Consider the following 72,089-nt stretch of genomic DNA (forward strand, 5'->3'; position numbering starts at 1 on the left):
GTCAAGCGCTAGCGTCATGTTTTGTTTTCATGGAAAATCTCGTTTCACAATAAGAGTTTCACAATGTATTCTGGCCAACGCGACTCATCCGAATTACCAGTTTTTGCGTTGGTTGGAATGTCTCCCTGGAATAGGCTACATGCAGGGGCGCCGAAAGCGGGGGGGCAGGGGGGAATGCCCCCCCTGCCCTCAATTTTTCTGAAGATGGAGGGGCAGGGGGGCAATGGTGCCCTTTTAAAGTCATGTAAGCTACTGCACGTTTTGCAATATAACAATTTCTGCTATTCGCTTTTAGCCTAGTTATAATCTTTCATTTTTGCCCCAAAATAATATTTACGGTACAAACTTTGCAACACAGTAGGCTGCAGGCCTTAAAACTCGTTTTTTTTTCCGGCAGCCGTCGTGGCCTATAGGGAGCTCCTTCTCGGCGGCCAAATCTGCGTGCTTGGAGGCAAAAATACAAAATAAAATTAACAATAGCACAAGAAAATAGAATTAAACTTGCAACAATGCTAAAATGATGACTTATAGCGTTGTTGAAGTCTGGGCCTGGGCGAAGTCCTACAATAGAATCGTTGCACCACGCAATAACTGTTTTATCGGGATTGTAATCTAGTAGGCTACTGCGGGACCATCTAACGATACTCGCACGAGTGTCTCCAATGTGGCTGATTTTAAAGAATTTCGCCACTCACCTAGAATTCTGTTTAGCAACGAAAAGCAACGTTCGACATGTGTTGACGATGACGGCAAGGTAATAAAATAAGTATTTCAATGATGTGAAGGACATTACTAAAAGAATCATAATTTTTGCAAAATATGATCAAAAAATGTTTTCCCCTGGGATGTCAACTAACCTAGTTCTTCTTTTTAACAACGATTCAATGTCCGACAACATCGAATCGACATAAAAACGACAATTTGCCAGCCGATGTAAATTAGCACTTCGGATTAAGACTTTGTTAAAATAAACGTCGGGAATTACAAACAAGACTTACAGCGCTGGTGATCACAGATGGATATATTCCATCAATACCGTAACAAATATTTCCGCACAATACAACAGTGGTGATTACAACGCGCCGACCTAATTTTGCATCACTCTTTGATACTACATATTTTCGACAGTTAATCCACGATCATTCTATTGCGAAATTAATCAATTGGCTAGAAGAGATCCGCGGCCAAACTTGGCCGATTAAGTAGGTAGCACACGCGGTCATTCAAGCACTACTTAGCGGCCATGGCCGCAGGCTGCTTTAAGGCTTGACAGTAGGTTACATTATTATAACATAGCATGATGCCCTTAATTCTTTGTAGGCCTATGCCGGACACTTGTAGGCTATCATTACTCAATACATAGTGAGCTGATAGATTAGCATTGTCGCTATATCTTATCTTAAAACTTGAAAAAAATTGGCCTTTTAGTAAACAAAAGTGCCTTTTTTCGTAATCTTGCCCCCCCAGTTAAAAGTCGTTCCGGCGCCCCTGGCTACATGCGGAAGAAGTTCGCCAAATGGTGATCACCCATGTATTGAGAACGAGGGATCAGAGACAGAAAACGAAAAATCCATGAACGGCATCGCGGACGTTGAATATACCGTCAACCAGGGCTACTTTGAACGGTAGTTTAACTTTAAACACTAATTTAAAAATCCGATTATCCCTTGTATTAAGGCCTGTAAAAGGAACACTTTAAATTGCATTTCGCGGAAAACTTCATCAAATGATCGTTATTAATTGTCCTTTCCGAAAATGGCAAAATAATAATATTGTTGATAGTAAAAACTGCTTTGAGAGTATTTTCTGGAAATTTTAATTTTTTGGCCCCAGATAACAGTTTTAAGTAGGCTGGAAACTTTTATGCCGATCTTGGAAAGTAAATGAGCTTTTGACCCATTTTTTTTAGAAAAAGGTTTCAATTTTATTAACATGCCGAGGATAATTGAAAACTGGATTTGTGTTGAGCATATCGCTTGTAATTACAAAAGTTCTGGATCGCATCACTGTTTTAGTTTAGGTTGCCTAACTTTGAACAGTGTTCAAAGTAGCCCGAACATTTTCTTTGGACTACACCACTGTGATATAGCGATGTTCAAAGTAGCCCTAACATGTGGCTGTATTGAGGTTGTTCGTTTGCGTCATGTTTCTCATGCACATGGCATGAACTGTTGTGTTTGTTGTCATTTCAGTGTTTTGATCGCTGTATACAACTGCTTTTTCACGTGATTAAATTTAATACCATTTGCTCCGTGATTTATTGAACCTTGCAAGAAAAGTAGTAATTATTGCTTCATGATTAGGCTACATTACGTGAAGTTTTGCTTCATGATCCAGGGCAGTATAATATTCATCAACACTACGAGACTCGTCCTGGAGAAATTTTGCTGGGGGGGGGGGTGTAGGGTGTAAGGGGCTTGTTATTGACTTTTTTAGAAGTTATTTCATCATGAAACTTTTTCAAATGGCAAAACTTGTTCAAAGTAATGTTACGTGACATACAAGATTGAACAAACTGCTCAATTAGGGCCTAAAATATGCATAATAAGTGAGTGTTTAAAGATAGAATACCCCAACCCTAACTTTGAACACCCACAAATTTGGCGGAAAAAGCCCCAAACTTTTACTTGTTTAAAAATTGCTTACACCTCCTTGAGCGTTTACACACAGCCCCAATTTTGGCTAAATCTGAGCTTTCTAGCATAAAAAGGCGTGAAAATACAAGCAAATACGTGAAAAAAGTGTTCAAAGTAGCCCTGGTTGACGGTACTTTATTTCAAGAGTTCTATGCCCCTGAAAAGAGCGATGTTGGTGCAGTGGACCTCGTTAAAAGATTTATACATGCTAAACTATCACAGCACGCTTGGAACAGTGATACCTTTCCGACTAAACGTTTTCAACTTGTTTTTGAAATACAACACACCAATACCAACCAGCGCTGGTGTGGAACGCATGTTTTCACTTGGAAAGGACAATATGCGCAGGGGCGCCAGAACCGGGGGTGGAGCAGGGGGAGCGGATGCCCCCTGCCCTCAAATTTCTGTGAATGGGGAGGGAAGAGGGGGCAATGGTGCCCTTTTAAGGTCATGTAAGCTACTGCACACTTTGCAATATAACAATTTATGTTATTCGCTTTTAGCCTAATTATATAATGTTCTTACTTTGCCTCAAAATAATATGCTATTGTTCTTTGTATAGCGGATACTTGTAAGTTATCATTACTCGATAATGAGCTGATAGATGAGCATTATCGCTATATCTTATCTGAAAACTTAAAAAAAAATTGGCCTTTTAGCAACAAAAGTGCCCTTATTTCATACTCCTGCCCCTCCAGTCAAACATCGCTTCGGCGCCCCTGAATATGCGTCCCAAACGCAGCAGATTGTCAGACAAACGTTTTGAAATGCTTGTTTTTCTGCAAGGAAATAACTAATAGGCTGAGCAGCAAATTACAATACAGTCTCAAAACATAATAGGCTACCTGCTCTTTATTTATAGCTATTGTTAGCCTGAACTTAGTTGAAATATTTGTGTTTTATGAAACGCTGGCAAAAAATAACGCTAGAAATTAGCGCTGACGCCGTCAATTTCTTTAAGAGCTTACGCAGTCCTTTACGCCGTAAAGTTTTTAGGCAATTCGCGCTGACGCTGACGCTGACGCCGTCAAATTATTTCAATGATGCGTACAACACTGGGCCTAACTGAAATCGCCCCTATGCTTATTGTTGTTCTGTAATCGCAAATCGGTGTGGGCTACATCCTGCAGGCTCATCATTGGTTGGTTCTGCGTTTTCTAATGAGGTTTGGTTTTTTCCATTCTTAAGATTAGAATGCGATAAAGTGCTTGGTTGTGCAGAGTCTTAGGCAAGGGCGTTGACAGGGAGGTCTAGGCAGGGATATTTAAAGAAGGGGATATGAAGGCTTTTATTACGTCTGACAATAGAAGGGCTTTTGTTTATCGTAAATAATCTGTGTTTATCGTAAAATGACAATTGGCACCGATAGTAGTTTAATAAATTTTGTTATGATAACTTGCATTGTGCTATTAGCATCAGGCCTGGATATTCACAGCATGCTCATGGTTGCTTGTTAATTCAACTACCCATATACTTGCTTTACATCTAGCCTACTGCAAAGGCTTTGTTCAAAAAAACAGCTTACTGGTAACTTTTCAACTGTCTTTTTAAACAAGTATTCTTTAAATATGCTCTACGTAACATTTGCTAACTGTTTACTGTAGCTCACTGTACCAGCTGCACTACAAAACTTTCTACGATTTTAAAAAGAACCACATGTTTAAAGCACTACAAACTACCGCCCTGGTAGTGTCACGAGAATAAGGCAATCGCTGCGAGCCTTCATATCCCCTTCTCTAGATATCCCTGGGTCTAGGTAGTACTTTTGGACCTGGACCGGGAATATTTAGGGGTCCCGGATTTAAACGATTTCTAGCGACTTCAAACATTATCAAGATCTTAATATAATCAGATTTAATGGAATTGCCATCAGAGGTTAAACTAGCCACTTCAGCCGTCAGATGGTAAAGTACCGGGCCCCCTTCAGGGTATAGTGATTTCCCTAACCACGATTTTTTTTCTGGAAAACACGAAATATTTTTCTTTACCCACTCTTTAATTCTGAATATATATAGGCTATTTTTGGTGGTAATCACTTCTAGCTACTTGCGTCTTCTTTACGTCTTGACCAACCAATACACAGAAAGGAATGATTCTGTTCATAGCTGTTATGTATTTTAGTTTATTTGCATTGAAACGATGTACTTTGTTTTCGTTTCCCTCAGGTCTTCTCTTTTGCTTAATATTCATCCGCCTGCTTTTGTTAATTGGCACTTCTCGTTTTGGGCTTACTTTGCAGGTTTCACACTATATCTTGGTTGCGCAATTTTATAATAAAACAGAATTCCAGTATGACTCTGATTGAATGAGCTAAAAACACAACAGAGTTATTTGGCGACGAGGATGGGATGCTGAACGTCTGAACGAGAAACTTACAGTGGTACGCAGAAGTGTTCAGTCTTAGTCCCTACGAGTTTTACTTTCTACAAGTTCTAGTTTTTTTAAAATTATTTACAATATGGAAAAAGTGGTTGAATTAATGCAGTCGCAGCTAGAACATATGCGACAACAAATGCAGCAACAAGAAGAACAGGCGCGACAACAAAGGCAGCAACAAGAAGAACAGGCGCGACAACAAAGGCAACAGCAAGAAGAACAGGCACGACAACAAATGCAACAGCAAGAACGTCATCATGAAGAACAATTGAAGGAGTTAATTTCAGCCCTCAAAATTCCATGCGAATCAGAAAACCAGAATCGATTATTTCAAGCCATTCCAAAATTTTGTGAGTTTGATTCACTTTAGAACTTTGGACTGCTTATTGGTCACGTTTTTGCACATTTGTAAAAGCACAGTCCGTTCCTGATGATAAGAAGGCTCAAGTTTTCCTCACTAACCAGTCAGCCAGCATCTACAAGATGATCCTCAATCTGGCCGCACAAGAGTCTACAGCAAAGCCAATCAATGAACTTACAATGGAGGAAATTTCGAATTACATGAAGGCACAGTTCGACCCTAAGCGCTTCGTTATTCGTGAACGATTTCGCTTCTGGAGCAACTTGAAGCGGAAACCAGGTGAGACTGTTCCAGAATTGGGTGCACGAATAAGGCAAGCCGCTGCCACGTGCGATTTTTCTTCTATTACTAATCCTTTAGATGAAGCTTTGCGTACTTGTTTTATGTGCTTGGTAGGAAACGAAGCAGTTCTTAAAGCTCTCTTTAAAATTAAACCTGATGATCTTACTTTTTCACGTGCTCTTGAAATAGCCATAGAAACTGAAGACGCTGCAAAAGTGGCTAAGGAGACGGTGTTTGGCACTGAACCGTCGGTGGTACATAAAGTTAAAGGCACCGATAGACGATATTCTTTCAAGAAAGCTACAGTGGCCAGTGCTAATGCGAACAAGCAAAGTAAGTGCTATCGATGTGGTAACTCTAATCACCTTGCTAACAACTGCAGATTTAAAAATGCGGTCTGTCATTTCTGTAAACTTACAGGGCATGTACAATCCGCATGTCGTAAAAAAGCCGCTCAAGTTCATTCTTCTAAGGTCAACGGCATACAGGAGGTAAATACTGTTCATAATTCGTCGAGTAAAGTTCCTAAACTCGAGGTTCGAATTTTTATTAAGTCTTTTCCCGTCTTAATGGAACTTGATACAGCTACAGGGGGAAATTTCATCTCTTCTGAAGTTTGGTCGCAGCTAGGCAAACCTATCCTGCAGACTCCGCAGCTACATTTTCAGTCGGCAAGTAAGCACTCGATGCCTATTGTTGGATCTTTCACTGCCGAAGCGAGCTGCAACAAATCGGGAAAGACGACCACAGTTCAATTTATGGTATGTGAAATCCCTAACCTTAACTTATTAGGGCGTGATGCTATTCAAGCACTAGATATTTCGGTAGATAAGTTCTTTTCTTCATCTTTACATGCTATTCATCGTCACAACGACATAGATTTTAACTTGCAAAAATCATGTTCCGAGTTATGTGACCAATACGAAGACTTATTTAAACCTGAGTTAGGTTGTCTTCAGGATTACGAATTAGAGATTGAGTTTAACTCTGATTGTAAACCAGTGTTTTCAAAGCCCAGACCAGTGCCTTTCGCCATTCAAGAAGACTTAACTCTTGCCTATGACGCCGGCATAGAAAAAGGTATCTGGACACCTGTACAATTTTGCGACTGGGGAACTCCTGTAGTACCAGTTCGCAAGGCTTCTACCGAAGGTAAGAAATCCAAATTAAGGGTTTGTGGTGACTATTCTTCGACGGTTAATCCACAACTTAAAACTCACAGGCACCCTTTGCTTCTTCCAGAGGATTTAATGCGTAAACTAGGGGATGGCCACGGATTCACTAAGATTGACCTGGCAGATGCTTATAACCAGATTAGGTTAGGTCCAAAGAGTCGAAAAATATTGGCATTAAGTACCCATAGAGGGGTTTTATTGCAAAATGTTATGCCGTTTGGCATCTCTTCTGCCCCAGGCCATTTCCAAAAGATAATGGATGATTTAACCAGTGACCTTCCAGGTGTAGCAGTGTACCTGGATGACATTTTGATAAGTGGAGCTACAGCGGAAGAGCATTTCCAGAACCTTAAACGACTACTCGATCGTTTATCTTCGAAAGGTCTTAGATGTAGGAAGGAAAAATGTAGATTTGCCCAGGCAAATGTCGAGTACTTAGGTCATGTTCTTTCTAAACAGGGGATTTCAAAGGGTCCTAAAGTCGATGCAGTACTGAACATGCCTGCTCCTTCCAATGCTGGTACCTTACGTTCTTTTCTGGGGTCGGTTCAATTTTATTCTAAGTTTATGCCCCCAGAATTTTCTACGGTAGCGCAACCGTTATATCATTTAACCAAGAGTGGTGTTCCTTGGAGATGGGAACACAAAGAAAAATGCGCTTTTGCAAAATTAAAAACGTTTCTTTCCGCAGACGATGTTCTCGTACACTTTAACCCGTTGCTTCCTTTAGGAATTGCGTGCGACGCATCAAGCGTGGGCATTGGCGCCACACTGTTTCACCGCTCCCCGGACGGAAGCGAGAGGCCAATAGCAAATGTGTCGAAAATCTTGACGAAGGCTCAAAGAAACAACAGCCAAATCCAAAAGGAGGCTTTGTCTATCATCTTCGCTTTGAAGAAATTTTATCAGTACCTCTACGGTAGGAATTTTATTTTGGTAACGGACCATAAGCCTTTACTTTCACTTTTTGGTCCAGATAAACCTACCCCTTCGCTGGCGGCTAACCGGTTAGCACGCTGGGCGTTGTTTTTGAGTCAATTTAGTTATACTATAGAGTATCGCAAAACAACGCATCACCAAAATGCTGACGCCTTAAGCCGTCTTCCGTCCAACGATGACACAATTTTTGATGGGGAGGAAAGTGCAGATGATGTTGATATTGTCTGCGCAATTGATACGTTGGACTCGCAGGTTAGTCATTCCGATTCTTCTACTTTGCGCAAGGAAACTTCCAAGGATCCAGTCTTGTCTAAAATCATTCGCTTTACACAAGAAGGATGGCCTGCGAAATCAAACTCTAACGATCCAATCGAACAGTTTAGAAGAATTGCTGATTCTCTAACAACATGTTATGGTTGTTTATTATACGGTTCTAGAGTAGTTATTCCTTTTAAACTTCGCAATGACATTCTTTCTCTTTTACACGAAGGTCATTTCGGCATGCAGCGAATGAAACAGCTGGCCAGGACAGCAGTCTACTGGCCCAATATCGATGCGGACATTGTCGACCTCTGCCTAACATGTAGGCTACTACATGTGGTGAGCATCAAGCTGCACCAAGCAAGGCTCCTATCCACCCATGGATAGCTCCAGAGAAGCCTTGGAGTCGAATTCATGTCGATCACGCTATTAATTTTTTAGGTCATAATTGGCTTATTGTTACCGATGCTTATAGTAAGTATCCTTCTATTCACCCAACTTCTTCCGTATCGACGTCTGCTACTATTGATCTTTTAGAGCAGGATTTTGCCCATTTTGGATACCCCCACTCCATTGTCTCAGACAATGCGACTACGTTTTCTTCAGAAGACTTCAAGAATTATTGTAAAGCTAGGGGTATAGTCCACATCACTGGAGCACCATACCATCCAGCTACGAATGGTGCTGCCGAGCGTTTGGTGCGCACTTTCAAGCAGGCGTTGAGAAAATCGTCGTTACCGCCTAAAAGTGCCACCACTCAATTCTTGATGCAGTTTCGCCGTACGCCTAATGCCAGTGGTTACTCTCCTAGTGAGTTATTAAACCACCGACAACTACGTACTAAATTAGATATTTTACTTCCTTCCTTAGCTCAGATCACGAAACCATCGACGAGTCCTTCGCCTCGGAAACAAAACCGGAAAACAATTAACTTCGATGTTGGTGATCCTTGTTATGCTTTATACTTTGGTTCCAGGCAAAGCCGAAGCCCTCGGTGGGTTCCTGCCGTCGTGGTGAAGCGACACGGGAGTCGTAGTTTGCAGGTTCGAGTGGACCCTCGAGGTCCAATATGGAGACGCCATATCAACCAGCTACGTCCGCGTTACATCTCGCCGGGGGCGGGGATGTAACGCGGACGATGTAACGCGGACAAGACGGGGACCCAGGGGAGACTACTTTCACGTCGTCATCGACAGCTGACGAGTTTCCGGTTCCATCGACCCCGATTGCGACCGAGGATTCATCGACGCCGACAGCGACCGAGGATTCATCGACGCCGATTGCGATCGAGGATTCATCGACGCCGATAGCGACCGAGGACTCATCGACGCCGATAGCGACCGACGATCCATCATCGTCATCGCATCAAGAACAAACATTAAGGCGATCAAAGAGAAGACGCCAACCACCTCTTCGTTATGGGTGGTCATAAATTTTATTGGGGAGGTGTTATGTATTTTAGTTTATTTGCATTGAAACGATGTACTTTGTTTTCGTTTCCCTCAGGTCTTCTCTTTTGCTTAATATTCATCCGCCTGCTTTTGTTAATTGGCACTTCTCGTTTTGGGCTTACTTTGCAGGTTTCACACTATATCTTGGTTGTGCAATTTTATAATAAAACAGAATTCCAGTATGACTCTGATTGATCGAAGTTTTGCAACAACAAACAGCCAACCAAGAACGCCAGACGAAGGAGCAAATTGCCAGACAAGAAGAACGTCACCGAGAACAAGAACAACGTCACCAAGATCAGACGAAACTACTCATGGAGCAACTACGAGAAATGCGAGCCCAAACTTCAAGACCACAACCAACAACCTACAACAGCAGGTATCTTTACCTAAGTTCGTAACGTTCGATGCCACCACTGAACTGTGGGCAGACTATTGGAAGAGGTTTAACACCTTTGTAGCGGCACATTCAGTCGCACAAGACAAAATGCCGCAGGTTTTTCTCACCAATCAATCACCTACAATCTAAGTAAAAATTTCTCTGATTATTATTTTATCACACATTTTTTAGGGGTATTATTTCTTTCTAAATTCATATTAATAGTCCGCCAAAAGTAACATTGTACATTTAGTGACCCAAAAGGTTGGCGACCGCTGGCTTGGATGATCAGTCAAAACCTTTAACATGAAGAACTGTTTGAAACGGACCTATCTTCGATACCGAAAAACAAATAGCCTAGCCTAGGCCTGCATGAGGCAATTGTGTTCAAAAACTTTCGTGATGGAAATGTTCACTCCACGCATCTGGCAATGCTTCTGTGCTTATCCATTGGAGATCAGGCTCTATTTCCCTGAAGAGCCTAAACGAAATTATCCAAAGTTTATTACACTTAAATATTTTTCTTCACACACGTTTTTTAATAACTCTATTGTTTGCTAATAATGAGTCAAGTAACTTTGACAAGCATCGAATTGAATGAATTTGCCTAAACTGGCCGGTATGAGCACTACAAGAAGAAAATTTGGAGCAAAGTACAATAGACTTCTGTGGCAAAAACGTACAAAGAAATAGTTCGGCAATGTTCAAGAAACCAGTCAAGGTTAAGAGATCAAGCAGAGAGTTTCTTCCAGTAATAGACCAGTCGAATTCCTTTCTTCGATCACTACACAGCCTCTGGTCGGAAGAACAGCTCTGTGACATCACAGTGTGCATAAATAACACGGCACTTAAAGCTCACAAGGTAAGGATTTTGTCATATAGTGCTGTATCTAAAATCCCATAAAAAATTGTTTACTTTTAAGGCAACTAAGTTGTTTTACATCTAAAACGTGTTCCCCACTAGCAAATAATTTATTTCATGGCTACTTAGTAGTAGTTATTTTTTACATTGATTGCTACCAGTGTGCCCTAAAAGAAAATTTTCCAATGCGCAATAATTTTTTCCTTGAGAAAATTGACATTTTAAGGTTGCGTTTGCAAAGTTAAATTTAAAATACAAACTTAGTCATTGTTAAAAGTAATCTAAAGTATCAAAGTGCATGAACAAATTACAAACTTAGTTCAAACAATTTTTTGCTTTCTGTTTTTTTTTTTCAGTTTTTCCACACTTTTCATTCTACTGTCGTCATCTATTAATTTATTTCCGATGCTTTAGTCAAGACGCATTTGACCATCGCTCAGTAGCATCCCTATAAATAAAAGTTGAGGACATCGAGTTTCGTCCAAAACAAATCTTGTAAGGACGAATGGACAGTATAAAAGTTGAGATGGGCAGGTCTACTCAACTGGCGGACCGCGGTCCGAATCTGGACCTTCTGGGTATTGAACAGTGGCGTACCGTGACCACTTTGACAGGGTGTTCAGTGACGGCAAAGCAACAGTGGGGGGTCTGGGAGGCCTCCCACAGAAAATTTTTAAAATTAACATTGAATTTGGTGCTTTCAGAGAGCATTTTCAGCACAAATTCTGAACATGAACAGAACTGACAAAAATAATGTTGTCGGAATGGAGAAGAATACAAAATAGATATTTATTTGACAGCGCATTGAATGAAAGACTTAATAATATTAAACATTAAGTTGCATTTTTAAAATCAGTTCACTATTTATTTCCGACCATCAAAACGAACAATATTACTTGCCATAACACAGCAGGAGTCTGAAAAAACGCGAAAGTTAAAGCGTGCTCGAGATGGAAATGATTTCGGCTACTTCATGCAAGGATTAGGCACGGTCGCAACACCTTGAGAAATGTACAAGCAAATTAAAAACAAACAGGTGAAAGTTAAAACAAAAAACAATAGCAAAGCAACTCGATAATAAACAAGAAAAGAAAGTCGATTGCTATGTTGGTCGGCTGTACTTTTATCCGCCGTACTACTTAGTAAAAACGAAAATGTTTAACACCTCGACTACAGAAGGAAAATTCATCTAAGATAGCATAATTCGATTCTTCTTGTTTGTGCAATAAATGTTTGAATTACATCGTCGTAGAAAGCTTGCTTTTGCTTCAGTTCTAGCAAAAGTTGTTTCCAACGCTCATCACCTCAAACTCTAATCCAACAAGCTAAAACTTGCTATTGCCTGGGATTCCCCCAATGACGCGCCAAGGTGTGCAGATCAGCGAGTGCACAGCCTGGCTGACCTAAAACCATTGCTGTTTTCGCTGCCTTGTGACGTCATTTTTCTTAATTGTTTATTTTAAATAGCACTCGCCAAGCTGTCAGTACACACCCAGCTTAAAGGTAATGACCGAAAAAAATTAAAGGCAATGATCTCAAACGTTGGAGTATTAAAATTAGAAGGAGACGAGTTTTGCAATTGAAAAGAAAGCAATTAGCATGCAGCAAGATGTTAGAATATCATGAAACTAAAGAACATCGACAACCGATGGAAATTTTCTTTTTTTCTGGATTTCTTGGGGTGTGCAGTGCACACCTTGAACACCCTGAATATACGCCACTGGTATTGAAGGTGGTCGGACCTCGGGCTTCTGGAAGAATAACCTCATTGCCACATTTTAGGGCCTCTTTAAACAGATTTCCATTAGGAAAAAGCAATTTTTTGTGATTATCCAAGGAGCTGGAGGCTTCGTCCCCAGACCTCCCAACGCTTTGCCGTCTTCTCTGATGTGCGCTCCACACAGCCACACTACAAAGAAACACAATAGGCCTACATTTTTCTTTTTTTATTTCTTTGTTTGTATCAGACAAAAATCCAAGTCGTGTTACATACTACCTGAAAAGTGTTTCGGTGTTCGTAGGGTACTGGTTGTTTAATTTTCGTGGTTGCATATGAAATATTCACCGGACAGCAAAACTATTCAACTTGTCAAAATGGACCTTTGCTAACATTAGTTGAGTAGCCCTAGTATAGGGAAAGATAAAATTTGACAAATTTTTATCTTACTTTGGTCGTTTTTTGACTAACAATTTTTTTTTAAGACGCACATTTTAATTGCTGGCTAGAATTCAACAGATCCCAGATCTATTGAATTCTACCCTAAAATTTTTTTAAAATCTCTTCTTTGCTCTTCATTTGCAGACTACGTATTCATGACATGTCTTTTGTGCAATTCATCGATATCATTAGGATCCCATGGTTGACATATCTGTCATGAAATTCATATAGGCTATGATAGCTGTAGACAAAAAAGTAGGCTAATCACATATGTATTATCAGCTGACAACTGTTCAACAAGGTGGCTCTTATTTACAGATTGTTATCTCAGCTTACAGCGGTTACATCCGGGATATTTTGAGAGCTTCTGGGAATGAAACTTTGAGAAAAATTCAATTGTCTGGGATGCAAAGCAATATTGTGAAAGATATTTTAGAATCCATGTACAGGTAGCCTACCGTATAATATAGAGCAGTCAACTGTGATTTCTAACTGTATATACGCGGTATGGTGTAGGGCAGGCTGTAGGGGAGGAATTTTTAGTTGATTCTCTATAACTATGTTATTTATTAAAAGTGCATTTTTTTAAAACTGATATTCACTAGCTCTTTCAATTAATTATCTCAATTTTGCATTTCGTTTTAGACATTGGCTCTTTCAGTTAATTGTATCAATTTTCATTTGAACTTAGTAGACTGTCACATCTACCACCTTGGTTTTGTAAATAAAAGTTTGAAAATGATTAGGAAAATCTTTGAATTTTTCGTATGGGTTTATGCGTGCTAGTTGAAAAACATTAAGTTGCATAGAAACATGGGCAATTTGCAAGTCGTTCAGTGTCCCTACACACCTGCGTGCTTACGCCAAACTACGGTTTTGGATGTCAAAATGACGCTTTCACTACTCAGCCGTGCAGCCAAATTGAGAACCATTAGAACTATTGACCAAAAAATCCAATCGTATTCCGTCATAGTTCGCAAAACTATCCTCAGATGTTTCCATCAGCTTATTTTCCAAAGCATGCAGATTTTTATGATACAGTTGTCTCTTCTACGAGATGTTCAAGTCACTCAAGTTTTTTTCAGCGGGACGCTGGCTCTCTCCTCAATCACAATTGATGACGTATTATCCGCAGCCGTGTTTCTCCGTATTCCCGCAGTGGTAGATGTTTGTTCTCAATTTCTTTCAGATCATGTCAATGCATCAAACTGCTTACGTACACTCCAGGTGAGAAAGGGCAAGAAAGAGTCAAATTAGCTTTCAAGACTTTGTAATGGTAAGATTGATTTCGTGAGGAAATGTAGCTACTCTTGCAAAATTCTTTGATAAGTTCAATTCCAGTAAATACAATTTAGTCCAACGCAAAGTTATAAAAGGGAAGAGATAGGATTTAGGAACATTTAAACTTCTAGGAAAGAAAAAGCACTAATCGTTGTCATAGAAAAATGTGAAACTCTCACCACTCACTCATAATATGATATAACCAAAGAAATAGGCTAACGGTAGGCTACTAATTTAAATAGAAGGAATCAGACTATTAAGCAAAGAAGCATTTTTTCATCAGACAAAATTGTCCATATTTAAATCATAACACCAAAATAAGTAACAACATAGCCTTTTTCAGTTCAGTTTTTCAGTTGTTTTTTTTTATTTCTGACCATCACAGCAAGAACAATACACGTCAACATAGCAAAAGTCGAGAAAAAGGTAGAAGCGACAAAACACGAACGTTAAAACGTGCTTCAACCTCAACCTGTAGAAATATAAAACAAAATAGCCTACAACAAATTGAAAAAAAAAAAACAAGTCTAAGCGGTTTGTTTGGCAATGTATGTGAATGCTATCTAACATGAGTGATTTCGACTCTAAATCACTAACCCAGTTTCGGAAACTTACATATTTTTTTATAAAGCTTTCGCTCTCGTAAAAGTAGCGTTTTCAGTATCTGGGAAAAAAAAAAAAAACAAGCAATCAAAAATATACAAACAATTACCAGTAACAAGTGAATAAAAAAATAACAGTTAACCTCTCAGGTACATGTAGCTCCACACAGAGTGAAATTTACATGCCTTTTGACTCTTTTTTATTTCTATAAAAGTAATGTCTAAAAAGACATTATTGATCCAAAAAGAATGTCCAAAAAGACATTACGAAAAGTAACTACGGACAAAGGCCAGTGTTTCGATCTTCCGATCTCTTCATCGTAGTAAAGTGAAAAGTTGTCTTGAAGTGTTGGTTGAGATGATGATTTGAAACTTGAGTGATTATTGTGAGACAATGAGACTGGATTTAATTTTTAAATTCGGACTCGAGCGAAACGTAATTTTACAGCCTATTAGAAGGTGTGATTTTTTTGAGAGAATTTGTGCTAAGATTTGACAGGAATTTGTTCAAAATAAAAACTAGAAAAAAAGACAAGAATTTGCAACTGAGCTAGGACATAACAATCATCTGAGATGGATCTAAAATACAAGAAATTAGATTCTAGTGGCACATATAAGTATTTAAATTCAAAGAAAATGAAGGGGTGTACCAGCAAACATCTATAGGATTGGCCGATGATACTAGAGAAGGATCCACAGAGGATACAAACTGATATGAATGAATCAACAAGTGAATAAAAAAATAACAGTTAACCTCTCAAGTACATGTAGCTCCACACAGAGTGAAATTTACATGCCTTTTGACTCTTTTTTATTTCTTTAAAAATAATGTCTAAAAAGACATTATTGATCCAAAAAGAATGTCTAAAAAGACATTACGAAAAGTAACTACGGACAAAGGCCAGTGTTTCGATCTTCCGATCTCTTCAGCGTAGTAAAGTGAAAAGTTGTCTTGAAGTGTTGGTTGAGATGATGATTTGAAACTTCCTGTCAAATCTTAGCACAAATTCCTGTCAAATCTTAGCACAAATTCTCTCAAAAAAATCACACCTTCTAATAGGCTGTAAAATTACGTTTCGCTCGAGTACGAATTTAAAAATTAAATCCAGTCTCATTGTCTCACAATAATCACTCAAGTTTGAAATCATGATCTCAACCAACACTTCAAGACAACTTTTCACTTTACTACGCTGAAGAGATCGGAAGATCGAAACACTGGCCTTTGTCCGTAGTTACTTTTCGTAATGTCTTTTTAGACATTCTTTTTGGATCAATAATGTCTTTTTAGACTTTATTTTTAAAGAAATAAAAAAGAGTCAAAAGGCATGTGAATTTCACTCTGTGTGGAGCTACATGTATTTGAGAGGTTAACTGTTATTTTTTTATTCACTTGTTGATTCATTCATATCAGTTTGTATCCTCTGTGGATCCTTCTCTAGTATCATGGGCCAATCCTATAGATGTTTGCTGGTACACCCCTTCATTTTCTTTGAATTTAATTACCAGTAACCTTTCCATTCTCAATAACATCCAGGCCCGGATTTAGGGAGGGGGGCAGAGGTGCAGGTGCCCGGGCCCGCTACTTTTAAAGGGCCCCCTACGTGGAAAAAATGTAATTTTGTGTTTGTTTTTTTTCTTTCAGCCTTTGAAGTTTCTGCAAATACTGTGCAGTGCTGGATTAATGCTATTGTAGACGTAGAGGAAGTATTCGCGCAGTAGGCGCAAAATTTTTGTTTTTGCACTGGGCCCCCCGATCTAAAAGTGCCCCAGGCCCCCTATCAGCTAAACCCGGCTCTGATAACATCTATAAACCAGAACAGAGGTTCAGAGACATCAGCGACAGTGGCATAGCGTGACCTTTGTTTGAGTGGTTACTTTTTTCAGGCAGCCCTCGGTGCGGGTTTACCGAGTCAACTTCACTATTTTACTTGTTTAGGCTATTGTTTTAATACAAGTTGACTAGCCTACAGGCTTAATGTTTGTTGAAAAAGTGAACACCTAAAAATGTCACGCTACACCACTGATCATAAGCACCTGCTTCTTCATCCAATAATAACCTTGGATGATTGTTGTTGGCTACTTTTTTAGGTAGCGACCATGTATAATCTAAAGTTCTTGATTGAAGACGCCTATTCTGTAATCAGCTCCCACTTTCAATACGTTAGCAAGCAAACAGATTACTTGAAACTTCGGTACTGTGAGGTGCTGGGCATCCTCTTGCGCGATGACCTCGCCGGAGTTGAAGAGATTAAAGTCTTTGATGCTGTGGTGAATTGGATCAACAGTGACAAGTAAATTAAACTCATAATCTCGTTTTTTTTTAAACGTAGAGTCTTATGACAAGAAGAGCTCCACGAAAGAGAAAGATGTTAGATTTTTTTCAGCGTTTAATTAAACAATAATACTCAACTTCAACATGTCGCTTAGTTTCATACGCCCGTGGTCCGGCAGACATGTAAAACTTTTCGTGGAAAACTTGAAGCTTATAAAGCATGTGGGCTATAAAACCTTTTCTACATCTTAAGACAGTGCTGATAAAATTTAGTGTGCAATCTAAACGCTCTAATTTTGAAGATAAAACACATAGTCGTGTAGGCCAATAGATGTGTATTAGGCAACGTATATTTTTTGTTGATATGAAATGTTAAAAAGTCGTTATGCTCAATGGTTTAATTTATATTGAAATAAAAATTTCATAACTGCAGCCTAGTTTTTAAAAGCAGTTTTACATAAGATAACCTACGTTTATGCGTATGCCACGGTTTATGGCATAACGTAAGTGAGTATTAAAAGTCAAAGTAAAAAGCAAATATGAAAATGTATTATTTTTGCGACACCCTGGCAGGTCATCTCGAGCGAACTACGCAACTCGTTTGTTACGAAACATTCGATATTCTCTTATCCCTGAACAAGAGCTGCAGGACAAAGTTGACGCGTGTCCATATGTGTCTTTTGTTCCGGAGCTAGCGGAGTATGTGCGTGAAGCTTTTCGATATCATCTCCTTCCCTTCAGACGACCAATTATGCAGGACATCAGATCACAGCCGCGCACCTCAGTCAAGGTACAAACTTCAATTCTAGTCTCATCATAATTGAAGCAATGCTACCTTGATTAGATTCATTGCTTGGAGATAGTATTAGGTCTATAGGTCAAGTGGTCAGAAATGCAAGAGTAGCCAGCTGCTGTAGATCAGCATAAAGTTTAAAAGTTACTGATGGGGATAAATTTTACAGGCCAATCGCAAGCATGTGGAAGACATTTGATTAATAGTCTGTTTAATACGGCTGTGTTTAAAATTAGGAAAAAAATATTTTATTTTCTAATACAACTGAATATCGGAAGCTTTGACCAAAGAACTATCAGCCTATCCAACCAATAACCAACCATGTAGCTGTTTTTGATGGAGGTCACTCAGCCAACTTAATTTAAACTGTAGAATTAGAGTAAGTAGTAAGTAGCCTAAGTAGTAAGTAGTACCGGTAAGTAAGTGGAGTAAGTAGAATTTTTCAGTTGTCATCTTATCTCAGCATTGAGTTTTGAGTCTGGCAGTGAAAGGTGTAAGTATTAAAATGTTTTCATGAATAAATTTTACACCAAAGAAGCATAAGCTATAAACCTAGCTGCTTTTTTAACATCCTTTTTTCTTTTTGAATTTTGAATAAGGAGTAGCCTATACCGTACTTGTTTATTCGCTTATAAATAGATTGTCAAATGAGGCTAAACAGGCTAAAGACTGTCTCGCTTCTTTCAACGTTATGTTGATATTGCAAAAAAATACAGGATTTGAGTTTTTCTACAGATACCATCCATCATTGCTTGTGGTGGTTTGGCCTTGAGACGCGAAGGGGCCATTACAAATAAAGTGTATTACTGTAATTTGGAAAGTGGAGAATGGAAACACTTAACAACGATGCCTGCACCGCGTCATCATCATGCTGGTAGTTTGAAAACTCTTATTGTACATCAGCTCAGCACAATGCATTGCATTAAAGAAATGTAGTTGGCCAAATTAATTTGTCTTTAGTAGACTATTTTTATGTCTATTTCAGCGTAATATTGCTAATTTGGAAAACAACTGTAAAATAGTAAACTCTCATAATGATATGATTTTATTTCAATCTCTGCATTTTGTTAAAAAAATACGGTATCTCAGACTGTAGCCTACATGCGAGCAAACAATAATTGTGACCCGGGCTGTAAAGTAGCGGTGGGGTGTTTTGGTCGGTCTGCACAACCCTGTGATCATGCACTTAATTATGTGACGTGGAAAAGGTGCTCATGATGTTTTCCAATTGCCATTATTAAGGATGTTTTAGAAAGAAAACATTTTTCACGTGATGATATTAATCTGTTAGAATCTTTGCATATTCAACCGCAATCACTAAGAGTTAGATGCACCAACAGCTGATAAATCACGGATTAAGCAAATCAACCGATTAAAAATTCGAAGTGTTTCCCTCACTAGTCATTTCCCGGTAGTCTGAATTGCCGAACACGAATCCACAGATCAATTTCCTACAAATTGATTCCCGATCAACTAATCAGACGATCAGCTTAATCAGCCGCTTAAAACATTCACTGTTGTGACTGTATCCGACCCTAAAAGCTTTACTTCTTTTGCAGCTGCAGTGTTGGAGGGTTTTATTTATATCGCTGGGGGAGACAGCAGCGATGGATGTTCTTCACCGAGTGTCTCGGTTTGTGACTAGAAAGCTGTGAAAAATGAAAACTTATTGCCTATTTTTGGTTTGTGATAAACTACGAGGCTTTAGAAACTATTTCTCTGCTGTAATCACTGACCAGCTTTAAACCTTCATAATATTTTGTCTATTTCAAACGAAAACATAAGGCACTAATAAATTTTGGCGAAATGCATATAAAACTTAAAGTATGAAGCAAATATCTTTTATCGTAGCTTGTATGGTAAATTTTTCAGTAAAAAATAAACTTTCCGACTGGGTTATGAGTAATTGATTAAGGAGAAAACGCATTCTGTTTGTTAATAATTTCCATTTATTGTCAAGTTTATGATATTGACCATAAAAATTGTCCTTTTTTGTAACATTAGGTATGGAGGTACGACGCCTGGGCAGATGAATGGCTCAGAGTTGCAAATATGAATATCTCTCGTGAAAGCTTCCAGATGGTAACACTAAACATGAAGTTGTATGTTGTAGGTGAGTTCATTTAAATGTTTGTGATAACAATACTTAGGCTACACTTTCTGAGCTTTTTGTGTTGTGCAGCCTAAATTTAAGCCACTTAAAGGCCTAATCAGGATATCCGAATAGGCTATGTTATCGCACACATTGAGCAAACCTAAATGTTGATTGATAAAAAAATGGTTTATATTTAGGAAAAGGTGAGCAACCGCTACTTTTAAACTAGCACGCTAACCCAGGGCCGGATTTAGCTGATGGGGGGCCCGGGGCACTTTTAGATCGGGGGCCCCGTGCAAAATTTTTTTTCGCGCTACGGTGCGTAAAACTACCTCTACGTCTACAGTAGCATTAATTCAGCACTGCACAGCATTTTGCAGAAACTTTAAAGGCTGAAAGGAAAAAAATAATACAAAATCACATTTTTTCCACTTAGGGGGCCCTTCAAAAGTCGGGGGGCCCGGGGCGCCTGCACCCTCCGCCCCCCTAAATCCGGGCCTGCGCTACCCGCTATCGCTACTTGGACCAACTGAAAGAACTGTAACGCCTTTCCGCTACATTGAAAAAAAGCTGCGCCGCCACTGCAGCCGCTACTCCAACAAAAATGTAGCGGCGCTACTTCCACCAAAAAAGTAGGGGCACTACAAACGTAGCACGCTACTGCCCACCTCTGCATTTAGACATATACTATCATTTAAATTGAATTCTTAAAGTATATCGGAAAGTTTTTGCCAGTTTTAACTATTTATATTTTCAATGCATCACTTAAAAGTAAGGGCAACGTCAGTTAAAGGGATCAAAAACTTAGACAACCAATATTTAGGAGGACGAACCAACAGAGGCACCACAGACAGTGTGGAATGTTACAACCCATCCAACAACGAATGGATCATTGTTGCTCCCATAAACAGCCCCAGAAGACACGTTGCTCTAGCAACGCTAAAGGACGACATCTATGCCGCTGGGGGATCGAATGACAACTTGGTGTCCAAGAGAGTGGAAAGGTGAAGTGTCTAACACTATGACAGTTAAACAATAAAAAACTAAATATGAGCCTAACTGCGGATGAAGCCACAATTGTATGATCAGCTGCATTGGCAGGGAATATGGAAAAACATTTGCATCTGGGCTCAAAATCTTTTCAAGGGGCCTGGGAATTTGAAGAAAACTCCGCGCATATTTTATTCACAGTGTGTTTGCATATAACCCATTAGCTTTTTCGGAGACAACTGCTTTCAGGGAAAACTCCCATGAAAACTTTTCGGGGAAAAAACCATGAAAAGTAAATTAAGTGATGGTTTGGCTATCGGCAGCTTGGCGAAACTCGTTAGCGTTTGGGAAGCAATCGTTTCGATGACCGGGGTTCGATTCTCACCCTTGCCTTAACTATTTTTTCTTCTGCAATTTTCAAACTTTGAAGCCAAGGATTAACTCTCTGGCTGAATGTTAGAAGAGTCACAATGACGGTGGCCACTTCACGTCATGGACAACGTAGCTTCTGATTGGTTCGAGGTTTTAGTGGCTGTGGCAGAATTCATTCACGTTAAAGTAGCTGCAAAAAGTAGGCTACACAGCTTTGCGCTTCGAACAGACACACCGACCAAATGCAGGATTAGCCTACTGCGGTGCGCATATGAGAAGGTAATGCAGTATAACACAAATTTACATGCACTTTCCACTACCAACCACAGCGAAAGAGAGTGTGACTTGATCTTCGCCGTGTGAACCTCTGAGGCTGAGGGTCTTATCCTTTTACGATCCCAAATTCACGATGTTCCCGGACTACACTGGAAGGCTACTAGAGAGCAGCCAGTCTTTGGTTTCATCATCCAAGACGCGCAGACCTTCCACTCCATTGAGGCTTGATTACACAGTGTAGCAGAGAAGGCTGCCGAGTGCCGACACATTCCAGTTCTACAGTAATAGTAACTGTTGGTTCATAACAAGACAAGAATGTGGCGTAATATAACGCAAAATAACGAAAGGAGCCTTTAAGGAGCAACCCACATCTGCGATGGTTACAAGTTACAACGCTATACTAAAACACACATTATTCTTTTTTCTGGATGATTTTATTAGTTTTTTTCTAATAAGTACCACGGTAGTTGTTTTGTTTTTGCAGAGGAGTCTTGCTTATTCAAAGGTGTCTTGACTTTAGGGCTCCAGATAGCATTGGATTCATTAATTTAGCATGATACGTTTTTTTCTATTTTACGCTACAAGAGGGTTCTTGGCTGAAAATAAAAAGTAAATTTTGACAAAACGGTCGGGTAATTTAGACCAGTACACAGGGCCTTTAGGAGGATGATTTGTTCCTCGTCGCAATGAGATCTGATGGACCCAAACAAGACATTTCTAAGAAAAACGCATTGTAAGCTATATGTAAAAAACATGCGGAGGCTTCTTCAAGTTCCCAGGCCCGTAGAAAAGGTTACGGGGTTCTACAATCATTCTGGACCCGGGTTCAAAAGTCATGTTCTCACTTCGCAGATACAACGTTGCTACAAACGAATGGGAACGTTGTCAACCAATGGTGCAACCACGATGCTCGGCTGGGCTGCATGGATTCAAAAACCGATTGTGGCTCATCGGAGGGTTAGTTCCTGGCGACCAAGGCACCTCGCTTACAAACATTCTTGAAACACCTGAGGTAAGTTTTTACAGCAACAGAATTGGACCCTCAAAGTTTGTTCCCCAGTATGATAGGTTTGTAATTCTAAAGTTTTTTGAATGATGAGCAACTGCTTTGAGTTTCGAAAAGAAAACAAGTTTGGCCAACATTTCTCGCCATGTTTTTCGGCTATGAAACGTGTACGCCTAAGGCAGAATATTGAGAATATTCAATTTTTGTTTTCTTTTCCACCAAGCTGATGCTGTGTTGTGACTAAGCACATTGTATTGATTACTTCTTCTTGCGTTTGAGGCATCCCGCAGGCCACGCTGTTAGATCCCGGCACAGCAGTAGAGTTGTAAATGCAAAAAAAAACAAAGCGTTTTTTTTTTTAAAAACGTGTTTTTTTTTAAAAAAAAACTTTGGCCAAAAAAAACACTCGTTTTTTGTTTTTTTTTCATATTTTTCTGGAAAAGTTGCAAATTTTTTACAATTTGCAGTTTAGTTTTATTACAGTGCTCTTGAAAAACGTTAAACTAGTAACAATGGTTTTATGGTTGTGCTAAAATTCCTATGTGTTTGTGCTTGGCAGCAGCATAGCCTATGTTTTTTGCATAGTCCTACGTTGTTTCGCTTTCTTTTTCATTCTCAGGCATGTTTGTGGCAGCAGACCTGACAAACATTGAATTAATGCAATTTGATACATGACATAATGTAGATGTGTTAATTTCTTTTTCCTTTTATGGAAGTTAGCCTACGATGTTAGTAGGCCTATACCGGGACTGGTTATTCTTGTAGGCTACACACTCAATGGGTTGACGAAATTTTGGCAAAAACAAGATGGCAGTATTCAGAACACACATTACCTTGTTTGTGGTAATTTACTAATGTAAGCTATTGCCAATAGCTTGTTTAAACATGTTTTTTAACTGATAGCTTAACAACGATGTATATATGCTTTATAAATGTTGAAACAGAAGTTTTATTTTCGTGTGTTGTAACTTGTAAGCATGGGCTCTATCCAAAGGGGGGTGAGGGGGGTGATCACCCCCCCACTCATTGGAGAGGGGGGGTGATCAATGCAAAATCACCCCCCCACTCATTTGGCTTTTAAAAGATTTTGTAATATTTTATTGATCAAATTTTGAAAAAAATATTTCCTCTGTTATCACTTTTTTGAATTTTTTCAATATGAATTTTTGATTTGGCAATCCTGAACTACGAGCCAGGTCCCAGACAACAAAATCCGTCAATTTGACATTGATTTAACGTCTGCAGATATTAAATCAATGTAAAAATATCGGATTTTGCTGTTTGGAGTATTAACCCCTGCTCCTGCATTCGATAACTACATTCATTGCTTGGAAAGAGCTCATGTCTTCACTGTACAAAACATCTGTGCTGATTGAGTTCCGATCAGAATGAAGTTGGTGCTGCAATTGGGGGTCTGGGGGGCGTAGCCCCCAGAAGTTTTTACCCCACTGTCCAAAAATCACCCCCCCAAATTCTAAAAGTGGATAGAGCCCCTGCTTGTAAGGTCTTAGACTCTTTGTCATTGATGCTTCTTGCAGATCATTTGTGACATAATGCAAGAGATCTTATCACTGATATTTTTAGCTGTCAAAAGTAAGTGCATTTGTCAGAAAAGGTTTAAGTTAATGTTCCTTTCAAATGCCCACCACCCATGTTGACTATTGCTAGTAACTACCAACCCTGAATGCAGAAATTTTCCCTTTAAAGTGGAGTTTTTCAGCACTGCTCAGTGTGCACATAGTGAATAAATGCTTCATAATACTTTTCCTGACAAGTATAACGTTTTACCCATATTCCCGCAATGCAGGATAAAAATACAAAACAAACATCAAAGAAGAAAAGTTATTTTATTTGGGAACTAGGCCAACTACTTTTTGAGATAAGAAATTGACCTCTTGTCGTTATGCACCAATAAAACCATGATGCATAACTTTAAATTTTTTTTTATTGGGGAGAGGAAAGATTGACGAAAAGTTTGGCAAAAACAGAAAAGTGCTAAAGTCTCAAAGTCCTGCAAACTAGTTCGAATTGGATGGATTAAGTGCAACCATACTTCTTTTAAACATGTCTATGACAGCACAATGGTGTGATTAAGGGAAAACAAACATGACTGTGACATCACACAGGAGTATTGAACCTCTTCAGGGAAATTAAAAAACATCAAAATGTTTCCATCTTTCACTACATTTAAATGTGATTTGGGCTAAAACTTGGGACTTTAGCACTACACTGCTTTTGCCAAACTTTTCATCAATCTTTCCTCTAATCAATAATTTTTTTTTTAAAGTTACGCATCATGGTTTTATCGGTGCGTTACGACAAGAGGTTAGTTTCTTTTTATCTCAAAAAGTAATAGCCAAAACTTGTTTTAATGTTCATAAACAGATAGCCCACCCAGATAACATGGGGGTAGAGCTAAAAATTATAATATCCAAATATGTTGAGCGGTTCTTGAGACATTGCCGTTTTTCTATTGCTCCTTATCTATGAAGCCACCTAGTGGCTAAGGTTATTTCACTTATAACTCGAGAACCGCTTGTGTGGTTTTCATCAAGTTTGCACCAAATGCACATCAACTGGAACAACTCATGCACCAAATGCACATCAACTGGTACTGGAAAAGGTGTGGTGTGCTGGTCAAAAGTGCCTTTGTGAAGCAGAGAAACAGGACACTGACCACTTAGTCCTAACATGCCCAATAACCAAAATGCCAGGTGGCTTCGAAGCTGTACACGAGTGTGGTACTGCATTTAACAACTGGCTGAACCAAATTACAGCCAATACTTGAGATGTGCCAACCATAGGACACTGTTACTACTATTTGAGACGATGAGAAATCTTTATGACTCGTGTGTTGAGACTTGAGATCTACAAAATTGCAATGAAACAATATACCAGACATATAATCTGATTTGAAATAAGTTATACGAGTTATTAGACTGTTTCTTTGTTGAAAGAGACGCTATTGCAATGAGTTTACCCTAATTGCTGCATATTGTGACATTTAATGTCAAAATAGGTAAAAAAACAAAAAAAGCGAATAAAAAACAAAAAAAACGATAAAAAACAAAAAAAACGAACTCGTTTTTTTGAAAAACAAAAAAACTGTTTTTTTACATCTCTACACAGCAGCCAATGGGTTGGGTGTTCATCGAGCGTTGTTAGATCCACATATCTATCCTGGGGTCTGTATAGAGGACATTTTATTTCGAGATAATGTTGCACTCCGAACAAAAGATTACAAACACTAGGGCTACCATATGTCCTCTTTTAGGAGGATTTGTCCTCTTTTTTCATAAAAAATGAATTGTCCTCCGAGGACACATGAAAATGCTCAAATGTCTTCTTTTTTGCATTGCTATCATTTTCAACAAGGTTTTATTTTGATGTGACGTTGGCGAAAGCTAAGTAAGGCTAAGCAACCATACCAAAAAAGAAAAGTATGTTTTCTGTGAGTTGTGGCAAAAGTACAGTAAGCTATCCTTGTTTAAGAAAAGTGTTTAGGGTTATTGACTTTGAGGTTGACAATACATTGCTTGCTGTAGATATGATGGATACATTTATTTCTGTGGCAAACGAAGGCAGTGTTTCTCGATGACCATGTCAGATGTATTTCTATAGTTCGACTCTTGTGTTGCCTATTTGGGTGAATAGACCCGACCACTAATTTCATTTTCCGAGTTCATATCCTTTGATTGGATGCTTATTGCTTATGCTGTCTTACACCAAATAGCAGATGGAGACAGCAGAAAAATGGTCTACCACAAGGGAGTGTTTTAGCCCCCATCTTGTACAACATTTATACAAACGACCAACCAATCCATCCTGGTACAAGAAGCTTCATATACGCTGACGATTTGTGTATAACAACACAACACAAACACTTCACTTCCACGGAGAGAGTACTTAGCGATGCTCTGGATGGGCTGACAACATACTACACGGACAACCACCTGCGTGCCAACCCCAATAAAACTCAAGTCTGCGCATTCCACCTTAGATCCGGGGATGCATCACGCCAACTAAACATTTCCTGGAATGGAACCAACTTGGCACACTGCATCAATCCAACATACCTCGGTGTCAAACTAGATAGGTCCCTCACATACAAATCCCATATCGAAAAAGTAAGAGCTAAGGTGGCTTCTAGAAATAATATTTTACAGAAACTCGGAAAATCTGATTGAGGTGCCCTCCCTGACACAATACGGTAAACTGCTTTAGCCTTATGCTATTCGGTTGCAGAATATGCTTGCCCAGTGTGGGAAAGCTCAGCACATGCCAAGAAAATTGACCCCATATTGAACCAAAGCTGCCGTCTGATTACAGGTTGTCACAAACCAACCAACATCACGTCGCAGCACATTCTGTCTGGAATTGCCCCCCTCAACATTAGAAGAAGCGTGACCAGCAGAAAGGAAAGATCTTGTCAGGACATAGATTTGAGACATCCACTGTATGGTCAAACTCCAGCACACAGGCGTCTGAAGTCAAGAAAAAGTTTCCTTGCTTCAGTTGTCCCATTAGGTCAAGACGATGTCGCCGCCAATGTGCAGATTCAACTATGGCAGGAGGGACTGGCAGCCGGACCGACAATGGCCAATATGGAGCTCACACCCATGGAGAGCCTTCCTCCGGAAAACGTGAACCGTGGAAGTATTGGCGATGCCTCAACCGCTTAAAAACTGGTATTGGCAGGTGTAAAACCTTGATGAGACACTGGGGGTATTCAATGGGGAGCACAAGTTGTAAATGCAGACAGTAGCAAACGATGCAACATCTACTCGAATGTCCTGACCTAAAAGCAAGGTGCTCTGCACAAGATTTGGCCGAGTTCAACGATAGAGCAAGAGCCTGCGTGATGCTCTGGGCTACGGCCGTGTAACACGATGAAGAAGATCAAAGAATAGGATAACGCTTTTCAGCGGTGTGTGGAAGTATCTGTCAGAGAAAAATGTTGGCATTGATGATGTTAAACTGTTCGATCTATAAGTATTGTTCGAATTAATTGAAACTGTCAAGAAAACAGACTGAATTTGTGTATTTGTATTTGGTTTATTGCGATAATTTAACAGATGTGTATAGTTTCATGCCTAATATGGCCTCTAGCTTCTTTCAATATTGCACGAACACGGTTTGGCATGGATTCGGTTAGTTTTTTGCAGTTCTCTACATTTTTTTGGATCCGAAACCACACCTGAATGATGGCCTCCATGAGCTTCCTTATGGTGGTGCAGTCCTTCTTGCGTGATCGTGCCTTGATTATGCTCCACAAATTATCGATAGGATTTAAATCCGGAGAATTGCTAGCTCAATCTAACACGGTAATCTTGTTTTTTTTTCTCAAAAAATTAGTGTTTTTTAGAAGAATGGCATGGTGCGAGGTCCTGCTAAAACATGAGGTCCCCCACCTTCTGGAAATGCCCTTCGCAGGTCTGGGATAACTTTTTTTGTGATCACATCAATATATCGTTCAGAAATCGTCATTCCTTTCACCGGAAACAGTGATTCAACCCCGCTGTGGCTAAAACTTCCCCAGAACACCTTTCCCAGTTTCAACTCAGCAGAAATATTCCTAGTTAGCATAAACATCCCAGTTTCAATTAATTCGAACAATACTGTACCAAAGCTAGTCTTAAACCTGATAGCTTGCTTGCATTAGTTTTTTTTAAATGATGACAGATTAGAAAATGGACAGAATAATTCAAATATTGCAGAACTATAGATTTGTTTAATGAATTGTTAAAAATCCAGCATTGTTAAAAATCGAGCATGCAACAGACTATGACTCAAAATGCAAAACGCATGTTTTCTGTGAAGAAAATCAAATGAACAGCAAAATGTTCATTGACTGAATCTGACAAATAAATATGTTATGTTTTTAATTTGTCACTTTTGCTACGTAGGCCTATAATCATCTAAGAAGATGTAAAAATTGTTTAAACGTAAAAATCCACTGGCATTTTACTTGCTTACTAAACATGTCCTCTTTTTGGGTGATGAAAATATGGTAGGCCTAACAAACACGCAAAATCTACTTGTAGTAGTAGGCTACGATACGTGGTCAAACGCAATGCGATACCCTCACTGAGAAACATGCTTCTAAACTAGCCTACCATTTTTTTCTCTTGCACTTTCGGTTGAACTTTTGAAATGTTTTTAATAAATATTTGTTTATAAACATAGTCTACGTATTCTATTTGTGTTTGAACTGCTATTTTGTCATAGCATACTACATAGGCTGCGACATGTGGCACTTTTCGACAGGCTAAGTTACTAGGCCTACATCACATTACTTAATTGAGAAATATTTGTAACAAGTGGTAGTTAGTGTTAGCCTCATGGGCTGTATCCAGGGGGGGAGGGGTGAGGGGAGTGATCACCACCCCACTTATTGGAGTGGTTTGGAATGACTAAGACGATTTTAGCCCACTGTCTAAAAATCACCCCCCCCCCCCCCCGAATTCTAATAGTGGATAGAGCCCCTGGTTAGCCTACTTGTTTCAGATGGAAGTGTATTCTCCAACGAAGGACCAATGGACAACGTTGAAATGGCCTTCTTGGTTGAAAGAGCCGACGTTGAAATGTCCGTCATACAGTGGAGACCTTTCAAAGAACATTTTTCTCCCGCGGTGAAGGCAATAAATAATTTTAGTGACAGTATTTCAATCGAACAAACCAATCAAATTAAATTTTCTGCAATAAATCTTCATGAAATCCATATGTTCAATTAATGAATTTCTTCATTCTCACTTAATTGCTTCATCTAATTGCTGTAGGCTAATGAAAGTTTATCACTAATAGGCTATAGTGAAATTACTATGATTCTCGTATTTTAGCCTATACCTTTGAGGTAGCATCTCTGAAGCCCGTGTGGTAAAAGTAAGTTTTGTTTTTTATATAAATGACGTAACAGGATAGCTTGAGGACTTAGACGAGATTCACACCGAACATACAAATCTGTCTTCAACATACAAAATGTTGCACGGCAAATGTAGCATGTTTGTTTCCTTTTACCATTCCCAACAGAAGTTGTATTCCTGGTGTGAATAAGGAAACAAATATGCGCCATTTTTCGTGCAACACTTTGTATGCTGAAAACAGTTTGTATGTTCGGTTTGAATCTCGCCTAAGTGTCATTGACCGCAAGCTACTGTTTTTAGAATCTTGTTATATGTCTATAACCTAGCCTACGTCTTTTCTAATTTCAAAATCTAGCCTACATAATGTTTGTGTTTGCGAATTAAATATGTTAATTCAAAAATTTGAAAACTTTCTAAAACCTTCAATTTATTTCAGAAACTGTGAAAGAAATGATAATTTCGCCATCGACATGCCACGTTCTGAAGCAGGGTCTTGTCAGATGAACGGAGTCATATTTCTTGTTGCTGGGTACAGTCGCTTGATTCGAGCACGAATTGATGACGTAGAATGCATAAACGCTTCTCTCTTGGTACGAGGAGATACGAAACCATCAAAAGCATCTCTAGAAACTTCATCACGTGTTTGCAAACCCCCGGAAGAGACGCCCTTCGTACCTAGGGCCGCCATTCATCGCTTTCCACGTCGATGCACCGGTGTAGCTTGCGTACCTTTCACATTACTTCGTCATCCGGGATTTTCGTTAAAAAATGGAAGTAACTCTCAAACATTCTCTGAATAGTTTGAATTGAAGTGCTTGCGGAAGTTTATGAATCAAAGCAATAAACTAAAAAAAATTCGAAAAAGCTTTGCATAAAAACACTTTTTTACTTTTAAAAGAGCTCATGCGTGACTACCACAAACGTTGTCAAATTTTGACTGCAAAAAATAAATTTTTCAATGAATTTAAGGACTTTTTAATTCGTGCAAACCAAATTAACCAATAGCTTATACATTATCATTGACGATCGATTCGGACATCCGAATGATTGGTGACGTATATTTCTCTTCTGATATTCAACTCAACATTCAACAAGATTTCAAAAAAATCTTTTCATTTTGCTGAAAAATGAGGTCAAGTTATCCCTAATTTGCTTTTCAACCTTTTTTTGCAAGTTGACTTTTCAAGGGGGGGGGGGGCGCTTTTGGATCACATTGAATCAGCTGTAGCCTAATGTGTGCTCTGCTAACGTTATTTTACTAGAAGTTGTGCTGATGTGTAGACAAATCATTTGTCTGTAACTTTGAAAAGTCAATATTCTAAAATTTTATATGCTGGGTTTGGGCAGACCATAAATGGAAGTCAAGTACCATCAGACTCCATTTGCTCCTTTCCGACCCCGACACACGCCCCATCCACCTAATATGTACTACAAAGACAGGCATGGGTGCGTCGTGAAAAAGGTTTTGTTCACATGCCATCTCATTGCGGCGGCTTTTGGTTTCGGGCGAAAGGAATACAGCCTCTACGCATGAGTGATTTTCGCGCCTGTAACTAGGCTACTGAGTACGCTGAAAATAAAGCTGTTTCTTCTACCAAAAAAACAACAACATAGATTCTACAATAAAACATGCAATTCCAAAGGGAAAGGGTACATTAACCACTACCGTACTGAAATATCACAAGTATTTTCAAAATTTTTTTGGGTCAATAGACTGACATCACAAGTTCAGAGCCAATAATTTACTTGTGTTCTTCAAAAATGGACTAGCTTAATTTATTGACTAATTATTTGCTCTTTACTACCTAGTGCACCAGTCCAATGCATGTCTCAAATGATTACAGATGACATTGACAATAAGTCTTTGTGCTCAGTCTAAAAACAGCCAACATTCTAGACTAGTCCCAGTTGAAAATGTAGGCTATATCATGCAGATGGCTGGTTCCAAAGCGCAACCAACATTCTAAACCAGTGGAAAAATTCTATTATTATGACTTCAAAAACAAAACTATTTTATTTATGTTATATTCAAGTTCTTTTTACGTGTTACACTACAAATTACTACACTACCAGTCAACTGACTATAATCAAACTACTAGGGCTAATTTCATTGCTAGGATCTGATTGCGGCGTGTTTACATAGCCGCAACCACTTGATATCAGTTTCATTTCTGTCAAAACTACCGATGTGAAATCCAGACCGCCATGAATCTCACTTCGGTCGCCGCGTGTAAACAGATTACGCGTCCACCAAACGAACCGAAATGGAAATCTTTCATTTCGGGCGCAATGAAACGTCATGTAAACGTAGCCAAAAAAATAAGAAACGTCATTTTAATTAAAAAACTTGTTTATACAGTACCGGTAAAGACCATTTCATGAAGATTAGGGCAAAATGTACAACTGTAATATTTTTATTGAATTCAGGTTGGGAACCCCTGCTGTAAATTGTTCCAACCACTTGGTGAGCTTCTATATGGAGAGCAGTCCTTGAAATGACCACCGTCATTCTGGCAGAATAGTTTTTCCGCTTTCCGCCTAAAAAAGTCATCCGTGAATAAGTGCGAGGCATAAAATGCGACCTGACATAGCTTCGAAAAACCTTAAATAAAACAATAACTCGCAACACGTGCCACTTAAATTTTACATGCATCGGATTCAGTATTAAATTACCTTTCCAGGGATGTGCACCAATAGGTGGGCATTTGGAAGGAACTCCCAGCAGAACGCTTCAAAGATGGAGGATATATTTACGATAAACATTAAAACAATACGATGTTTGCATAATGGACACCACTTCAAACATTTTCAAATAGAACTTTAATCCACAACACGTGCCACTTAAATTTTGCATGCATCGGATTTAGTATTGAATTACCTTTCCAGGGATGTGCATCAATAGGTGGGCATTTGGAAGGAACTCCCAGCAGAACGCTCCAAAGATGGAGGATATATTTACGATAAACATTAAAATAATACGATTTTTGCATAATAGACACCACTTCAAACATCTTCGAATAGAACTATAATCCGCAACACGTGCCACTTAAATTTTGCATGCATCGGATTCAGTATTAAATTACCTTTCCAGGGATGTGCACCAATAGGTGGGCATTTGGAAGGAACTCCCAGCAGAATGCTTCAAAGATGGAAGATATATTTACGATAAACATTAAAATAGTACGATTTTTGCATAATTGACACCACTTCAAACATCTTGAAATAAAACTTTAATCCGCAACACGTGCCACTTAAATTTTGCATGCATCGGATTTAGTATTGAATTACCTTTCCAGGGATGTGCATCAATAGGTGGGCATTTGGAAGGAACTCCCAGCAGAACGCTCCAAAGATGGAGGATATATTTACGATAAACATTAAAATAATACGATTTTTGCATAATAGACACCACTTCAAACATCTTCGAATAGAACTATAATCCGCAACACGTGCCACTTAAATTTTGCATGCATCGGATTTAGTATTGAATTACCTTTCCAGGGATGTGCATCAATAGGTGGGCATTTGGAAGGAACTCCCAGCAGAACGCTCCAAAGATGGAGGATATATTTACGATAAACATTAAAATAATACGATTTTTGCATAATAGACACCACTTCAAACATCTTCGAATAGAACTATAATCCGCAACACGTGCCACTTAAATTTTGCATGCATCGGATTCAGTATTAAATTACCTTTCCAGGGATGTGCACCAATAGGTGGGCATTTGGAAGGAACTCCCAGCAGAACGCTTCAAAGATGGAGGATATATTTACGATAAACATTAAAATAATATGATTTTTGCATAATTGACACCTCTTCAAACATCTTGAAATAAAACTTTAATCCGCAACACGTGCCACTTAAATTTTGCATGCATCGGATTTAGTATTGAATTAACTTTCCAGGGATGTGCATCAATAGGTGGGCATTTGGAAGGAACTCCCAGCAGAACGCTCCAAAGATGGAGGATATATTTACGATAAACATTAAAATAATACGATTTTTGCATAATAGACACCACTTCAAACATCTTGAAATAAAACTTTAATCTGCAACACGTGCCACTTAAATTTTGCATGCATCGGATTTAGTATTGAATTACCTTTCCAGGGATGTGCACCAATAGGTGGGCATTTGGAAGGAACTCCCAGCAGAACGCTTCAAAGATGGAGGATATATTTACGATAAACATTAAAATAATATGATTTTTGCATAATTGACACCACTTCAAACATCTTGAAATAAAACTTTAATCCGCAACACGTGCCACTTAAATTTTGCATGCATCGGATTTAGTATTAAATTACCTTTCCAGGGATGTGCATCAATAGGTGGGCATTTGGAAGGAACTCCCAGCAGAACGCTTCAAAGATGGAGGATATATTTACGATAAACATTAAAATAATATGATTTTTGCATAATAGACACCACTTCAAACATCTTCGAATAGAACTATAATCCGCAACACGTGCCACTTAAATTTTACATGCATCGGATTCAGTATTAAATTACCTTTCCAGGGATGTGTACCAATAGGTGGGCATTTGGAAGGAACTCCCAGCAGAACGCTTCAAAGATGGAGGATATATTTACGATAAACATTAAAACAATACGATGTTTGCATAATGGACACCACTTCAAACATCTTCAAATAGAACTTTAATCCGCAACACGTGCCACTTAAATTTTGCATGCATCGGATTTAGTATTGAATTACCTTTCCAGGGATGTGCATCAATAGGTGGGCATTTGGAAGGAACTCCCAGCAGAACGCTTCAAAGATGGAGGATATATTTACGATAAACATTAAAATAATACGATTTTTGCATAATAGACACCACTTCAAACATCTTCGAATAGAACTTTAATCCGCAACACGTGCCACTTAAATTTTGCATGCATCGGATTCAGTATTAAATTACCTTTCCAGGGATGTGCATCAATAGGTGGGCATTTGGAAGGAACTCCCAGCAGAATGCTTCAAAGATGGAGGATATATTTACGATAAACATTAAAATAATATGATTTTTGCATAACTGTCACCACTTCAAACATCTTGAAATAAAACTTTAATCCGCAACACGTGCCACTTAAATTTTGCATGCATCGGATTTAGTATTGAATTACCTTTCCAGGGATGTGCATCAATAGGTGGGCATTTGGAAGGAACTCCCAGCAGAACGCTCCAAAGATGGAGGATATATTTACGATAAACATTAAAATAATATGATTTTGCATAATAGACACCACTTCAAACATCTTCGAATAGAACTATAATCCGCAACACGTGCCACTTAAATTTTGCATGCATCGGATTTAGTATTGAATTACCTTTCCAGGGATGTGCATCAATAGGTGGGCATTTGGAAGGAACTCCCAGCAGAACGCTCCAAAGATGGAGGATATATTTACGATAAACATTAAAATAGTACGATTTTTGCATAATAGACACCACTTCAAACATCTTCGAATAGAACTATAATCCGCAACACGTGCCACTTAAATTTTGCATGCATCGGATTCAGTATTAAATTACCTTTCCAGGGATGTGCATCAATAGGTGGGCACTTGGAAGGAACTCCCAGCAGAACGCTTCAAAGATGGAGGATATATTTACGATAAACATTAAAATAATATGATTTTTGCATAATTGACACCTCTTCAAACATCTTGAAATAAAACTTTAATCCGCAACACGTGCCACTTAAATTTTGCATGCATCGGATTTAGTATTGAATTACCTTTCCAGGGATGTGCATCAATAGGTGGGCATTTGGAAGGAACTCCCAGCAGAACGCTCCAAAGATGGAGGATATATTTACGATAAACATTAAAATAATACGATTTTTGCATAATAGACACCACTTCAAACATCTTGAAATAAAACTATAATCCGCAACACGTGCCACTTAAATTTTGCATGCATCGGATTTAGTATTGAATTACCTTTCCAGGGATGTGCACCAATAGGTGGGCATTTGGAAGGAACTCCCAGCAGAACGCTTCAAAGATGGAGGATATATTTACGATAAACATTAAAATAATATGATTTTTGCATAATTGACACCACTTCAAACATCTTAAAATAAAACTTTAATCCGCAACACGTGCCACTTAAATTTTGCATGCATCGAATTTAGTTATAAATTACCTTTCCAGGGATGTGCACCAATAGGTGGGCATTTGGAAGGAACTCCCAGCAGAACGCTTCAAAGATGGAGGATATATTTACGATAAACATTAAAATAATATGATTTTTGCATAATTGACACCACTTCAAACATCTTGAAATAAAACTTTAATCCGCAACACGTGCCACTTAAATTTTGCATGCATCGAATTTAGTATTAAATTACCTTTCCAGGGATGTGCATCAATAGGTGGGCATTTGGAAGGAACTCCCAGCAGAACGCTCCAAAGATGGAGGATATATTTACGATAAACATTAAAATAATACGACTTTTGCATAATTGACACCACTTCAAACATCTTCGAATAGAACTATAATCCGCAACACGTGCCACTTAAATTTTGCATGCATCAGATTTAGTATTGAATTACCTTTCCAGGGATGTGCATCAATAGGTGGGCATTTAGAAGGAACTCCCAGCAGAACGCTCCAAAGATGGAGGATATATTTACGATAAACATTAAAATAATACGACTTTTGCATAATAGACACCACTTCAAACATCTTCGAATAGAACTATAATCCGCAACACGTGCCACTTAAATTTTGCATGCATCGGATTTAGTATTGAATTACCTTTCCAGGGATGTGCATCAATAGGTGGGCATTTGGAAGGAACTCCCAGCAGAACGCTCCAAAGATGGAGGATATATTTACGATAAACATTAAAATAATACGACTTTTGCATAATAGACACCACTTCAAACATCTTCAAATAGAACTATAATCCGCAACACGTGCCACTTAAATTTTGCATGCATCGGATTCAGTATTAAATTACCTTTCCAGGGATGTGCACCAATAGGTGGGCATTTGGAAGGAACTCCCAGCAGAACGCTTCAAAGATGGAGGATATATTTACGATAAACATTAAAACAATACGATGTTTGCATAATGGACACCACTTCAAACATCTTCGAATAGAACTATAATCCGCAACACGTGCCACTTAAATTTTGCATGCATCGGATTTAGTATTGAATTACCTTTCCAGGGATGTGCATCAATAGGTGGGCATTTGGAAGGAACTCCCAGCAGAACGCTCCAAAGATGGAGGATATATTTACGATAAACATTAAAATAGTACGATTTTTGCATAATAGACACCACTTCAAACATCTTCGAATAGAACTATAATCCGCAACACGTGCCACTTAAATTTTGCATGCATCGGATTCAGTATTAAATTACCTTTCCAGGGATGTGCATCAATAGGTGGGCACTTGGAAGGAACTCCCAGCAGAACGCTTCAAAGATGGAGGATATATTTACGATAAACATTAAAATAATATGATTTTTGCATAATTGACACCTCTTCAAACATCTTGAAATAAAACTTTAATCCGCAACACGTGCCACTTAAATTTTGCATGCATCGGATTTAGTATTGAATTACCTTTCCAGGGATGTGCATCAATAGGTGGGCATTTGGAAGGAACTCCCAGCAGAACGCTCCAAAGATGGAGGATATATTTACGATAAACATTAAAATAATACGATTTTTGCATAATAGACACCACTTCAAACATCTTGAAATAAAACTATAATCCGCAACACGTGCCACTTAAATTTTGCATGCATCGGATTTAGTATTGAATTACCTTTCCAGGGATGTGCACCAATAGGTGGGCATTTGGAAGGAACTCCCAGCAGAACGCTTCAAAGATGGAGGATATATTTACGATAAACATTAAAATAATATGATTTTTGCATAATTGACACCACTTCAAACATCTTGAAATAAAACTTTAATCCGCAACACGTGCCACTTAAATTTTGCATGCATCGGATTTAGTATTAAATTACCTTTCCAGGGATGTGCATCAATAGGTGGGCATTTGGAAGGAACTCCCAGCAGAACGCTCCAAAGATGGAGGATATATTTACGATAAACATTAAAATAATACGACTTTTGCATAATAGACACCACTTCAAACATCTTCGAATAGAACTATAATCCGCAACACGTGCCACTTAAATTTTGCATGCATCGGATTTAGTATTGAATTACCTTTCCAGGGATGTGCATCAATAGGTGGGCATTTGGAAGGAACTCCCAGCAGAACGCTCCAAAGATGGAGGATATATTTACGATAAACATTAAAATAATACGACTTTTGCATAATAGACACCACTTCAAACATCTTCAAATAGAACTATAATCCGCAACACGTGCCACTTAAATTTTGCATGCATCGGATTCAGTTATAAATTACCTTTCCAGGGATGTGCACCAATAGGTGGGCATTTGGAAGGAACTCCCAGCAGAACGCTTCAAAGATGGAGGATATATTTACGATAAACATTAAAATAATATGATTTTTGCATAATTGACACCACTTCAAACATCTTGAAATAAAACTTTAATCCGCAACACGTGCCACTTAAATTTTGCATGCATCGGATTTAGTATTAAATTACCTTTCCAGGGATGTGCATCAATAGGTGGGCATTTGGAAGGAACTCCCAGCAGAACGCTCCAAAGATGGAGGATATATTTACGATAAACATTAAAATAATACGACTTTTGCATAATTGACACCACTTCAAACATCTTCGAATAGAACTATAATTCGCAACACGTGCCACTTAAATTTTGCATGCATCAGATTTAGTATTGAATTACCTTTCCAGGGATGTGCATCAATAGGTGGGCATTTGGAAGGAACTCCCAGCAGAACGCTCCAAAGATGGAGGATATATTTACGATAAACATTAAAATAATACGACTTTTGCATAATAGACACCACTTCAAACATCTTCGAATAGAACTATAATCCGCAACACGTGCCACTTAAATTTTGCATGCATCGGATTTAGTATTGAATTACCTTTCCAGGGATGTGCATCAATAGGTGGGCATTTGGAAGGAACTCCCAGCAGAACGCTCCAAAGATGGAGGATATATTTACGATAAACATTAAAATAATACGACTTTTGCATAATAGACACCACTTCAAACATCTTCAAATAGAACTATAATCCGCAACACGTGCCACTTAAATTTTGCATGCATCGGATTCAGTATTAAATTACCTTTCCAGGGATGTGCACCAATAGGTGGGCATTTGGAAGGAACTCCCAGCAGAACGCTTCAAAGATGGAGGATATATTTACGATAAACATTAAAATAATATGATTTTTGCATAATTGACACCACTTCAAACATCTTGAAATAAAACTTTAATCCGCAACACGTGCCACTTAAATTTTGCATGCATCGGATGTAGTATTAAATTACCTTTCCAGGGATGTGCACCAATAGGTGGGCATTTGGAAGGAACTCCCAGCAGAATGCTTCAAAGATGGAAGATATATTTACGATAAACATTAAAATAATATGATTTTTGCATAATTGACACCACTTCAAACATCTTGAAATAAAACTTTAATCCGCAACACGTGCCACTTAAATTTTGCATGCATCGGATTTAGTATTGAATTACCTTTCCAGGGATGTGCATCAATAGGTGGGCATTTGGAAGGAACTCCCAGCAGAACGCTCCAAAGATGGAGGATATATTTACGATAAACATTAAAATAATACGATTTTTGCATAATAGACACCACTTCAAACATCTTCGAATAGAACTATAATCCGCAACACGTGCCACTTAAATTTTGCATGCATCGGATTTAGTATTGAATTACCTTTCCAGGGATGTGCATCAATAGGTGGGCATTTGGAAGGAACTCCCAGCAGAACGCTCCAAAGATGGAGGATATATTTACGATAAACATTAAAATAATACGATTTTTGCATAATAGACACCACTTCAAACATCTTCGAATAGAACTATAATCCGCAACACGTGCCACTTAAATTTTGCATGCATCGGATTCAGTATTAAATTACCTTTCCAGGGATGTGCACCAATAGGTGGGCATTTGGAAGGAACTCCCAGCAGAATGCTTCAAAGATGGAGGATATATTTACGATAAACATTAAAATAATATGATTTTTGCATAATTGTCACCACTTCAAACATCTTGAAATAAAACTTTAATCCGCAACACGTGCCACTTAAATTTTGCATGCATCGGATTTAGTATTGAATTACCTTTCCAGGGATGTGCATCAATAGGTGGGCATTTGGAAGGAACTCCCAGCAGAACGCTTCAAAGATGGAAGATATATTTACGATAAACATTAAAATAATACGATTTTTGCATAATAGACACCACTTCAAACATCTTCGAATAGAACTTTAATCCGCAACACGTGCCACTTAAATTTTGCATGCATCGGATTCAGTATTAAATTACCTTTCCAGGGATGTGCATCAATAGGTGGGCACTTGGAAGGAACTCCCAGCAGAACGCTTCAAAGATGGAGGATATATTTACGATAAACATTAAAATAATATGATTTTTGCATAACTGTCACCACTTCAAACATCTTGAAATAAAACTTTAATCCGCAACACGTGCCACTTAAATTTTGCATGCATCGGATTTAGTATTGAATTACCTTTCCAGGGATGTGCATCAATAGGTGGGCATTTGGAAGGAACTCCCAGCAGAACGCTCCAAAGATGGAGGATATATTTACGATAAACATTAAAATAATATGATTTTGCATAATAGACACCACTTCAAACATCTTCGAATAGAACTATAATCCGCAACACGTGCCACTTAAATTTTGCATGCATCGGATTTAGTATTGAATTACCTTTCCAGGGATGTGCATCAATAGGTGGGCATTTGGAAGGAACTCCCAGCAGAACGCTCCAAAGATGGAGGATATATTTACGATAAACATTAAAATAGTACGATTTTTGCATAATAGACACCACTTCAAACATCTTCGAATAGAACTATAATCCGCAACACGTGCCACTTAAATTTTGCATGCATCGGATTCAGTATTAAATTACCTTTCCAGGGATGTGCATCAATAGGTGGGCACTTGGAAGGAACTCCCAGCAGAACGCTTCAAAGATGGAGGATATATTTACGATAAACATTAAAATAATATGATTTTTGCATAATTGACACCTCTTCAAACATCTTGAAATAAAACTTTAATCCGCAACACGTGCCACTTAAATTTTGCATGCATCGGATTTAGTATTGAATTACCTTTCCAGGGATGTGCATCAATAGGTGGGCATTTGGAAGGAACTCCCAGCAGAACGCTCCAAAGATGGAGGATATATTTACGATAAACATTAAAATAATACGATTTTTGCATAATAGACACCACTTCAAACATCTTCGAATAGAACTTTAATCCGCAACACGTGACACTTAAATTTTACATGCATCGGATTCAGTATTAAATTACCTTTCCAGGGATGTGCACCAATAGGTGGGCATTTGGAAGGAACTCCCAGCAGAACGCTTCAAAGATGGAGGATATATTTACGATAAACATTAAAACAATACGATGTTTGCATAATGGACACCACTTCAAACATCTTCAAATAGAACTATAATCCGCAACACGTGCCACTTAAATTTTGCATGCATCGGATTTAGTATTGAATTACCTTTCCAGGGATGTGCATCAATAGGTGGGCATTTGGAAGGAACTCCCAGCAGAACGCTTCAAAGATGGAGGATATATTTACGATAAACATTAAAATAATACGATTTTTGCATAATAGACACCACTTCAAACATCTTTGAATAGAACTATAATCCGCAACACGTGCCACTTAAATTTTGCATGCATCGGATTCAGTATTAAATTACCTTTCCAGGGATGTGCATCAATAGGTGGGCATTTGGAAGGAACTCCCAGCAGAATGCTTCAAAGATGGAGGATATATTTACGATAAACATTAAAATAATATGATTTTTGCATAATTGTCACCACTTCAAACATCTTGAAATAAAACTTTAATCCGCAACACGTGCCACTTAAATTTTGCATGCATCGGATTTAGTATTGAATTACCTTTCCAGGGATGTGCATCAATAGGTGGGCATTTGGAAGGAACTCTCAGCAGAACGCTCCAAAGATGGAGGATATATTTACGATAAACATTAAAACAATACGATTTTTGCATAATAGACACCACTTCAAACATCTCGAAATAAAACTTTAATCCGCAACACGTGCCACTTAAATTTTGCATGCATCGGATTCAGTATTAAATTACCTTTCCAGGGATGTGCACCAATAGGTGGGCATTTGGAAGGAACTCCCAGCAGAACGCTTCAAAGATGGAAGCGAAGTTGGAAGAGTGAATAGAGTGAAGAGTGAAGCATTAGCTGGACCTCTTCGGTTAATGCACGAAGCTGCCAGGAGAATTGCAAAGATTTTGTCAGAATCGAAGTTACCTTTGGATGAGGAGGAATACATTCAGTCGTTCAAGACCATGCTGATGGACGTTGTTCATAGCTGGTGCAATGGTTCCACGTTCGCTCAGATAGCTGAGATGACCGACACATACGAAGGCAGCATCATCAGGTGCATGAGAAGATTAGAAGAACTTCTACGAGAAATGTGCCACGCGGCGAAGGCGATTGGAAATACTCAACTGGAAAATAAATTCGCGGAAGGCATCTGCCTCATCAAGCGAGATATTATATTTGCTGCCAGTCTTTACCTCTGATGTCTACAGCGCCAGTTTTGTCGCTTTATTCGTCGAGCGAAGTTTAACATCAATACGCCCCGTTAGCTCTTCAAAGAAATATGTTATTATTCACCAATATAGCAATTGTGTTGATTAACCAACTTATTTCAAGAATTACTATTTTTGCACCAAACATAACCCGCTGTTATGAATACACTGTTAAGTGAAAGGTGTATAAATTTCCACCCTTAGGGGTGGTCTCTGTTTTCCACCCTATGCGTTTGTAGGGTGGATCGTTCCACCAAAAATGGTGGATATTTCCACCTTTGACCAATGGTGGAGATTTCCACCCCCAACAAAATCCACCCTAAACTGTGGAAACTTCCACCCACCCTATACACTTATAGGGTGGATATTTCCATCACAAAAGCTGTAAAATTCCACCCTTCATCTGAGGTGGAAATTTCCACCTCAGCAGCATCCACTCTCAGGCTGTCTAAATTTCCACCCTTTAATAATCATTCTCTATCTCCGCTTGCAGCAGATTGCGCATCAACATGGGTTACTTGACAGGGTTCCATGTGATTTTATGAGCCGTACTGCTTCCATGCTGGCTCAAGGCAGATTGGAAGAGGATGATATGTCACTAGATTATTACCCGATTTATCCTCACTGCCTTATGCAAGAAAGAACACAATCGGTACCATTTTTGAAGTCTTTGGTATGACCCGACCTGGAATCGAACCCAGGGCTACCAGCACCAGAGCCGAAGGCGATAACCACTGAGCCACCGGTGCTCCACCCTTTAGGATGGTCCTATTTTTACCTTATTCCTTTTGCTTGAAGTGGAAATGTCCACTCTATAATTCAGACCGTTTGTTTATCGCAAAAATTCCGTGTTGCTGTATTTTTTCGTTGTATTTCTACCTCCCAATCCGCCAGGTTGCGTGAAAAGTGTTCCTTGCACAAGTGTTTTTCAACCTTCTTTGAGCCACGGAACACTTTATGTGTCAGCAGAACATGGTTTTCCATAGGGATGGTGAGCAATAGGCTTTGGCAATCAATATTTGTTTTGGTCTTGATTCTGTAAGTTCAAAGTTAGTCATTCGATATTTACATAAATTCACAATCCTTATATTGTTTTGCATCACTGTGTTTGTTGTTTCCGATGGTGAGCCAAACGTGCAGTCAGCATCGTCAAAAACCTGAACCACCGACAAAATATGATCGTACCCTACACATGAAAAATAAGTTAGAATATTTTCCGATAGATTCGTGGTTCAAATTCAATTGCTAGGAACGCTGAACGCTAATAGAAACTCTATCAAGCTTAATTTGCAAAAAAAATTATTCCAAATTATTCATATTCGCAAGAAATCATATAACGTTGCATTAAAATTTAATTTAAATTAAAAAAAAGAATGATTACCGCAAAGCTACTGATGCTATACGTTAATTGTCTCTATTTTGTGATGTGAACAAATTTCAGATGGGTGGAACAATCCACCCTTTCCTTCATTCCACCCTTGCCGCGAGAAATAACCACCCTCAATAATTTCCAACTCAGCCTATCCACCCTCGTTGTTAACAGCGTGTGTATTTCCACAGTTTAGGGTGGATTAAATACTAAACGGTGGAAATATCCACCATTCTTTTCGCTTTCCACCCTTGCCGCGAGAGGTTTCCACCCATGGAAATTTCCACCCCAAGGTTTCCACCCTTTTGATTAACAGTGTAGGATAGCCTACAGATCTACCGAAAAACTTCGCTCCAACTAATTCTCCATTGTCTAATTTAGTGGTTCTCAACCTGGGTGCCATTTACAACAGCCTACTCTGGGGTGCCGCGAGCTATTTCTCATATTCATTTTTATCTGTTTTCACATAATTAATTAGCTAGAATCATTGTTGCTGATAAGAATTTGGAAGCACGTTTGCTTTTGTTACATCATTAATCAAGGGCTTTAATAAAGGGCTTTTTTATGATATAAAAAATCAAAAGATATGACTTTATTTTTTGAGATACAGGGTGACCCAAAAAGATTCGTACCCATGTTTTATTCGATTTTTTCACATTTGGAACACATCTTGGAAAAGCCATAAATTGACTAAAAATTGACAGAAAAAGCTAAAACTCTGGTCAATGGTCTTTCATAAACTGAATAATGTGTGGTTGTAATTTGAAATAAATAGCTTTTCAATCAAAGTCACAATTGAAATTTTCATGGGTACGAATCTTTTTGGGTCACCCTGTATATGACAATATATGACTTTAATTTTTAAACATCAAGTTTATGCTAATTTTCATAATTAAGAATAACATATTCGAATTCGAATAACATATTCGAACAACGAACCCAAACTTTTACGTTATATCACTTCAAAATCTCAAGAAGAATTCAAATGTCTAACTCTAATGCATCTAAGTACAATTTCATTTATTGGACCTATGCATATACAATGTTTGCGTCTGCAAAATTTATGTTTGGATATAGCATTGATTTCAAAAAGGAAAATCATCGCTCCACATATGCTAAAGTAGGAACAATTTTGCCATACAATGATGGAGAAATGTCTGGTCTACTCAGCTTTACAATGTTTTCTAAGCGTTTCTTGATGTTTTTTCTCCATTGCACAGAGTAGCCTAATGGTCTATGTTGAAGTGTCTAGCGAAGCTCAATGAACTTGAACCTCATCAGGTTCACACAGAAAGAAGTAAATAGCAATCAGCTAAGTCTTTGTCAATTACAGCGAAATTGCGAAAGCAGTCGTTGAATTCGCTAGCAGAAAAATCAATAAATGCTCGCCTATCACTCATTACAAAAGCGATTTTTTTTGTCACTAAAGTTACTTTTTTTTAGTTGTACCAATTAATAAAAAAAGTGTAAAACCAAAATTTCATGGTTATGGGGTCAATATGCTTGTCCGCCCCGTTAGCTCAGTGGTTACGCGCCTGGCTCAAGATCATTCGGCGCAAGTTGAACTCTCGGGGTGTGCGCTTGAGAAATGCCTTTTTAGGACTGCTCTCCATTCAGCGGCACCTAGTGAATGGAATATTTCCCCGGCAACAACCCTGGCCTAAATTGTAAAAACTGCAAATGAGAGCGATGTGGAATCATTAGTAGAAAGTGCAACAACCTCGCCAATATCAAGTTTAAAGTAAATCCTGACACAATTAATTGTCACGTATCTATGCTTGGTTGTCGTCATTGTTCAGTCAGATACACACCAGGCAGGCAGAATATGGCTACTGGCGATAGGTCCTGCCTCAACAAAAAACCTAGCGACCGCATGAGGTTGCCTCAATGGCGCGGTAGGAAAACCTTGTATATCACACCGATAATAGTTCTATTCGAAGATGTTTAGAAAAGTGTCAATTATGCAAAAATCGTATTATTTTAATGTTTATCGTAAATATATCCTCCATCTTTGAAGCGTTCTGCTGGGAGTTCCTTCCAAATGCCCACCTATTGGTGCACATCCCTGGAAAGGTAATTTAATACTGAATCCGATGCATGCAAAATTTAAGTGGCACGTGTTGCGGATTATAGTTCTATTTGAAGATGTTTGAAGTGGTGTCTATTATGCAAACATCGTATTGTTTTAATGTTTATCGTAAATATATCCTCCATCTTTGAAGCGTTCTGCTGGGAGTTCCTTCCAAATGCCCACCTATTGGTGCACATCCCTGGAAAGGTAATTTAATACTTAATCCGATGCATGCAAAATTTAAGTGGCACGTGTTGCGGATTATAGTTCTATTTGAAGATGTTTGAAGTGGTGTCTATTATGCAAACATCGTATTGTTTTAATGTTTATCGTAAATATATCCTCCATCTTTGAAGCGTTCTGCTGGGAGTTCCTTCCAAATGCCCACCTATTGGTGCACATCCCTGGAAAGGTAATTTAATACTGAATCCGATGCATGCAAAATTTAAGTGGCACGTGTTGCGGATTATAGTTCTATTCGAAGATGTTTGAAGTGGTGTCTATTATGCAAAAATCATATTATTTTAATGTTTATCGTAAATATATCCTCCATCTTTGAAGCGTTCTGCTGGGAGTTTCTTCCAAATGCCCACCTATTGGTGCACATCCCTGGAAAGGTAATTTAATACTAAATCCGATGCATGCAAAATTTAAGTGGCACGTGTTGCGGATTATAGTTCTATTTGAAGATGTTTGAAGTGGTGTCTATTATGCAAACATCGTATTATTTTAATGTTTATCGTAAATATATCCTCCATCTTTGAAGCGTTCTGCTGGGAGTTCCTTCCAAATGCCCACCTATTGGTGCACATCCCTGGAAAGGTAATTTAATACTGAATCCGATGCATGCAAAATTTAAGTGGCACGTGTTGCGGATTATAGTTCTATTCGAAGATGTTTGAAGTGGTGTCTATTATGCAAAAATCGTATTATTTTAATGTTTATCGTAAATATATCCTCCATCTTTGGAGCGTTCTGCTGGGAGTTCCTTCCAAATGCCCACCTATTGATGCACATCCCTGGAAAGGTAATTCAATACTAAATCCGATGCATGCAAAATTTAAGTGGCACGTGTTGCGGATTAAAGTTTTATTTCAAGATGTTTGAAGAGGTGTCAATTATGCAAAAATCATATTATTTTAATGTTTATCGTAAATATATCCTCCATCTTTGAAGCGTTCTGCTGGGAGTTCCTTCCAAATGCCCACCTATTGATGCACATCCCTGGAAAGGTAATTCAATACTAAATCCGATGCATGCAAAATTTAAGTGGAACGTGTTGCGGATTAAAGTTTTATTTCAAGATGTTTGAAGAGGTGTCAATTATGCAAAAATCATATTATTTTAATGTTTATCGTAAATATATCCTCCATCTTTGAAGCGTTCTGCTGGGAGTTCCTTCCAAATGCCCACCTATTGGTGCACATCCCTGGAATGGTAATTTAATACTGAATCCGATGCATGCAAAATTTAAGTGGCACGTGTTGCGGATTATAGTTCTATTTGAAGATGTTTGAAGTGGTGTCTATTATGCAAACATCGTATTGTTTTAATGTTTATCGTAAATATATCCTCCATCTTTGAAGCGTTCTGCTGGGAGTTCCTTCCAAATGCCCACCTATTGGTGCACATCCCTGGAAAGGTAATTTAATACTGAATCCGATGCATGCAAAATTTAAGTGGCACGTGTTGCGGATTATAGTTCTATTCGAAGATGTTTGAAGTGGTGTCTATTATGCAAAAATCATATTATTTTAATGTTTATCGTAAATATATCCTCCATCTTTGAAGCGTTCTGCTGGGAGTTTCTTCCAAATGCCCACCTATTGGTGCACATCCCTGGAAAGGTAATTTAATACTAAATCCGATGCATGCAAAATTTAAGTGGCACGTGTTGCGGATTATAGTTCTATTTGAAGATGTTTGAAGTGGTGTCTATTATGCAAACATCGTATTATTTTAATGTTTATCGTAAATATATCCTCCATCTTTGAAGCGTTCTGCTGGGAGTTCCTTCCAAATGCCCACCTATTGGTGCACATCCCTGGAAAGGTAATTTAATACTGAATCCGATGCATGCAAAATTTAAGTGGCACGTGTTGCGGATTATAGTTCTATTCGAAGATGTTTGAAGTGGTGTCTATTATGCAAAAATCGTATTATTTTAATGTTTATCGTAAATATATCCTCCATCTTTGGAGCGTTCTGCTGGGAGTTCCTTCCAAATGCCCACCTATTGATGCACATCCCTGGAAAGGTAATTCAATACTAAATCCGATGCATGCAAAATTTAAGTGGCACGTGTTGCGGATTAAAGTTTTATTTCAAGATGTTTGAAGAGGTGTCAATTATGCAAAAATCATATTATTTTAATGTTTATCGTAAATATATCCTCCATCTTTGAAGCGTTCTGCTGGGAGTTCCTTCCAAATGCCCACCTATTGGTGCACATCCCTGGAATGGTAATTTAATACTGAATCCGATGCATGCAAAATTTAAGTGGCACGTGTTGCGGATTATAGTTCTATTTGAAGATGTTTGAAGTGGTGTCTATTATGCAAACATCGTATTGTTTTAATGTTTATCGTAAATATATCCTCCATCTTTGAAGCGTTCTGCTGGGAGTTCCTTCCAAATGCCCACCTATTGGTGCACATCCCTGGAAAGGTAATTTAATACTGAATCCGATGCATGCAAAATTTAAGTGGCACGTGTTGCGGATTATAGTTCTATTCGAAGATGTTTGAAGTGGTGTCTATTATGCAAAAATCGTATTATTTTAATGTTTATCGTAAATATATCCTCCATCTTTGAAGCGTTCTGCTGGGAGTTCCTTCCAAATGCCCACCTATTGGTGCACATCCCTGGAAAGGTAATTCAATACTAAATCCGATGCATGCAAAATTTAAGTGGCACGTGTTGCGGATTAAAGTTTTATTTCAAGATGTTTGAAGAGGTGTCAATTATGCAAAAATCATATTATTTTAATGTTTATCGTAAATATATCCTCCATCTTTGAAGCGTTCTGCTGGGAGTTCCTTCCAAATGCCCACCTATTGGTGCACATCCCTGGAAAGGTAATTTAATACTGAATCCGATGCATGCAAAATTTAAGTGGCACGTGTTGCGGATTATAGTTCTATTCGAAGATGTTTGAAGTGGTGTCTATTATGCAAAAATCGTATTATTTTAATGTTTATCGTAAATATATCCTCCATCTTTGGAGCGTTCTGCTGGGAGTTCCTTCCAAATGCCCACCTATTGATGCACATCCCTGGAAAGGTAATTCAATACTGAATCCGATGCATGCAAAATTTAAGTGGCACGTGTTGCGGATTAAAGTTTTATTTCAAGATGTTTGAAGAGGTGTCAATTATGCAAAAATCATATTATTTTAATGTTTATCGTAAATATATCCTCCATCTTTGAAGCGTTCTGCTGGGAGTTTCTTCCAAATGCCCACCTATTGGTGCACATCCCTGGAAAGGTAATTTAATACTAAATCCGATGCATGCAAAATTTAAGTGGCACGTGTTGCGGATTATAGTTCTATTTGAAGATGTTTGAAGTGGTGTCTATTATGCAAACATCGTATTATTTTAATGTTTATCGTAAATATATCCTCCATCTTTGAAGCGTTCTGCTGGGAGTTCCTTCCAAATGCCCACCTATTGGTGCACATCCCTGGAAAGGTAATTTAATACTGAATCCGATGCATGCAAAATTTAAGTGGCACGTGTTGCGGATTATAGTTCTATTCGAAGATGTTTGAAGTGGTGTCTATTATGCAAAAATCGTATTATTTTAATGTTTATCGTAAATATATCCTCCATCTTTGGAGCGTTCTGCTGGGAGTTCCTTCCAAATGCCCACCTATTGATGCACATCCCTGGAAAGGTAATTCAATACTAAATCCGATGCATGCAAAATTTAAGTGGCACGTGTTGCGGATTAAAGTTTTATTTCAAGATGTTTGAAGAGGTGTCAATTATGCAAAAATCATATTATTTTAATGTTTATCGTAAATATATCCTCCATCTTTGAAGCGTTCTGCTGGGAGTTCCTTCCAAATGCCCACCTATTGATGCACATCCCTGGAAAGGTAATTCAATACTAAATCCGATGCATGCAAAATTTAAGTGGCACGTGTTGCGGATTAAAGTTTTATTTCAAGATGTTTGAAGAGGTGTCAATTATGCAAAAATCATATTATTTTAATGTTTATCGTAAATATATCCTCCATCTTTGAAGCGTTCTGCTGGGAGTTCCTTCCAAATGCCCACCTATTGGTGCACATCCCTGGAATGGTAATTTAATACTGAATCCGATGCATGCAAAATTTAAGTGGCACGTGTTGCGGATTATAGTTCTATTTGAAGATGTTTGAAGTGGTGTCTATTATGCAAACATCGTATTGTTTTAATGTTTATCGTAAATATATCCTCCATCTTTGAAGCGTTCTGCTGGGAGTTCCTTCCAAATGCCCACCTATTGGTGCACATCCCTGGAAAGGTAATTTAATACTGAATCCGATGCATGCAAAATTTAAGTGGCACGTGTTGCGGATTATAGTTCTATTTGAAGATGTTTGAAGTGGTGTCTATTATGCAAAAATCGTATTATTTTAATGTTTATGGTAAATATATCCTCCATCTTTGAAGCGTTCTGCTGGGAGTTCCTTCCAAATGCCCACCTATTGGTGCACATCCCTGGAAAGGTAATTCAATACTAAATCCGATGCATGCAAAATTTAAGTGGCACGTGTTGCGGATTAAAGTTTTATTTCAAGATGTTTGAAGAGGTGTCAATTATGCAAAAATCATATTATTTTAATGTTTATCGTAAATATATCCTCCATCTTTGAAGCGTTCTGCTGGGAGTTCCTTCCAAATGCCCACCTATTGATGCACATCCCTGGAAAGGTAATTCAATACTAAATCCGATGCATGCAAAATTTAAGTGGCACGTGTTGCGGATTAAAGTTTTATTTCAAGATGTTTGAAGAGGTGTCAATTATGCAAAAATCATATTATTTTAATGTTTATCGTAAATATATCCTCCATCTTTGAAGCGTTCTGCTGGGAGTTCCTTCCAAATGCCCACCTATTGATGCACATCCCTGGAAAGGTAATTCAATACTAAATCCGATGCATGCAAAATTTAAGTGGCACGTGTTGCGGATTAAAGTTTTATTTCAAGATGTTTGAAGAGGTGTCAATTATGCAAAAATCATATTATTTTAATGTTTATCGTAAATATATCCTCCATCTTTGAAGCGTTCTGCTGGGAGTTCCTTCCAAATGCCCACCTATTGGTGCACATCCCTGGAATGGTAATTTAATACTGAATCCGATGCATGCAAAATTTAAGTGGCACGTGTTGCGGATTAAAGTTTTATTTCAAGATGTTTGAAGAGGTGTCAATTATGCAAAAATCATATTATTTTAATGTTTATCGTAAATATATCCTCCATCTTTGAAGCGTTCTGCTGGGAGTTTCTTCCAAATGCCCACCTATTGGTGCACATCCCTGGAAAGGTAATTTAATACTAAATCCGATGCATGCAAAATTTAAGTGGCACGTGTTGCGGATTATAGTTCTATTTGAAGATGTTTGAAGTGGTGTCTATTATGCAAACATCGTATTGTTTTAATGTTTATCGTAAATATATCCTCCATCTTTGAAGCGTTCTGCTGGGAGTTCCTTCCAAATGCCCACCTATTGGTGCACATCCCTGGAAAGGTAATTTAATACTGAATCCGATGCATGCAAAATTTAAGTGGCACGTGTTGCGGATTATAGTTCTATTCGAAGATGTTTGAAGTGGTGTCTATTATGCAAAAATCGTATTATTTTAATGTTTATCGTAAATATATCCTCCATCTTTGGAGCGTTCTGCTGGGAGTTCCTTCCAAATGTCCACCTATTGATGCACATCCCTGGAAAGGTAATTCAATACTAAATCCGATGCATGCAAAATTTAAGTGGCACGTGTTGCGGATTAAAGTTTTATTTCAAGATGTTTGAAGAGGTGTCAATTATGCAAAAATCATATTATTTTAATGTTTATCGTAAATATATCCTCCATCTTTGAAGCGTTCTGCTGGGAGTTCCTTCCAAATGCCCACCTATTGATGCACATCCCTGGAAAGGTAATTCAATACTAAATCCGATGCATGCAAAATTTAAGTGGCACGTGTTGCGGATTATAGTTTTATTTCAAGATGTTTGAAGAGGTGTCAATTATGCAAAAATCATATTATTTTAATGTTTATCGTAAATATATCCTCCATCTTTGAAGCGTTCTGCTGGGAGTTCCTTCCAAATGCCCACCTATTGGTGCACATCCCTGGAAAGGTAATTTAATACTGAATCCGATGCATGCAAAATTTAAGTGGCACGTGTTGCGGATTATAGTTCTATTTGAAGATGTTTGAAGTGGTGTCTATTATGCAAACATCGTATTGTTTTAATGTTTATCGTAAATATATCCTCCATCTTTGAAGCGTTCTGCTGGGAGTTCCTTCTAAATGCCCACTTATTGGTGCACATCCCTGGAAAGGTAATTTAATACTGAATCCGATGCATGCAAAATTTAAGTGGCACGTGTTGCGAATTATAGTTCTATTCGAAGATGTTTGAAGTGGTGTCTATTATGCAAAAATCGTATTATTTTAATGTTTATCGTAAATATATCCTCCATCTTTGGAGCGTTCTGCTGGGAGTTCCTTCCAAATGTCCACCTATTGATGCACATCCCTGGAAAGGTAATTCAATACTAAATCCGATGCATGCAAAATTTAAGTGGCACGTGTTGCGGATTAAAGTTTTATTTCAAGATGTTTGAAGAGGTGTCTATTATGCAAAAATCATATTATTTTAATGTTTATCGTAAATATATCCTCCATCTTTGAAGCGTTCTGCTGGGAGTTCCTTCCAAATGCCCACCTATTGATGCACATCCCTGGAAAGGTAATTCAATACTAAATCCGATGCATGCAAAATTTAAGTGGCACGTGTTGCGGATTAAAGTTTTATTTCAAGATGTTTGAAGAGGTGTCAATTATGCAAAAATCATATTATTTTAATGTTTATCGTAAATATATCCTCCATCTTTGAAGCGTTCTGCTGGGAGTTCCTTCCAAATGCCCACCTATTGGTGCACATCCCTGGAAAGGTAATTTAATACTGAATCCGATGCATGCAAAATTTAAGTGGCACGTGTTGCGGATTATAGTTCTATTTGAAGATGTTTGAAGTGGTGTCTATTATGCAAACATCATATTATTTTAATGTTTATCGTAAATATATCCTCCATCTTTGAAGCGTTCTGCTGGGAGTTCCTTCCAAATGCCCACCTATTGGTGCACATCCCTGGAAAGGTAATTTAATACTGAATCCGATGCATGCAAAATTTAAGTGGCACGTGTTGCGGATTATAGTTCTATTCGAAGATGTTTGAAGTGGTGTCAATTATGCAAAAATCGTATTCATTTAATGTTTATCGTAAATATATCCTCCATCTTTGAAGCGTTCTGCTGGGAGTTTCTTCCAAATGCCCACCTATTGATGCACATCCCTGGAAAGGTAATTCAATACTAAATCCGATGCATGCAAAATTTAAGTGGCACGTGTTGCGGATTAAAGTTTTATTTCAAGATGTTTGAAGAGGTGTCAATTATGCAAAAATCATATTATTTTAATGTTTATCGTAAATATATCCTCCATCTTTGAAGCGTTCTGCTGGGAGTTCCTTCCAAATGCCCACTTATTGGTGCACATCCCTGGAAAGGTAATTTAATACTGAATCCGATGCATGCAAAATTTAAGTGGCACGTGTTGCGAATTATAGTTCTATTCGAAGATGTTTGAAGTGGTGTCTATTATGCAAAAATCGTATTATTTTAATGTTTATCGTAAATATATCCTCCATCTTTGAAGCGTTCTGCTGGGAGTTCCTTCCAAATGCCCACCTATTGGTGCACATCCCTGGAAAGGTAATTTAATACTGAATCCGATGCATGCAAAATTTAAGTGGCACGTGTTGCGGATTATAGTTCTATTCGAAGATGTTTGAAGTGGTGTCTATTATGCAAAAATCGTATTATTTTAATGTTTATCGTAAATATATCCTCCATCTTTGGAGCGTTCTGCTGGGAGTTCCTTCCAAATGTCCACCTATTGATGCACATCCCTGGAAAGGTAATTCAATACTAAATCCGATGCATGCAAAATTTAAGTGGCACGTGTTGCGGATTAAAGTTTTATTTCAAGATGTTTGAAGAGGTGTCAATTATGCAAAAATCATATTATTTTAATGTTTATCGTAAATATATCCTCCATCTTTGAAGCGTTCTGCTGGGAGTTCCTTCCAAATGCCCACCTATTGATGCACATCCCTGGAAAGGTAATTCAATACTAAATCCGATGCATGCAAAATTTAAGTGGCACGTGTTGCGGATTAAAGTTTTATTTCAAGATGTTTGAAGAGGTGTCAATTATGCAAAAATCATATTATTTTAATGTTTATCGTAAATATATCCTCCATCTTTGAAGCGTTCTGCTGGGAGTTCCTTCCAAATGCTCACCTATTGGTGCACATCCCTGGAAAGGTAATTTAATACTGAATCCGATGCATGCAAAATTTAAGTGGCACGTGTTGCGGATTATAGTTCTATTTGAAGATGTTTGAAGTGGTGTCTATTATGCAAACATCGTATTGTTTTAATGTTTATCGTAAATATATCCTCCATCTTTGAAGCGTTCTGCTGGGAGTTCCTTCCAAATGCCCACCTATTGGTGCACATCCCTGGAAAGGTAATTTAATACTGAATCCGATGCATGCAAAATTTAAGTGGCACGTGTTGCGGATTATAGTTCTATTCGAAGATGTTTGAAGTGGTGTCTATTATGCAAAAATCGTATTATTTTAATGTTTATCGTAAATATATCCTCCATCTTTGGAGCGTTCTGCTGGGAGTTCCTTCCAAATGCCCACTTATTGGTGCACATCCCTGGAAAGGTAATTTAATACTGAATCCGATGCATGCAAAATTTAAGTGGCACGTGTTGCGGATTATAGTTCTATGCGAAGATGTTTGAAGTGGTGTCCATTATGCAAACATCGTATTGTTTTAATGTTTATCGTAAATATATCCTCCATCTTTGAAGCGTTCTGCTGGGAGTTCCTTCCAAATGCCCACCTATTGGTGCACATCCCTGGAAAGGTAATTTAATACTGAATCCGATGCATGTAAAATTTAAGTGGCACGTGTTGCGAGTTTTTGTTTTATTTAAGGTTTTTCGAAGGTATGTCAGGTCGCATTTTATGCTTCGCACTTATTCACGGATGACTTTTTTAGGCGGAAAGCGGAAAAACTATTCTGCCAGAATGACGGTGGTCTTGAAATGCATTGCTCAAAGTCAAGCTCATACTCCGAGAGTTGAACCAGCGCAGTTTAATCTTGCAGATTCTTTGTTTATTAAGCCAAGCGCTTAACCCAGTGCTCTTCAACCGGGTATACTGTATACCCAAGTGTATATGTACCAGATCAAAACTAGGGTATACAGCTGGAGAAGGGTATACAGCTTAGATCTGTGATAGTGGAAGTCACAACAGAGGTACGGTACGGTGGCTATCGCGAGGGAAAGTTCTTTCCCGTGTGTTTGAACTTCGCGAACAATTAGGGGCATTTTACACTGAACACGGATACCCAAGGGCTTCCAAGTTTTGTGACATCAGTCTTCAAGGGAGGGGGGGTGATATATTTCGGTCAACTAGCAAGATCAATGCGCTGAAGATGAAAGTTGCACTCTGGAAAAAGAATGCTTTGTCGAGGAACTTCAATGACTTTCCTGTATTAAGTCAATACATGAAAGAGTCTAGCTGGGAATTTGAGGACGTTTCTACTGAAGATAATTTGTCTGCCCTTATTGTTGGTCACCTGAAATTACTTACCAACAATTTGACTACATATTTTCCTGAAGATAACAAACAATGTCTGGAAGCAAACTCGTGGATTATCCAACCATTTAATGACGAACCAACTGAGGATGAGGAATTATTGGAACTACGGGCTACTTTATATCAAAAATACTCATTCCGAGAAGTGGATTACACAGAATGTTGGGTTTCTCTTCTTGAATTTCAAAAATACAAAAATCTCGTGCAAAAAGCCATTGATGTCTTGGTGCAGATGCCTACCACTTATTTGTGTGAAGAAGGATTTTCCAGTCTTGTTGAGATCAAGTCAAACAAACGAAACCCGATACTTGACATTGATTCTTTAATGCGGGGAGGAATAGAGAAAGAGCTAACACCACGTTATGGCCAACTTGCCGGAACAATGCAACCACAAGCTAGCCATTAAATCAACTTCAATTTTGACGTTTTTTGCACTTTTGCAAGCGTACCGTAGTTTCTTGTTCCCAGTTCAAGACTACTATAATCAGAATCACTTTAACAAACAATTAATTAATTATTAGTTTTTTTTTACTTCCTGTGCACAATTAAACATTGCGATTTGTGAGGTATACAAAGTTATTAAAAATTGAAAAAAGGTTGAAGAGCACTGGCTTAACCAACTTAGCTGTCATTTTGTATCAAATTGGAAGTTGGTGCAAATCAGCAAATATTCTTTTTTTGAGACTATTTTCATCATGAAGAGATTGGGCTAGTTTTTAATTGCAATTGGGTTGGAAATTTTAAAAGAATTTGACAACCTTGCTGGACGCTGGTATTTGTTTAGTGTTTATTGATTTCTAGTTACTTAGAACTTCCTCAGTTCCTCAGTGGATATTATAATATATAGCCTACTGCTACTATACTTTAACTGCCTGACTTGCCCAAACCCTAATCGGCTAATAGGGTGGTATAGCCAGCAACCCCCAACCTTTTTTTATCACAAACCTGTTTTAAAATGAAAATAATTTATGGATTGGCCATTGACATAGTGGTTTGGGACCCCTGGTATAGCCTACTGATAGAGCAAGGGTAATAGGCTATACAAGCTTGCACTGTTTCAAAGTACTTTTTATTTAAATAAGTTTTACTTTTGCTTAGTTTTGTGACAATTGGAATACTGTATAATTGTATATATAGTATTGCCTAGTGAAAGGGTAATATACTTAATATGCTAAAGTGCTTATTTGTTTGGGTTTTTGCATTTCTAGCTGAAGGCTTCTACTTGCCAGGAATTGCCCCAGTTAGTTACTGCAAAGTGGGTCATGATAATTGCAAGGTAAGCTATTTTGTTGTTTACAAACATTGACATATTTTTCGTACTGCAGCATAGTGGAAAGCTTAAAACCTTGATACTAGACTCTTGAAAACCCTTTGAAAGATTATTGTTGACACTCATATTCAGCTATAATGGTGAGAATCTGCATGGCACTTGCAGACATAAGTTCGATACCGCTCCTGCAACGCATGTGGCTATGTCTCGGCAAGACATTTCATGGCCCTATGCCAAAATAATTGACAGCAGTTGACCTGGTAAAAATACTTCACTGATAGCTAATGCTTGTCCAACTGCAGTACTGAGAGCTGCTTTAACAATTTGTCACATATTTTTTCTTTCATTGATGTGATCAGTTCAGTATATTTTTTGTTTTTGTTTTGTTGGCGAAAAAGAAAGACACAAAAAGCAAAAACGCAATAAACACAAATAATTCGCACAACAAGGATGGCAGCGAAAGACCAAAAGGTCACCAAAGTCAGCTGCCACCCAAACATTTAAACAAAAGACCCAAAATTAAGAACATTGACACATACAGTATGTAACATATAGCACAATACCAGCACTTTAATTTGTAAAAATTAACAATGGAATTAACAATACATTAACAATGGAATAACACAGGGCAACATAAAAAAAACATTGTGTAGGGAAATAAGCGGATGATACGTTTCAGGAGTGATCATTGTACAAATTCTTTAATAAACATTTATATTTAAATTTAAAAACATTGTAAGACTTTTCTTTTATTTCTTTTGGTACTTGATTCCATAGTTTCACTCCATTAAAACATAGCATCTTCTTACCAGAGTTTGACGTTGTAGAAGGCAAATATAAATCATTTTTTTGGTTCTGACGGGTTTTATGATGGCGAATTTCATTTACAAAAATAAAGCAGCCAGCAAAGGCCCGGGGCAGCATTTTGTGCACATATTTGTACATAAATTTGCAGTTTCTAATTTAATAATATCGTCAATTCTGAGCACATTAAATTGGTGATAAAGAACAATTGTATTTGTTGACCTCGGCAAAAATAAGATCATGTTTTGCTGATTAGGCCTATAGCTATTAGCCTACCACACTATTTTTTGTGCAAGATCTTAAGGGAGCAGTTCTACTTAGAAAATTTTTTTTTCAAATTTATTTTATTTTGTTGATATATATTGGAAATTTATCGTAGATTCCAAATATGCAGTCAGTTTTTACCTATTTGCCCTCATTAGGCTTCAAACGGAAGGTTTTCTGAACGCACCTCAGTTTAAAATGTGAATAAAAATTTGCATTTTTGTGAGAATGTTAGTTGCAAGATTTTTTGTATTTTTTCTTACAAAATCTAATAATGAATAAGCTAAATAGCGCCACCTTTTTAAAAGGTTAACCAAGTTTATTGAGAATACAAAGAAACTCAGTATTTTGTTCATTATGTATATTTTAGTTGTTGTGAATGGACATAGAAGAAAAAAGTCACATTTAAAGTCAAAGGCATAAATTTACCTAATTCTATTTTTCAAATGCGATTTACTCAAAATCATGTTATTGTGCACTGAAAATGTTTCTTCTAGAAGGCTAAAATTTTTAACAGATGTACAGTAGGCCCTTATGGACATAATGATTGAGTTTTGTTTCAATATTCAGAGTTATAAATATTTTATTTCTAAGTCCTGAAGTCAAATTTGCTCTTGATGCACAGCAATTATGAATTTTTTTATATTTGAAAAAATAAAAGAGTTAAAAGAAATCCCCTGTATCAATTTATGGCTAGGATACCCTACTAGATCACCATGCAGTAAAAGGTGGTAAAAGGATAGACCCTTGGCTAGGGTGCGTCGTGTGCCCCAATGTTCATATTTTTTGTATTATTTTTTTTCAATGGTGAGGTTTCACTGAAACAACAATAATATGAAGTTTCAGCAAAAAATATTAATGTTTAGGTGCTCCACATTGCAGTTAAAAATACAGGAATTTCGACCCCCATACTCCATAAATACCTTGTTTTAACATAACACTGGTGTACACGATTTTTGCTCTATGAACTTTGAAAACTGATTTAGAGTAATTTTGGGGTGCTGAATCCGAATCTGCCCTCAGATTTATCCTATCACGTCAGGTATGTGAGATATGATGACAGCAAATTGTTACTTTTGTCAAAAGTGGAAGATTTGACGTTGCATTTATTGCACATACATATTTTGCTATATGCAGAAATCCAGGCCATGTCGTGCATAAGTAGCTGAAATACACCAAATATAAATTTTGATACCAATTTGTTTTCTAAGCAACATTATTAACCATGCAGTAGTAACAATCTAAAAGGGAGGCTAAAAGTATAACTGACCCCCCCCCCCCCCCCCCGTCAAAGGTTTGCATGAAACCACAAAGGATTAAGTAGGCCTGTGGCAATGCTTGTACAGTAACCTTACTTAGGCTGTTTTGGTCTGTCTAACACTAACCATTCGTTATAGTACTGCGTATGTTGGTGGTCAACGCAATGCCAAATCTTCCACTTTTGACAAAAGTAACCATTTGTTGTTATCATATCTCACAAACCTGACGTGATCTGAGGTTAGATTCGGATTCAGCACCGCAAAATTACTCTAAATCAGTCTTCAAAGTTCATGGAGCAAAAAATAATTCTTTTTTTGTTTACCAGTGTAATGTATGGATTATGCCTGCATTGTGCTTGGGCATGTTGAATGTTGATGAAGACTTGCAGTTTTTGTCAGTCGGGAAATTATGTCATTCAAGGTGGCTAACACTTGCTTGTAGGCTACTTCGTAAATACACTCATGCAATCAACCCTTCCAAAAGTTTCATGAACTTGTCTGAGTACTGCATCAAGGTTTGCTTCCCACCTTGGTTTGAAATAAAACACCACAATTCATTATCTGATGGGTCAAAAAACTTCTTCAACATGTTGCAAAGAAATCTTCCCAAGCCAAGAAGTAAAAGATTTCCAAGAAGGTTTTGGAATGCAATGCATTATTCGCTCACTCTGAAAATGTCATTGTTGGAATGCTAGGTGATGAAGACTGCCAAGTTAGAAGAGCAGCAGGCCAACAAATCTATTCCTTAGGTGCACAAGCACAGGAAAAGCAAAGCAAGAATCATGTTGGCTCCTCACAAAAAGCAGAAGATGAAAATCGAAAGCTGAGAAAGGAAATTTCACCAGCCGTGCCACCTGCAATATGCAGATTTCTTGTGCCACAGCTTAATACTAAAGCAAAATCATACCACCAACTTGTGAAGCTTGGCACAGTTCATAAGTCTGAGCCACCTATCATGAGATCGCTAGCAGATCAACAGCTTGACAATGTCATCGACGAACCTCTGCAGCTGGATTATCCTTGCCACTACCAAGCAGTGGAGTGTCACGTTAAGCTAGTGACTGTTAAAGCAAGCTTATATGCTGTAGGTTTTGAAAGAAGGGATGGACTGATTCGTCAGAAGGTGCGATCTCGTCAACTTATGAAAGAATTCAACAGCAAGAAGGAATTCCCACTAGATTGACATGTTCACCTTTTTGTGCTGGTTGCTAAAGTCTCAATGTAGTACAGGTAGTCTAGCACATGCAGCAGTATGGAGTATATCAATCTGTGTGCTGGTATTTTCTTGACAATGATTTCATGGCAGATCACAGTCTACCCATCACCAATTAGCCTATGTCTACTAATTACAGTATTTGTTTTATGCACCTACACTTTGAACAGTCCAGTTAGTAACCCCCAGGTCGTGCAGTGAAGTTGTTACTTGCTACTGTGTGAGTGTGTGTGTAAATGACACGAGCACTATATTGTATTTCCAGTCACACTACTGTACCGTTAGACCACTGCCTACATGCTCTCGATTAACCCTTGTATTCTCTACATCATGTGTAGTGTGTACCATATATTATGCATACCATGCTGTATATTTATTGCAAATGCAATAAGCAAAAGTATCCAAGTCATCTGTGACCTGCATCAACATATGCAGTACAGCATGTGCATTTACTCATTACCTTGTGCCTGCGCTACCGTTTTGTCCAAAACATTGTCAAATATACGCTTTTTGTCATAACTTTTTTTCTAGTGAAATTAAGGCAAAAAATCCTCATAGAGCAGATAGAAACATTATGATTCTGCATCATTTGATACCAAACTCATGTTCCTAGCACCAGCAGTTCCAAAGTTACATCCGATTTGAGAATTTTGGGGGTATTTCCCCATAAAATGGGGGGTAGAACGGCCAATATGTGGTACAACTCCCTGAAACCAGTTTTGTTATTGTTTTTAGCCAATTTGTCAGTGGTCTAGACCCCCCTTTTTTTAATTAAAAAAAAAAATTTTTCAATCCACCCTATTGTCAAACCAACAAGGGGATACAGGCAATTGGGATGTGGAGCACCTAAACCTTGACCAAATTTTTTGAAATTTTGTAATTTTGCTTTTTTAATCAAGCCTCACCCACAAAAAAAAATAATTTTGTTTTCAACCATTTTTTAAATTTTTGGGGGCACACGACACACCCTACCCTTGGCCCCAGAGGCTCACACGACGACGACGACGACCATGCAGTTTGAAGTCCCTACCACTAGCCATTTTCGAGTTTTTAGGGCTGCAATGGAGACAATCAGCAAATATTTTTGGATAGCTTGTTTCCTCCTTTTTCCAGCAATATTATATAGGCTATGGTTTGTTGGGGTTTGTGGGTGAACTTTTGTGTGTAGATTGTTATTTATGACAAGTACGAAATATGCGATTCTAAGTAGAATTGCCCCCTTAATAACAAAAATAAAAGGTATGATATGACAGTGATTTGCAAAGGGTATAAAAATCATTTTGAGCTCTAGCTGCATTATCTGGTATGGATATGTACATTGTACAATTAGTAGAGACATGATTTTCAATTGGTATATATAGTATCGGCTATTGTAGTCTTTTTCGTCCCGGACAAAATATGACTTAATTATGAAAAATAAAATCAACAAATGAATGAATTTGTGTGTAGTTCTATGCAGTATTGGCCTATTGTATTATTGTAATCATAGCTAATTTGCAATTTTTTTAAAAACCTTATCAGCCTGTTTTCTAATGAAATATATAATCAACCATTCTCAGAAACCCTTCAATTATGTAACTGGCTGTTAAGGATGTTAGGAGAGTTGTAAACATATTTAGTTTAGTATAGCTTTGGTAGAGAGGTACTTTTTAAAAACCATAGACAGACAATCGATAACAACTTAATAACATTGAATTGCATAATTCAAAATTAATACAGAAATGAAATAGATACATAATTTCGAACGTTTTCGGCAAAACTTTCTGCCCTCTTCAGGAAAATATCACGAATAATTGTTTTGTTTAGATGAATTAAGATATTTTATTAAGATATATCACGAATAATTGTTTTGTTTAGATGAATTAAGATATTTTCCTGAAGAGGGCAGAAAGTTTTGCCGAAAACGTTCGAAATTATGTATCTATTTCATTTCTGTATTAATTTTGAATTATGCAATTCAATGTTATTAAGTTGTTATCGATTGTCTGTCTATATTTAGTTTAATTCACTGATATTTACTCTGCTTTGTTATTTTGCTTGGTTCACTAATAATTAGTTATTAAAAAAGATTATTTTATAATTGGCAGTCGGACATTCCTATTTATGTAAATCGCTTGATGTCCCAACAATCTGCCATTCCATATGATTACTCTCAGTTTGACTTTTGTTCACCTAAAGCACAAAAGTCTTCTCCCTCTGCCAACTTTGGTCAAGCATTATTTGGAGATAGAATCAGAGCATCCCCATACCAGGTAACATTATTGAGCTTATCACGGTATTTTCTTTTGATAACTATTTCAATGTACTGTAGTGTATAGTGTACGGTATAGGCATAACTAAATCAGCATTGAATGCTTTAATTTAACGAAGAATGAAGCTTTTCTTAAAATTTGTGATGCTCACACTGCTGTTATTGTGAACAGTACTTGAAGATATATATATTATACAATTAATTTATATTCCAAAACTTAATTTGCTCTTTTGGTCCACAATAAGCCAAGCCATGAACGGTCTCATTCAAGTGATCATGTGCAACACCATAGGTGATTCTTATAGAAATTAAGCATCGAGGTTTGAAACAATTAAGGTTCTCATACAAGCATATACAGTAATCTTGTTTTTTGTTTTTTTAAACATTGTGGAGGTTTTTTTGGTGGAATTGGAGCAATTTTTATTTTGTGTTGTTGCACTGGACCAAACCAAATTTGTTGGTAACTCCTGGTTCTGATGTACTTCCAATCTTTACATTGAAATCTCTTAGATATTATCTATTGGAGGTGTCTGTTTTAAAGCATAGTCTATGTTCTGTAGATCATCGTAGAATTAGAAACGTTGTATGCTAGTGCTACATTTGTGATAAATTTATTTATTTTCTTTTAATATCCATTATATCCACCATACCAGGTACAAATCAACATTTTTAACCTTGTGTGTACAGATGAAGTTCGGTGAAAATGAAAAATGTATCCACGTATGTTCTAAAAATTATGAGAAAGATGATGACTTTCTCAAATTTTTGAAGCATGGAATGTACTACAGCTATGAAAATAGATGGTATGTGCCATAAATGTTAATATAATGTTCTAGAATATCTTCTACTGTCTCTAGTGACAAGCAAAAGCAGCCAAAATAGTTTTAAGTCCGTAGCTGTACTTCCCTGTAGCCTAAGTGTGCCTTTGATTATGCTATATATTTACAGGTCGGATAGTCATAATATTGAGGCTAAAAAGATTGCTATATCTTAGATATGTGAAGGTATTTTTATTTTTAGGTTAATGTGCTTGCAATAAATACATTATTAAGGTGCAAAAAATTGCTTAAGAAAACATGAAATTAAAAGTGTGTAGTGAAAACAACGAACAACATTAGCCCATAACAAAATCTTTCATGGTCTGCGGACGTTGAATCAATGTAAAAATGACGGATTTTGCTGTCTGGGTAATGCAACAATTTAGCTGCTTTTCCTTGAGAACAAAGTGATGTCATCTGATTATGATGCAAGTGTTGTTTTTGTCCTTGCAGGATTGTTGACAACATGCCGATCTCTTGGTGTTACAATACCCTGACCAGTGGCAGGTTCTGTAACCCTGGATTTCCTATTGGTTGCTATGTGGATCACGATGGGCTATCACGTGACGCTTGCGTCGTGAGCGTAAGTTCGGAAATGACAAAACTTATATTTAGAATTTTGATGAGGAATTTCTTGTTTTGTTTATTCCAAACCAATGAATGTGTCAAAGATACAAATTTATAATTAATTTTTTTCTCATCTTTGCTCCACGTTTCGAAAGTTTAGTTTAGCAAAGACATCCAGTGTTGCCAAACTCGCATTTTTTTAATTTGAAAGCGGCAGTTATTTCTGCTTTTGTTAGAAAATATGGTCTTGTAGAATTTTGGCTGATAAGTAAATGTTTTTGAAAGATTTCTTGTTTGAAAAGATATTTTATTGTGATATCTGCATCAGTGTATGATCGTTGCTGCAAGAGATCTCATGGTGAGATTCCTCTGCTACGAGTTGTCCCTGCAACTAATCTACTATGGTCAATATTTTTGCGCAATGTCAGCCGCGCTGAATTGTTCTAATCTCAATCTTTTTTATTATTTATCATTTTCAGTAGTTGAAGTGGTTCAGTTGTGAAACTTTTAATACATTTCATAGTGCACAACTGCACATCTTGCATGTGACAATATTACCACGATTTTACAGAACCGGTTCCAAGAGAGAGACACATACTTTGTTTTCAACCATGTCGACATAACGATCAAGTATCGTCGGGATGTGACTGGGCCTGGTGCCCGCCTCGTACAAGCCACCTTAGAGCCTAAAAGGTGGGCAATGGGCATCAATGTATGATATTGAACAGCACCACTGATGAGTGATGAGTGTCATGGTGTTACGCGTTGATTAGATGTGAGGGATGAAGAAATTAGATGATTAATATTCAAAGAAAATGAAGGGGTGCACCAGCAAACATCTATAAGATTGGCCCATGATACAAAAGAAGGATCCACAGATACAAACTGAGTGATATGCATGAATCAACAAGTGAATAAAAAAATAAAGAAAAGTTACGCTTAGCGTGCAACTTTTATCAAAAAATCACACTTCCTAATAAGCGCTAAAATCACGTTTAGCTGGAGTCCGTAATTAAAAATTAAATCAGTTCTCATTGGTTTAATTGAAATCACTCTTAGAAACCATCATCTCGATACTTAAAGACAACTTTCTACTTTCATTTTACTACGCTGAAGAGATCGCAAGATCGAAACACTGGCCACTGTTCGTAGTTTAGACATAATTTTTAAAGAAATAAAAAAGAGTCAACAGTCGTGCAAATTTCACTTTGTGTGGAGCTACATGTAGCCTACTTGAGAGGTTACTGTTATTTTTTATTCACTTGTGTTGAGTTAGTTTTTTTTCTAACGCTTAGTAGTAATAGTACCAAAATGTAAGTGTCGTTTATCAATAAATTATTACTACAGGCCTCTAAACTCCCGGCGACCATGGCAGCCAAGAAGTCGTTAAATGGCCTCCGAAACTACTGGGCCGGTAGGCCATGTTTAGTCGCCAGCTTTCAAAATCCAGCATTTCTCTACTCCGTTGGTATTTGAAATCTTTTTTTTACAAACAAGGCAATCTCTTTCACGCCGACCAGGAATATTGCTTATAAAAGTTTCGCAAAAGTCTGAGCGTCGACCTATAAAAACTCGAAGACTAGCTTTACATCTACTTGGAAAGCAGTTTATTTAAATACAACTGCAAATATGTTTCCGGGCCTTGTTTGTGTTGTTCTAACCCGAGTGAACGTAAAAAGCACGATATCAATTAACGGGTTTTTAAAAACACGATGTTTAACGAAGTTTTTATTTTGGCTGCCGAGCGTGAGAATTTGGCCCCGGGAAGCTCTTGTAGGCCATGTTTGGTCGCCGGAAAAATAAAGGAGCTTAGATCCTTAGTTGGCTTGTTGACTATTTTACTGATGACGCAGCATGCAAAAAGTACGATATGGTACAGGATGGTACTCGTAGGTGATGAGTAGTTTGAGTACGCTGTAGTGACAAATTTAAGACTCACAGTCTAGTCTTGTTTCTGTTTTTCAATTGATGGAATAGATTCTAACTTACTAACCTATTGTTTTGTGTTGTTAGACTTCCATTGTAAGAAGAAATATGACTATTTTGTTCACATTTAGTTTGTCAAGCTCATTTCAAATTGTTTTTGCGCAGTTTATTGAACAGCCACTGCGAATCAGGTCCCCCTGTTGGCATTCCTGCGGTGTTCGACAAGAGAGTTACCATTAATTACTCTTTCTCTGTCAAATTTGTGGTGAGTGAAGTTGTTACCACTGTTGTTTTTTAGCATCGGTTACATGAAATGTTGTAGCCTGATTCCGGATTATTCCTTTTACTGGAGTTGTTCATACAACGTCAGCTTCACCAACGAACTTGCAAACAAAAATGTGCACCAGTACGGTGCCCACTATACTGTAGAATTTAGTCATCGTTGTGTGATAGAAGTTTAATTTTTAACAACAAAAAATTCCATAACAAATCATTTTACAGTTCGATGACATGTCGCGTTTTAGCAATAAAATCTGAAATAAACTTTTTGTTTGTGAGAGAAAAACACACTAATGAAATACACAAACTAACAAAACCCGGAACACAATATTGTTTGGTTGAAAAATTAACATTTTATTGCTGACTGGCTCCCTTCGTTCACTGACAGCTGAATATTTAGGAAGATAATACCACCAATTGGGCATCCAGATGGGATTATGTTCTTGAGGTACCGCACCATCGCATTATGTGGTTCTCTTTGCTGAATTCTCTTATTCTGCTGTTCTTTCTGATTGGGCTAGTCATGTTAATAGCTGTACGTCTGCGTAAACGTGTGGCTGGATATAGAGAAATGGATCCTGAGGTACGTATGAGCTGAAGGTCCTGAGTATGATATATAAAATTAATTATTCTCTATTTAGCTCCTGTGTACGATAGACTCGATACTGATGACAAGATTACATGTAGGGATGGTTAAAAACGTTTTTTTTTAGTCGTCGTTTTTCTAATCGTTTTTTTTTTTATCAATTTTGTTTCGCTTTTTTCATTTTTATGCTCTTTTCAATCGTTTCATACATTTTTTCAAGTAACAATTATTTTCATTTATCTTAACAAAGTCCCATATAGTATATCATACAAAAGAAAGTGAAGTCAAAAGAAGATTTTAATGAAGAGTTTAGAGACAAAGTTGTATTTGGTGACTTATCGATGTCTTGGTTATTTCAGGACAAATCTTTCAAAGAAGCAAAACTAGCCTACAAACTTTGTTTCAACATTTAATTTTGGCAGATTGTTGGTGCAAAAGAAAAGCAAACGTGTTTTTTTTTTTTAACTTGTTATAAAAAAACGAGCATAAAAAACGACTCACATCTCTGCATCTGTGACTTTCAACCCACGCCATTATCACTTATCAGCCTGTGGTTTTCAAATACTTATCGTGGTTAAAGCAATAAGTTTTGCTGACTGGCGACAAAACTGTCCATTTTATTGATGGAATTAAAAAGTAATGGGCAACTACATTAAAAATCAACGAAAAAAGGGCTTACTTGCCAGCAATTTGCACGCTGGCGGATGGCTTTCTTGTCTCAAATACACGAGTTTTTATTTTAGGCACATGTAACACTTCTATCACTATATTTTTTCTAACCATGGTTGTCCACAGACTTTGTTTCGTAATTCGTTTGCTTGGAGTTTTACACAAGGAGAAATACTCCGCCCCCCTTCTCACCCCATGTTGTTGTCCGCTCTAGTCGGAGCTGGTTGCCACGTGAGTTGGAATTGGATCTTTTTAAATAGGAAAAGTTTTTAAAACTTTATTAAGTCTTTAATACGTGCAAAAAATTTTCTTTCATGCACCAGTATGACTGTGTGTATATGTTCAACGAGCAATTTAATCTGTCTCCCGCTTGAGGGCTTCAATGCTCACACTTAAACCTTCCAATACAAAACAATATCAGGCAACGTGTATGTATACTTATGATTGATATAAGTTTTGTCCCACCTCTTAACAATTTTGCTTTAACGTTACACCCAAACATCGTAGCCTCCATGAATGAGTCTCACTCTCATCCGGTCACCCCGTATCCGTCACACAGCTGTTGCGTTTATGTCTTACGTGAGTAATGTTTCAATGATATAGAAAAAATAAAACCTATAATGAAAACAAGGGGATGCTGTTTCTTGTGTGCTACGTGGCTTATTTATAACTCTTGTATTTGAACGAGTTATCGGTTTTGATTTATAAATCAAAATGCCAGGCAGCGATATTTTTAGAAACCACATACGGTGGACATATTTTTGCATGATATGTCCTCAACTTCTCCTTTGAAGGTCGTCGCAGTGACGTTTGCCACTCTCACGTTCGCTTGTCTTGGCTTCTTATCTCCTGCTAGTCGAGGATCGTTTGGGACAGCGGTCATCTTCTTGTTTCTGTGCCTTGCTGCTGTTGCTGGACACGTCTCTGCTCGTCTCTACAAGTGTGAGTGGCTTATGCTTATTACTTAGTGGCACCAAAAAAAAAACACAGCAAAGTGCCATTATTTAAGGTGCATTTGCAAGATTGGTCCAGCTTATTATGGTGCTATTTTATTCGTATTGTTTATAGTTGTACCATGGTGTTCTCGCAAAACACGAAATAAAGGTTTTTTTTCTTGATGCTGTGTTTTTTTTTAGTCCATAACATATTTTTTTATAAAACCTAACTTGGACTCAGGCTCGGGTGGCAAGTGTAGGGGATTGAAGCTTTCTAATCCCTAATGAATAAATGCGATAGTGTATGAGCTAGCTTTATGTAGACCCGGCGATGTTGTAAGTATTGAGTTAGATTTATAAAAAGTTGTCATATGAAACAACTATCGTAATCAGGTTTTCTTATATTGAGATTTTGGCATTAGACCCCCTCCCCCCCAGTGAACAGGCATAGTTTGAACATTTCATGTGCTTGCATGTTAAAATATTGAACGTAACCAAACGTAAACTGGAATGAAAATTTCTTTTCAGACTTAGGTGGGGAGAATTGGAAACACAATATAATGCTGACATCGTTCCTGCTACCGTTGTAAGTGTTTTTAAAATATTTTTATGTGCACTGATGTTCAGCAAACATGGTCATATATCAAACGTGTTTTGTCGAAACGATATGTTGAACACAAATGTTTAACTTGCATATGTTTAATTGTTTAACTTGCATAATAGGAAGCTTATTGCTCCGTGGCTAGTAGGGTGTGACAGCCGCCCCGACCTTTTTAGAATTTGCCTACCTTTTTTTTGGTGGTGAGGTTTTACCTGTATAAGATTCCTGTAAAGTTTCAAAAAAATTGGTCAAGGTTTAGAGGTGGCCCGTGGCCACTAAAGTTTTTGGGGGGTGCGCGATGTATTTTTAGGTGTGTTTTTGCTATATCTCGGCTCCTAGACATGATAGAAGGTCGTTCTATAGCTCAATCGATGCAGAATAAGCAAATTTGTATTAGACTTGTGAAGAAACTATTTGCCTAAAATGTTTAGTTTTTGAGTTATTTGAGAAAAACCCGTTTTTTGCACAAATTTTGTGAAAAATTGTTACATATGAATTGAATATTTTATCATTTTCACTTTTTTTTCTTCTTAGGAACACCTGGAGAAGTACAGAAGCTGTAACTCTTCAAAGTTTAAACCTAAGTTACCTCATGTTTTGTTTTGTTAGAAGCATAGAAACCGAACACTAACATTGTGTTTACTGTTAAGGCAATTTTTATGGTGGTAAGTGCTAACTTATATTACATGCTATGTCACAGTTTAAAGATCATCATCATCAACCAATTTTGATTATACAGGCCATGAATTAATCCTCATGTCGAGGGTGTGGCCTGTCTGTCGAGAACGAAGTCTTCCCCTCCACACCTCATTTATTGGGTTGACAGAGTTCATGTTCAGGGCTACAAGGTCATGTTTTACAAGTTCTTCCCAAGAAAGTTTTGGTCTACCTTGACCCCGCTGTGCTGCGATGTTAACACATCTGACCTGTGAGATCCAGCTTGAGCTGCGCTCAACGAGACCAAGCCATCTCAGTCTGCCTAATTGGAGGACTTCACTGATGTCTTTTATTTTGAGCTTTGATAGAAGTGTCCCAAACTGGATGTTGTCTTCAGGCTTGACTAGGCGAGTCCATCTTACCATCAGAGCGATGGCCAGCAGATATGAGGATCAAGAAGGGGATGATTGTGAAGATCTGCTATGAAGCCCTAGCACAGGGATTTGTGATGGATGATTATGAGGAGCTAGTCAAACTAGTGCTTTTGCATCTTGGTGAGGGAGCTGAGACCTTTGGAGGTTTTCTACATCCGGGTGTTTGTCACCACTCCAGATGGATGGCCAAGATTTTATACTGTATCAAGATCGTTCTTCTCACTAAAGTTATTACTAGAGATCTTCCTGCAGGTTTTATATGTTCAAAGCAACAGCTAAAGAAAATCCAAAAATTTGTTCAGCTTGTTGTATATTCCTATGTGCCATGGTGGCTAACCACTTTTGTGTCAACTTCTACTCTTTGCAACGCACCTAGAACTTATCAACGTCAACGAGTATTGAGAAATCGAAAGCAGTATGGCCAAAGCAGCTCTTAAAGCTCTAATGGGGCACATGTGATATCTTAGTGAAGAACTTATCCCCCTCACCCTTTTCTATAGCAGTGTGTCTGACGGGACAAAGCAGAAAATTGTTCAAAAGCTGACAAGCTTCAAAGATCCTGGACATTCTTTGAAAAGAGAAGGAAGTGATTTTGGCAAACCCTCCTTTCCTTCCGTTGCTACAAAACCAACAGATGACTTGAGCTCCTTTGTTGGAGAAGATTCTTGGAGCTTCTTCAGAATCTTGAGGATTGACACGACCTTTTTAAGTGTTAGTGTTGTCGATTGGTGCCAGAACGGCAGTTACTGTGAAGCAAAGAAACGGGTTTCAAATCTTTGTGTTGTTAATGATGCAGCAGAAAGGGGTGTCAAACTGTGCCAAGACTTTATAGACACTACTAAGACAGAAGTTTCATTTCAAAATATTGTTCAAGTAGTTGAGAACAGCAGAAATTCTATGCCCAATCAGCGTAAACAAAACTTACATCCATCTCGGTGTTGGTTTCTTACATTGTGATTTTTATCATCGCTGTTCCTTGCTCTCAAATGTATTTTGTGATTTTGTTTAACATTAACTAAACAGGTGAATTCATCATTTCATTGATTTTCCATGTGTTTTAACCCAAGAAGAAAAGGTGCTAAGAACATTTTTCTCACAAATATGCAAAAAACAGGTTTTTCTCAAATAACTCAAAAACTAAACGCTTTAGACTGAACATTTGTTCACAAGGTTGATATAAACTTGCCTATACTGCATCGATTGAGCTATAGCATGACCTTCTATCATGTCTACGAGCTGAGATATAGCAAAAACGCCCCTAAAAATGCATCGCTCACCCCCAAAAACTTTAGTGGCCACGGGCCACCTCTAAAACTTGACCAATTTTTTTGAAACTTTACAGGAATGTTATACAGGTAAAACCTCACCACCAAAAAAAAGATAGGCTCTGTGAAACCAAGTTTTAAAAATTATGGGGCGGCTGTCACACCCTAGTGGCTAGGTGTTGAAAACATTGGGTCATATACTTCAAATCTTTCAAATTTGCTTTTTTCATCACTGGACTTCAACTGAAAACATATTGTAAAGTTTTGTTCTCATTGATCAATGTTTAACCTGGAGATGAGGATTCCAGATGCGTCTGCGTGTGGCTGTTTTTACTTTTTCGATAGTTATATCATGTACCCTAACTACGTAATTAATAAAAAAGTGTAGACATTGTAGAACCCAAAATGTCGATACCAAACGCATGTTTGCATGAGTTTAACAGACGTTCATGAATTTATTTTGGCTCTTTATTTTGTGATTAGATTGACTTGGCGTTCCAACTCTTTAATCATATGTAAGTAATTCATGGCTTCAATTTTTAGAACCATTTGCATCATTGCGCTTGTTATGGATATTATTTTTCGTTGTCTTGGAAGTTCAGCCGCCATACATTATCGCACCTGGCTGTTGCTGTTTGGCTTATGGTTGGGAATACTTGTCCCCATGACCATCATTGGAGCTTATT

General features: G+C 37.9%; 2 protein-coding genes across 2 annotated transcripts in view; both read left to right on the forward strand.

The window, feature by feature from the left end:
• Nucleotides 1-10,484: 10,484 nt before the first annotated feature.
• LOC145781833 (kelch-like protein 31) lies at nt 10,485-30,389 on the forward strand. Its single transcript, XM_082593514.1, has 12 exons — nt 10,485-10,722; nt 13,199-13,329; nt 13,966-14,107; nt 16,852-17,054; nt 17,609-17,825; nt 18,564-18,702; nt 19,388-19,461; nt 19,833-19,941; nt 20,747-20,927; nt 22,414-22,573; nt 29,075-29,199; nt 29,867-30,389. The coding sequence occupies exons 1-12, from the start codon at nt 10,561-10,563 to the stop codon at nt 30,228-30,230; spliced, it is 2,007 nt and encodes a 668-aa protein (XP_082449640.1). The 5' UTR covers nt 10,485-10,560; the 3' UTR covers nt 30,231-30,389.
• Nucleotides 30,390-56,749: 26,360 nt separating this feature from the next.
• The window catches only part of LOC145781832 (transmembrane 9 superfamily member 2-like), a 21,096-nt gene continuing 5,756 nt past the window's right edge, over nt 56,750-72,089 (forward strand). Inside the window, exons 1-11 of the mRNA XM_082593513.1 lie at nt 56,750-56,881; nt 62,503-62,667; nt 63,354-63,469; nt 63,938-64,067; nt 64,623-64,744; nt 66,143-66,242; nt 66,657-66,839; nt 67,638-67,742; nt 68,306-68,453; nt 68,975-69,032; nt 71,947-72,089. The exon at nt 71,947-72,089 is cut by the window's right edge and continues 17 nt beyond it. Coding sequence (XP_082449639.1) covers nt 56,774-56,881; nt 62,503-62,667; nt 63,354-63,469; nt 63,938-64,067; nt 64,623-64,744; nt 66,143-66,242; nt 66,657-66,839; nt 67,638-67,742; nt 68,306-68,453; nt 68,975-69,032; nt 71,947-72,089 — 1,378 coding nt within the window. The 5' untranslated portion in view covers nt 56,750-56,773. The remainder of the gene's footprint in view (nt 56,882-62,502; nt 62,668-63,353; nt 63,470-63,937; nt 64,068-64,622; nt 64,745-66,142; nt 66,243-66,656; nt 66,840-67,637; nt 67,743-68,305; nt 68,454-68,974; nt 69,033-71,946) is intronic.

This window comes from Aplidium turbinatum, chromosome 13 (genome assembly GCF_918807975.1).
Source record: "Aplidium turbinatum chromosome 13, kaAplTurb1.1, whole genome shotgun sequence".
NCBI classification, from domain to species: Eukaryota; Metazoa; Chordata; class Ascidiacea; order Aplousobranchia; family Polyclinidae; genus Aplidium; species Aplidium turbinatum.

What these genes read in the sequence shown, in the direction of transcription:
- LOC145781833 (XM_082593514.1), top strand. Translation starts at nt 10,561, where the DNA reads ATGTTCAAGAAACCAGTCAAGGTTAAGAGATCAAGCAGAGAGTTTCTT. An exon ending in CGGCACTTAAAGCTCACAAG is followed by an intron (nt 10,723 to 13,198) that starts GTAAGGATTTTG and finishes TCTTATTTACAG; the next exon opens with ATTGTTATCTCAGCTTACAG. An exon ending in AAGAACATTTTTCTCCCGCG is followed by an intron (nt 29,200 to 29,866) that starts GTGAAGGCAATA and finishes AATTTATTTCAG; the next exon opens with AAACTGTGAAAGAAATGATA.